This window comes from Euprymna scolopes, chromosome 11, assembly GCF_053919585.1.
Source record: "Euprymna scolopes isolate OS-2025 chromosome 11, ASM5391958v1, whole genome shotgun sequence".
Classification (NCBI taxonomy): Eukaryota; Metazoa; Mollusca; class Cephalopoda; order Sepiida; family Sepiolidae; genus Euprymna; species Euprymna scolopes.
The window spans coordinates 15,934,074-16,006,162 of record NC_136492.1 but is presented as its reverse complement, the minus strand read 5'-3'; the positions used below and the strand labels follow the sequence as shown (position 1 = coordinate 16,006,162).

General features: G+C 32.5%; 1 protein-coding gene and 1 pseudogene across 1 annotated transcript; both read right to left on the bottom strand.

Moving 5' to 3' along the window:
• Positions 1-23,338: 23,338 nt before the first annotated feature.
• On the bottom strand, positions 23,339-59,934 carry LOC145287770 (S-phase kinase-associated protein 2-like). The gene is made up of 11 exons (XM_080135592.1): positions 59,777-59,934; positions 49,723-49,948; positions 47,266-47,413; positions 42,621-42,729; positions 41,826-41,940; positions 40,853-40,902; positions 37,241-37,375; positions 30,065-30,163; positions 27,941-28,068; positions 24,790-24,952; positions 23,339-23,604 (listed from the first exon to the last, which is right to left on the bottom strand). The coding sequence occupies exons 1-11, from the start codon at positions 59,845-59,847 to the stop codon at positions 23,409-23,411; spliced, it is 1,440 nt and encodes a 479-aa protein (XP_079991718.1). The 5' UTR covers positions 59,848-59,934; the 3' UTR covers positions 23,339-23,408.
• LOC145288465 (U2 spliceosomal RNA) lies at positions 50,825-50,962 on the bottom strand (annotated as a pseudogene).
• Positions 59,935-72,089: the final 12,155 nt, after the last annotated feature.

The following is a 72,089-nucleotide window of genomic DNA, read 5'->3' as shown; positions in this document are numbered from 1 at the left end:
AACATGACATAACAGGTGATGAAGAAGGGCGAATAGAGTGAGAATACGAATTCTTGTAATTGTAATTGTAGAAACAACTGTCCATTAATGAATAAATGCAAAACAATATATGGGTTTGTATTATTATACACATACATGCGAAAAAGTTGTCAAAAAAAAGCAAATATATAACCAATTAATGTTACCAAAGGCAAGACAAGTTACTTTTCTACCTAGCTGGATAATTTTTTAGTGTTTTATTTCATGTAAAATGTTTATTTGATTCGAACAACATGCAATGTCTATCGATACATTTGAAAAAAACAAATGGCAGCTAGCTTGCTGGTGAATACGTTAAGCTTGTGAAAATGAATTCAAACTAAAAAACTATGAAAAATACTGTTAGAAACTCACTCAATATATGTTACCGTGACATAGGCTAACATTTATTCGGTAGGTTTCTAATAGTATTTTGCATAGTTGCATCCCATCAGCATAGAAATCTGGAGTCCTGGAAGTGATGAAGTCATTGAAAGCCGATTTGGCATCATCTCGGCTTTTGAAGCATTTTTCACGCAGGAAGTTATCGAGATTCTTGAAAAAGTGATAATCGGTGGGCGAGAGGTCCGGTGAATATGGCGGATGAGGCAGAGCCCTGTAGCCCAATTCGTTCAGCTTCTACAGGGCCAGTTTAGCAACATATGGGTAAGCGTTGTCATGGAGATGAATTAATCCCTTCATATTGACCAATCTCAGGTACATACGTTGGAGCTTCTGGTGCATTTTATCAATTTGTAAGGCTTTCAAATGTTCGTTATCAACTGCAGTCGGCCAGCCATGACTGTCATTATCTTCAAGGCTCTCGTCACCATTGCAAAATTTCTTGAACCACTGTTGTTCCATACGTTCTGTCAATTTTCAGTCTACAGACTCGAAATTTGATATACAGGGTACTGAGATTTAGGAAAATCTTTGTAATTTGTTTTCGGCCAGAAATTTGGCTGTTAAGGGCTCAAAGTTCAACGATTTGACCTTTGAGAACTCTACCAAACTCCTCTGTCAATTTTGGGTCTAAACACTGTAAATTTTAGATATAGGTTACTTGGACATGGATCTAACTTAATAATTTGATTTGAGCCCAAAACAATAGATGTTAAGGAGTCATAATTGGGGTCAAAGTTAAAAAAAATTTTGACCTCTGCGGTCAAGATTGCCGGAAAAATAGAAAAGCCAAATTATTAAAGACAATTTCTGGTCTAAACATTTGAAATTTTACATGAAGGGTATTCAGAGATAGGACAAGCCTTTTAATCGGTTTGGGTCGAAAATTTGAGCTACAAATATATAAATCTATGTATGTATGTTTGCATGTCTGCCGAAAACTTTCGACAGAGGCGACGGATTTTCACAAGATCAGTATCGTTTTGAAGCTCGACCCTTCAGACGACAAATACCGAAAAATTGGCTAAAAACATTCTTCACCCTCAAATGGGCACTTTTCTACAGGGAGGAGTTGCTTTTTTCGCCGATATTTTCGAAAGTCATTCCCTCTTTACGATTGCCTAGCCTTAATTTAAACCTACGTCACTTCCGGTTTTGCGGTGGTCATAACAGCAAAGACGTCATGTTTTTTTACATTCTTTTCCTCCTTCGTGGTACGGGTTCAAGCCTGCCTTCCTACTACCACTTTTTTTTTTTTTTTTGCTCAACATACACCTCCAAACACCCGAGCAACGCCGGGCACCCATGTTAGTATGCATATAAAGTTATTAACAGTACATAGGGCCCGAGCAAAGCTGTGCTGAACTGCTAAATATATATATATATAAAAGTGAAAATGTCTGTGTCTGTCTGTCTGTGTACATTTCCCTACACAATAACTCTGTCAATTTTTAGTCTCCAGATTCAAAATTTGACATACGGGTTATTGAGATTTGGGAAAATTTTTTAATCGGGTTTCGGCCAGAAATTTGGCTGTTAAGGGTCAAAGTTCAACGATTTGACCATTGAGAACTCTACCAAACTTCTCCGTCCGTTTTGGGTCTAAACAGTTGAAATTTTATATATAGGTTACTTGGACATGGATCTAAATTTATAATTTGATTTGAGCCCAAAACAGGAAATGTTAAGGTGTCATAATTGGGGTCAAAGTTAAAAAAATTATTATTTCTGCAGTCTCTAACAAATAACTAAGCCAAATTTTGGTCTAAACATTTGAAATTTTACATAAAAGGTATTCAGACATAGGACAAGCTTTTTAATCTTTTTTTTGCTGAAAATTTGGCTTCCAAGGGGTCAAAGTTCAAAAGATTTGACCTTTGCGGTCTCTAGCAAACTACTAAGCCAATTTTGGGTCTAAACATTTGAAATTTTACATAAAGGGTATTCGGACTTTCAGCAAGCATTTTAATCAATTTTTGAGCGAAAATGTGGCTGCCAAGAGGTCAAAGTTAAAAGAGTTGACCTTTGCAGATTCTACCAAACTCCTCCGCCAGTTTTGGATCTAAACACTTGAAATGTTAGATGTAGGTTACTTGAATATGGGTCAGACATCTTAATTTGATTTGAGCCCAAAACAATAAATGTTAAGGGGTCAAAATTAGGGCAAAATTTTTTTTTTAATTTAACGTCTGCGGTCTCTACCAACTTTTCTCTGTGGTAGTTAAGGAAGCCTATTATATAGAAAGGCATTACCGTACATATGCACACTTTTAATATACACATATGCATATAAAGTCATGAACAGTACATAGGGCCCGAGCAAAATCAGGCTGAGTTGCTAGTATTAAATAAAAAACAAGGAACATAAGTTACATCGAACTATTATATCATCAGATCAATAAGGAAAGAAGAGGATGAAAGGAAGAGAAAAAAAAAATCTCTTTTGACCATGGCATTTCAAAGTTAAATGCTTCTCATCAGAAGAAGCGTAAAGCCAGCATTATGCAAAATAAAAATGTTTCTGTATGAATTAAAATGTAATATTTATATATATTGTGGCTAACTCTCTCAGAGAGGAGGTAGATTGTAGAGAAAATTGTAATAAAGGTGAACATCACTTGCCTCAAAAATGCTGTGTCTGCGCGTTTTGTCAGGTTCGGCTGCTGAACGATAAAAGAAACAAAAATGGCGACACAGGGGATTTTGTCGATGAACTAACGCTGAAATCTTGCTGCTCATATGCAGAGTAGACGATTTTGGGCCATCTATAATAAAGAGGGCAAAATGTTTAAATGTATATAGGTTTGTTTGTATGTACGATGTAATCACTTTGACACACTGGTTCTTGTCAGATCACCAAAGTACTAGTACCAGATGGGTGACCATTTGGGAATTCCAGGCGCTGTATATGCTCTCTGCTTATCTCGGCATTGTTTTCAGTCGTCCTGAACCTCCAATTGCCACTGGTATTCAACAATGTCGACTCAAGAGTGTGGTTGGAGGATTGCGAAACTCTTGCAACAAAATTTTCACGTGCAGGCACCCTTACAGTGGATATCCATAGTCTGTCAAGACTGAAGGAAGCCTTTAATGTTTGTATGTCTCGCAAAAACTTTTGACGGAAGCCACGGATTTTCATGAGATCGGTATCATTTTGAAGCTTGACCCTTCGGACGACAAATATCGAAAAATTGGCTAAAAATATTAATTCTTTCACCCTCAACTGGCCACTTTTCTATAGGGAGGGGTAGCAAAAAATATTGTTCCTTCATGACAGTTTAGCCAAACACGCATGGGCAAAAAACGTTTTCTTGAATTTGTTTAAATATTAAAAAAAACTGACCCAATTTCGCTGATGCGGTCATAGACCAAGCGGTATGGTAGCAGTGTCATCATCTTAAGATTGCATGTACGAGCGGAGATGTCAGATATGTTTCTTTTTTATCGAATTTTAAAGTTTTAATATTGAAACAGTTATTTATGCCATTTTTTTTTTCGTTTGTTTTATTTTTCTATCACGTTCGCTGTTTTTTTTTTTTTTTTCCGATTTTTTTAAAGAAGTTTTAAAATCGTTGGTTTATTTTTTATTTTGCATCACGTTCGTTTTTTTTTGTTATAATATTTAACATTTTGATTTTCCATTTTGAGTGTGTTTGTTTGTTTGTCTTTTTTGTATAAATAAAGCGAAACTAATCAAAGCAAAGTGGATCACCTGGCTTTTCGTCTGGGACGTCCAGCAATGTTAGGAAACCCCTTCATTGCTATTCATTTGGAGAGCTTCCCCCTTTTTTTTGGGGGGGGGGGCGGGGGCTGTTTTTCCCCAACATCGTGAGGAAGCAAAATACGTCAGAAAGCTGAAAGCTAAACTGGCTTTCAGCCAACCTTCTTTTCTGCGTGATTCTTAACTTATTCACTTCAAGTCAACTTTTTGATTGACATTGATTAATTTGAACACTTTTCACTTCCTGTCATGTCATAGTATGTTTGTATGCATGTATGTGTGGGTGTTTGTATGTCTCGCAAAAACTTTCGACACGGGTCACGGATTTTCACGAGATTGGTATCATTTTAAAGTTCCAACCTTCGCCCGACAAATATCGAAAAATTGGCCAAAAACATTAATGTCTTCACCCTAAAATCAGCAGTTTTCTACAGGGAGGGGTCAGCAAAAACTGTCCTCTTGTGACAAGTTCGCTTCTACGCATGCGCAAATGACGTCGGAACATGATTTAGTTTAAATATTAAAAAAACCGATCCAATTTTGTCGACGTCGTCTTAGCTCAGTTGCTTAGAAGGCGGCCTCGTTATCTAAAGGTTTTGGGTTCGAATCGTGGTGTGAGATGTCTTTCTTTTTCGATTTTTTAAATTTTAATATTAAAACAGGATTATTTAAGCCAGTGTTTTTTTTTTTTGTTTTTATTTTTCAGATTTTTTAAAGAAGTTTTACCGTTCGTTTTTCTGTTTTATTTTTCCATCACATTCGCGTTTTCTTTTTTGTTTTTCCGATTTTTACATTCAACATCATTCGTTTACCTTATGTTAGTTTTTTGGGGTGTTTTTTTTCGATTTTTTTAAGTTTCAATATTTTAATATTTAAAAATATTTACTTCGCTTATTCTTATATTTTGATTACCCCCCCCCCTGCCTGAGCGCACACACCTCTAAACACCTGGGCAACGCCCCCCCCACTAGTCTATATATATAAAAGGCAAAATGTGTGTAAGTGTGTTTGTATGTCTCGCAAAAACTCAACACGGATTTTCGCCACATAGGTATCATTTTAAAGCTCCAACCTTCGCCCGACAAATATCGAAAAATTGGCCAAAAACATTAATTTCTTCACCCTAAAATCAGCAGTTTTCTACAGGGAGGGGTCAGCAAAAACTGTCTTCTCATGACAAGTTCGCTTCTACGCATGCACAAATGACGTCGGAACATGATTTAGTTTAAATATTAAAAAAAAAAACAACCTAATTTTGTCAACGTCGTCTTAGACCACTTGATTAAAGTGCGGCGTCATTATCTAAAGGTTGTAAGTTCAAATCGTGGTGTGAGGTGTCTGTTTTTCTTTTTAAAATTTTAATATTGAAACAGGGTTATTTAAGCCATTTTTCACGTTCTTTGTATTTTTTGGTTTTTATTTTTCAGATTTTTTAAAGAAGTTTTTACGTTCATTTTTCTGGGGGTTTTTCATCACATTCGCATTTTCTTTTTTTGTTTTTTCGATTTTTACATTTAACACCGTTCATTCGCCTTACGTTAGTTTTTTTTGGTGTTTTTTTTTTTTTTTTCTCGATTTTTAACATTTTTTCTATATGAAATATTTAATAATTTAATGTTTGATATTTAAAAATATTTACTTCGCTTATTATGTTTTGATTACCCCCCCCCTCCCGGCCCAAACACACACTTCAACCCCCCCCATGTCATAAATAAAATAAAAATAATAAAAAAAAGCATAAAAGAAAAAAAAGATGAACACAATATATTTAAAATAAATTTTATTTCTTCAGAAAATCAATTTTTTTAATGTGCATGACACATCTAAGAATCATAAAATTTTTTTTTTTTTTTAAATTGATCCGTGCATCTTAGAAAGATGCAAATATTTGATTTTTGTTCGTCACTAAAAAAAAAAAAAAAATAAGAGTAAAGCCATTCATGTGCTGAAATGCTAAACATTCATGACCCCCCCCCCCATTTCAAGTACGAGATTTAAGAGTTTGAAAACTAAACGTTATAGGAGTTCTTGATTCTATAGATTGGGTTGTGCTAAAAATGAGGAAAATGGCACTTGGTCCAAATTGTATCAAAGCACTAAAAAATAAAAATGGTGATTTAGAAAAATAAACATATTACATCTAGAATGGTTTCGCGTCTATTGTCAAGATTGCCGGAAAAATAGAAAAGCCAATTACATCCTAAAATGGAGCGCTATTGCCACAATTTACTGATTTTTCATTATTTTTGTTTTTTTTAATACAAAGGGGGGGGGATTCTGGACAAGAACCATCTTTTTTTTTTTTTAACAGTAAAATTTTAGCATGACTACTTAAAAAAAAAAAAAAAAAAAAAAATATCAGAAGGATTTTTTTCAAAGATTAATAATTCTTGTCGCCAAATTTTGTTGTGTTTGGAGAATGGGATATCAAGACCATCGAATATTCTAACAAGTAAACCAGTTGATTGTATTTCTAAACAATTTATTCACTGCATAAAACTTCAATTATTTACAGAACGATATTCAATGTTTAGCGAAGCCCCCATCTATGTCCTCCTCTCTCTAGTCTTGTCTAAAGATCTATAAGGGCCAATAACTTTTACTTCATTTATTAGAGTTATTCCCCCTTTGATCGCTATAACACACATCATGGAACTGTGTGTCCATGTTCAACACAAACGCTTTGATCCATACTGGAAAAATGGTTGCATCATTCCAGAAGGTACAGCAATCCCAACGCAATTCTCTATTAGATAGTCCCAAATACATCCTAAAATCGAGTACTATTGCCACATCTGGGGAAGAGCTGGTCAAAGCATCGTATCCTGCATTGACAGGGTTAAAACCGCAGTAGGTGGTGTCCTTTTGCCCTTTCTTACAGAAGATATGTTGCAAATTTATTGCTACTCTACCATTATTTTCATGGCGAGTGCTCGACTGAGCTTCTATGGTCCTACTCGTCTAGCTACAACCACTATCACTCCCATTCTTTATCCGTGTCTAAATCTAAAAACAATCTCAAAAAGTTTTCTTTTCTAGAACTACCCGCCTGTGGAACTCTGTTCGGAAAATAAGCTTTGGTTATGGAATCTGTTTAGATTCAGGCACAGATAGAGAGTGAAGGAAATTATGTATAGTGGTTGTAGCCAGTTGAGTGTTTTTTTTTGTTTTTTTTTTTTGTGAAAGTTTGGCAGTTCAGCTGAACACTTGCCATGAAAATAATCCTGCGAAACATTACTCTCGAACACCATCTTTTAGTACCGTACTTTGGGGTAATTGCGCCAAACTAAAAAAAGTGCTCTTTCTATGTGTGGCTGCCAAAAGAGCACTTTTAGCTAGTTGGCGTAATTACCCCAAATTACGGTCTCTATTTGGGAGGAGACAAACATTACTCTCCGACACCGTCTTTTAGTATCTGTTTGGGAGGAGGTGAATGAAACTTTGATTTTTCAAAGAAACAGATAGAATAATATGGTTGGGGACGAGCCAACTGATCCAATAAAGCCTCTCCAACCTCCTGTGTAGACGAATTGGATTGATGCAAGTAACCAGGCGATGGACTGGACTGTTTAACCACAAGGATCTTGTCGTAAGGCATCATGGGTCAGCACGTAAGAGTCTACAGGTGGCCCCGTTTTTGGGAATGGGACCAGGGGGTTCCCTCTATATGTGGTTGCAGTCAGTAAATTCATGCCAGCAGTGTGAGCAGTTGATTGTGAACGCATGCAAATAACCAGAGAAATTGCTGCATAATGTATGCAATTCCATTGCTCAGCGTTGTAAAACGTGAATCGAAACGGATCTAATTTTGTGAACACAATAGGGGGACCTATTAGTCTTCAATCTTTTTCAATCTAATATATCCCACTTTGTCAACTAAGCTCCAACCCCTGTCCCATCACCACAATGTTGCATCTCTATGCCTGTTTTACAAATATTTTAATGGACTATGCTCTAATGAACGCATCGCAGTTGTGCACCTTCGGCGTACATATCCCAACAAACCTGCTTAGCAACAAAATCGCACCCCTTCACTGTCGAGGTCCCTAAATACCAGAAAGCTTTTTACTCTAATAGTTTCTTCCTTGAACAGCTAGACTTTGGAATTCCCTTCCTGCTGCCTGCTCCCCTGACTGTATCGATATGCTGAAATTTAAATGTAACCTAAACCAACATCTTGTTAATCTTGCCTAGGCATCGTCCCAAATAGTAGTCCCTTATGTCCAAGTGGTGATATACCTTGTCTGGGGTGAATGAGGAAACAATATAATAATCCTATAAGGGGCACTCTGGATAGGAACAAAAATTTAAATTGTCTCGGTCATGAAGGATTTCTCCTCTACTGATCAAGGACAGAAAAGGTGAAGTGTAGCATCAGAACAGATACTACACTTTGAAAATTGATTTAATTTCAATAGAACATCTATTTTACAATTCAAATTATTTAAACATCTTTTTTATACATTATATATATATATATATATATATATATATCAATGGCAAACCTTGTTATCAAAATTCAGCAAGTAAAAATGTAATTTTCTAAATTTCGTAGCTACTGCTTTGTTTTTTTTGTTTTTTTTTACATAGGCATTACCACATTATCAAGGCCAAGAGGTCACTCAAGGATAAGGGTTAAAGAGTGTACAGTAGAAATTGGACAATATAGTAATCATTAGTAATGAAAATTTGGTAAATTTGATAACTTATATGGAGCGGCTCATCAAGAACTTATTTACGTTAGACTTGAACACAACCATATTGTAGTCAGCCGGAAAGCAGGAAAACGGAAGACAATGCTGGACAAAGTATGTACAATGCGTGTGATTATAATTATTAAAAAGATAAAATATTTCATTGGTTTGAGCCTGCCAATATTTGGTCTCATTTATTCCTGTCGAAGGCCCTCATTTTGATATTGAATTCATTAGGATGAAAAGAATGAAAAGAAAATTTCAACGAAAATATAAATAATAAATTGGAATGTGGAATGATTTCAGACGAGAGTGGCTTTACTTAAAGTTCATAATTTTTCAATTCATTAGTAAAAACAAAAAATGCAGAACACAAAATAAATTAAAGAGGAAATTTGTTAAGAAAAATAATGAAACTGACAGTTTTTTTTTCTCCGAATTTAGAGAGAGAGAAAAAAAATATACGGTAGACACATATCAGCATATGTAATGTTTTTTTTTTTTGTTTTTTTTTTAATGAAAATTGCTTCAAAACAAAATGTCCATTTTGATACCATATTGTAATACAGGAAGGTATTACTGGCAATTTTTAAAATTTGTTTTTTTTTTAATTTTATTTTTTGATGTAATATTTTAACTTGGACGATTAAGGTTTGTCACTTAATTTTTGAAAAATTATTTCAGATGAGTTTCATTATTTTCTGGACGATGTCAAACAATGCTTGTGATTGTAGCATATTCAGAACACATCAATGAAATTTTTTTTTTTAAAAATGCCTCTTACAAGTCAAAGGATGAACATATGAAAATAGAAAGAACTCGTTAAATTAAAAAAATGTTTGGCATGAGAAATAATGAAAAAGAAAAATAAAAATAAAAATCAGAACAATATTTCTATAAACACAAATAGTGTATGCCCTCTCCTCTCCTTTAATGCAAACATTGTTTTTACCCCGAAAATGATCATCACTATTAATATCAATGTTATTTAAGATAGTAATTTAATTCTAATTTTTTCATATCTATATATAAAACGTAGTAGTGTGTGTGTGTGTGTACAACTCTCCTACAACTGGACCGATCATGACAAAACCTGACATGATGATGCCCCCCCCCCCCCCCACTTTCCAAGGTAAATGTTAAAGATCAAGGTCATAGCGTATTTATATATACTCTCCCTACAACCCACACCACTGGACTGATCATGACCAAACCCGACATGATGATGGTCTCCGACCTAAGAATGGGCAGACCATTTTTCAGGGTCGGGGGTCAATGGTTAAGATCATATTTGGTGCAGTTTTTCATAAACTCCTCCACCTAGGGATGGTGCACACTAAGTACGGATTCGTCACCATCCTGGAGGCTGCCGGCAAACTTCTTTGTGAATTTGAATCCAATCACCCTTCTCCACCCCCATCCCCTCAACCAATCTTGATGAAATTAGGCCAAAATTTATTTCACTGTATCTCTTAACTTTGACAAATTTTAAACATTATGAAGTCGTTGCTTTTACAAGATCCACTTATCACGAGCGTACAGCAAAGTCCTACATTTTGCGTGGGTATCTTTACTAGTAGCTATATAATTATAAAACTGTCGACCTTGCTTGCTTGCATTTTACCAGATTCCATCTTTTAAAAAAAGGATGACAGGTGAACTTATGTATGATTATATTGAAGTGCATCGAGAATTGTAGCGACTATATAGAAAAATAAACCACAGCACAAAATGTTGCTGTTATTATAATGATCCGCGTGTGCATGGTTCCCCACCCGTCTGGTGCTGCATGTGAGATGACGCCACAAAAATAGTGAAGAAAAGATGAATGTGAGAAGTGTGAAGGGCCAACGTTGCCTTCACATTTTCGCCAAGTTTCAGAAAAATCTAATGGATGGAGCAGAAGTTATGAGGTGAAAAGTGTGATTTTTTTGCAATTTCGGGGCATTTGTGACCCCTTTTGAGCTCCTAGGAACGCCGAATCCTAGTGAAAATGGACAAACTGTGCAGTATCACGCCTTAAGACGTATATTTGAATCCAGCACCATGGAAAACTACTATATAGACATACATATCAAGTTTTTATTGTAATACGAAAAAAGAGCTCCAAAAAGGCATGTTTTTTTTTAGCCCTAAAAGTCTTAGAGTGATGTGAACCAGAATTTTGCCAGGGTCATCCATACTGAATTTATATTAATAACAATGGCCTCCACATTTTGGCCAAGTTTCAGGAAAATCTAATGGATGGATCAAACGCTATGGAGCAAAAGTGTCATTTTTAGCCATTTTGGAACATTTTTGATCTCTTTTGAGCCCTGAGGACGCTGAATCCCAGTGTAAATGTATAATGGTGCAGTTTAAGGCCTTAACACACATATATATATATTTGAGTTGACCACCATGAAAAACCACTATATAGTCAGGCATATGGTTTTTGTTGAGAAATATGAAAAAAAGGGCCACAAAAAGGGGTGTTTTTAGCACTGGAAGCCCCAGGGCACACGAACCAGAATTTTGCCAGGGTCACCCATACTGGATTTATATTAAGAATAATAGGCCCCTCATTTTGGCCAAGTTCCAGAAAAATGTAATGGATGGATCAAAAGTTATAGGGCAAAATGTGTCATTTTTGGGCATTATTAAAAAAAAAAAAAAAGTTTTTTTTACTGTGCATATGTATTTAATGATAAAATTTGTGGCAAAATTTCAGGAAAAACTAATGGGCGGTTATCTGGCAATCGTCCTCAATAATGGACGCACGCCACTGAAAACATAGGTCCCTCTCCGATAAATTGGGGGACCAATAAAATCATATTCCTGTTTGTCCACAATTTGATTAATATGTACAGAAGTAGTTTCACAAATTTTCAATTTGAAAACGGACTTTTATTCCAGCATAATTTCTATAGATATAATATTTATTCAAATCAAATCTACATTCTAAGAGTAACCTCATTTGCATATTACATTAAAGAAAATCTATTTTAATAATTAACTCCATAACATAAATCGTTTATTGTAATAGAATCATTTTAATTGTTCTATTTAGAAATATTATTTAAATTATTTTTCATTATTATAAACCGACATTAGTTGCGTCTAAAAACAGAAGTAAGCTTTATTCAAGCTATTTCTCAGGTGGTCTAATTTCAAGAATATTGTTAGGTTGGTTGGTTGTTTTACGGCATATCAACCTTTTTCGGGTTATTTAATGCCGAAACCAAAGATTTTGAAGAAAAATTTTTTAATAGAATATATTTGTTGTTTTCAAATCAGTTTCTATTTAACCCATAGTTGAGACCCTAATAGGTACTACCACTCCGGGTCAGAATGGACCTGGGAGCAATGGTAATTAAAGGGTGACTCCACACTCCCCAAAGCCCGCAAGCTGGGGCCTCACTACTGGATATAGTTTAAGGCCATATCCAGGACCAGAATATTGTTAGGATATCCAGTGTATCTTAAATAGTATGTAATTAAACCCTCCATCTGCTATAGGTTTCTAGCTGTAAGTCGCACACTCTATCGTCTGAAGAGCCTAGAAAGTATTTACATTAAATCTTTGCAGCTTCTTTGCACCTATTTACTATGCCTCCCCATGGGACAGAGTTAGACACCAGGGTTGTTTTTTAGCGTGGAGAAAAGGTACAAAAATAAAAAAGGGTCTCAGTCGTGAAGGACTGATCTTCCACCGAAAGACAACAAGAAATAGAAGTGCAGCATCTGAACAACAGATACTACACTTTGATCTTGACCAAAAGGCCAATCTTTTCAATACGATTCCACTTTTACTCCTTTTGTTCTTGTTATGATCTGCAGATCATCGTGTTTTGTTTTTATCTTAATCGTAATTCTAACTTTGATTTAGCTCTGTTTAGCAAGGTTTGAAACACCTTTTTATTTTTTTCTAATTTATAATGTTTGGAAAGAAATATGCTCTTTATTCAGCTACATCAAAATTTTCTACTAATAAATATATATATATATATATATATTTAATTAACTTTCTTGGATTTATATTTTTGGATTTCACTGTCATTGGATAATTTACCTTTCACCAGACTATCCATTCATGTGAAATCTTTTTCTTCACCATATTCCCTTTGCTTCACTTTTTGTTATCAAGTAAGATCTTTGACTTACTTGCAGTTTCATCAAATACTTTTGTATGCAAAATCCGATCCCGCATTTTGCTAATTTCCTACCCTCTTATGAGAAGGAAATTATTTCTTCGAAACTCCGCGGATTAAGGACTATCCACTTATTAAGTGTTTCCTTTTCAGATTAAATGTTTTTAACTCTTTTTCAAAGTGTTTTTTAACATGTTTTATTAACTGTTTGCTCGTATTATAAGCACTATCTCCTATTTGGTTTTATCAAGCTTTTACATCTGGAGATTAATTTATAAATATTAATTCTTTAATATTTATAATATACTTTAGTTTTACCATCTTGGATCATTTTGCTAAATTTAATTGTAATTTTTATTTTATATATATATATATATATATATATATATATATATATAAAAAAATATAAATATATAAATATCTATCTATAAATATCTATCTATAAATATCTATCTATAAATATCTATCTATAAATATCTATCTATAAATATATATCTATAAATATATATCTATAAATATATATCTATAAATATATATCTATAAATATATATCTATAAATATATATCTATAAATATATATATCCTCGCGCGAAAAGGCGGGACACAAACTGTTTCAAATAATATAATAATAACAAAGACTTTCTACTAGTGACCGGAACCAGTTATACAGTCCTTTTGAAATTTTCATCTCTATTTTTCTCGTTATGTACTGAATATTTGTTAATGAAACCTATATGAAATATGTTCCTTATTAAATTTTAAAGATTTTCTATTCTGAAAGTTTAAAAAAATTTAATCTAAAAAAGTTATTTTAAAGTTTTTGTTAAAAAAATTCAGATTTTCTCATTATTCAGACCTGTATTACAAAGAGGGGGTTGCAAAAAAATGAGTTGTAGTGTGAGGAGAAATACAAACTGAAATATAGAGGAGGAGAGTTTTAAAATATAATCTTAAAAAAATAAGATACAAGTTAGAAAAGTATTTCATCCAAAGCATGAAAATTGTTAAACAAAATGTTTTCACTATAGGCTTTAAAAATAAAGGTACAAGATTCAATTTGAAATTTATTTATCTTCAAAGTGCACTTTTATAAATTTTACAAAGTAAGGTATAAAAAATTTAATTTAAATTGAATAAAAAAATTACCTTGGATTTATTTTATGTAACGTACATTTTGTTGCAATTTAAAAACATTATCTTTCATCTAGCAATTAATGATATAGATATAAAATTTTCAATGATTTTTTTTTAAAAAGTGCAACAGAATGTACATTACATAAAATAAATCCAAGGTAATTTTTTTGATTCAATTTAAATTAAATTTTTATACTTTACTTTGTAAAATTTATAAAAGTGCACTTTGAAGATAAATAAATTTCAAATTGAATTTTGTACCTTTATTTTTAAAGCCTATAGTAAAAACTTTTTGTTTAACAATTTTCATGCCTTGGATGAAATGCTTTTCTAACTTTATATATATATATATACACTTGTGCCCGATATTATTCATACCCCCCTTGAAAATTGAGTTTATTAGGTGTAACTTTTGTAAGAATTTATTGTTTACGTCCATATTGATACATATTCTTAATAAACCTCTTCTGATCATTTTCGTCATTTTAAAATCTCGGGATACTTGTAATAAAAGAAATATACAGCTATTTATAAAATCTGCAATGTTCAAAAATAATCATACCCCCTTATTTTTTCAGTATTAATCGAGTTTCTGACTGTTTGTTTTCTGTTTGATTCTTATTTTGAATTCTTTTATACAACCTTTGATTAATTTCATTTCGTTTTTTGCATTTTTCAGAAATTAAAATGATATCAACTGAAAACCAATAAAAAGAATAAAAATTATTAGAATGGGGAATAAAAAAGAGCTTAGTAATGATCTTAGGACTAAAATTGTGAATTCACATAAGGATGGTTTAGGTTACAAGTCAATTTCCAAGAAATTTGAGGTCCCTACAGCAACAGTACAGAGCATCATCAAAAAATTCCAGAGCCACCACACAACAAACAACTTGATTGGTAGAGGAAGGAAAAGGAAACTGTCTGCTAGAGCCACCAGGAATATTGTAAGAAGTGTTAATGCAAATCCAACCACCACTAATAAGGACATTTTAGAAAATCTGGAGTCTTCTGACATAAAAATATCAAGGCAAACATTGCAAAGGACTCTGCATGAAAATGGTCTGAAAGGAAGAAGACCAAGAAGGACTCCATTGCACACCGGAAAACACCTTGCAGCACGTCTAAAGTTTGCTAGGACCCATGTGAATTCTCCAGAGTCCGTTTTCTCAAGTATTTTGTGGACTGACGAAACAAAAATCGAATTGTTTGGCCATATGGATGCTTCTTACGTTTGAAGGAAGAAAGGAGAAGCTTACAACCCAAAGAACACCATACCCACGGTGAAACATGGTGGTGGTAGCCTAATGTTTTGGGGCTCCTTTTCGGCTAGTGGTCCAGGTAGTTTGGTCAAGATAGATGGAACCATGAAGAAGGAGCAATATTTTGAGATACTCCAGAAAAACATTAGACAGGATGCGGAGAAGCTCCATTTAGGACCAAACTGGGTCCTTCAACAGGATAATAATCCAAAACATACTGCCAAAATAGTCAAGAAATGGTTTGAGGATAATCAAATTAATGTTTTGGAATGGCCTAGCCAGAGTCCCGACCTGAACCCTATCGAAAACCTCTGGCACATATTGAAAACTGAGGTTAAAAAGCGGAAACCTAGAAATTTGAGGGATTTGGAGTACTACTGCATTGAAGAATGGTCAAAAATCAGTGTTGATGGTTGTAAAAACCTTGTTGATAAATATCCCAAACGGTTACAGGCAGTTATTAAGAATAAAGGGCATGCTATTGACTATTAGTAAGAGAGGTATGAATAATTTTGAACTAGTGCCATTATTGTTTTTCTTTGTATAATGTTTCAAACTTGCATAATTTATTTATTTGTTGAGTTTAAATTAAATGCTTATGCTTGATTTATTGTTTGAAATCCCTTTAATATTGTCTACCTTCTGGTTTGAGCAATATTCTTATAGAAATCTCAAAGATCCGAGGGGTATGAATAATATCGGGCACAAGTGTATATGCGTGTCTATGTATGTATATATGTACATATATACATATATATATATACACACACACATACAGTATTCGAGTTACATTTATATCAGGGGGTTCTTATATCCGGGTTACACTGTACACTAACACAGGCTCTAATTTGGGACCAGAGAAAATTTCTCTTATATCTGTTTTTCTTACATCCGGGTTACACTGCAATTCATTTATTATAATGATAGATGCACATGAAAATAAGGAAAATTTTTTAATCCAACATTCTTAGCATTTCTTTTCCAAACGTTTCATTACCAGTAGGAAAAATTAGTAAACACACACAAAAAAGAAAAAGATTTTTCTTCTTAGCCAAATCAAATTGATATATATATTTTTTAAATTGGTACTTTTCCGTGGCCATGCAGGTAAAACTGAGCCTTTTCATTATCAGTAAGAAAAATGAGTAAACACGCACACACAGAAGAGGGTGGGGGGATGGGGGAAGTAAGATTTTTTTTTTTTTTTTTTTGTCAAATCAACATAATATTTTCTTGATAAAGTGATACTGTGGCCATGTAGGTTAAGCATACGCGTTCAGTTCCAATATTTTATGCCATCTTTCACTTTATTTTATTGTAATTTAAAGGGAAAGAAAATTTCCAAAGTTTTAAAAACCAAATGTCAAAAAAATTTTACGATTAAAATAATTTTCTCCGAGATGCTAACACCTGACACAACCAAAAACAAAAAACAAAGTTTTCTTTGAAAACGGTGCGTTACACCAAGTCTCAAAAAATTAATAAAATATTTTTTTTAACATTATTGAATTTTCCTAAAATTTTCAAATTAACTTTACAAAAATCTTTTCAAAGACATGGTCAAGCTTCCTTTTTTTTTTTTCCCCATTCGAAGAGAAAGTTTTGAAGAACCTGGCATTAACGTATACTTCGATTCGTGTGTACATCACGAGGATAAAACATAAAATGAAAGGTCAGAGAGACAGAATGTAGGAAAGACAAAATGAAAAACAATTAAACACAAGAAAAAAAAAAAGTGATTTGACCGGTTTCCTTCTAAATTTAATTTTAATGAAGTTTGTTGATTTGAAAGAAACTGGTTTTCCTTGTCATACACACACACACACACACATGAATAAATGCAAAAGTTTTTTTCATTTAACATACACACACAAACACATGTATATATATATAAACAGTGACTTATTTAATTTGATAATACAATAGAATTTTGTAAGAACTCTATATATAGTAGAGACAAATGATCTATTATTTGAAGATAACTTTTTTTAAACAATTCATAATAAATATTCCATGTTATTCATTTCTAATTTTGTTATCCTACTTTTGTTTATATATATGTAATAGTTTTGTTGATATTAACAGTAAACAAATGAACAATTTTGGGACAATTTTACCCCTATAATGGACGCTAGAGGGGGAGCAACAAGAGTTATACTGGAAAATCTGTTCTGGCAAAAATTTACTTTCACCATCACTAATGTTTGCGCAAAATTAAAAAAAAAAAAAAAAAAAAAAAAAAATCTAAAAAATATTGAGAAAAGTGCAAACAAACGAATGCAACTAAATAACTAGGTTCAATCCCGCCTTTGTTGGGAGACCTAAAATGGCCAATACTTTTCAATTAAACTAATATCGCTCGTTAAAATTCTTAGGCACGCATAAGCGAGAAGGAGGAGAGGGACGAAGTGGCTGGCTGCTGTCTCTCTCTCATTAATATCATATTAGATTTAAATTTTCTTTTTCAAAACGAAATATTGTTTGGATCCTGTAAACCAAATGTTTTGCATTTGTGTTAAAATCCTTTACAAGTCTCCAGATGTCTCTTAATTTTTAACAACTTGTATGCATGCAGCGGCCTTGCTGTTTTTAACAGTGCCGACAACCACGGCTCTCCAATTTTTTGAGCCATGGAAATCTTGGGAAGACAAGTAAAGACGGCAACCCTTCCTTTTCATAACCTATCATACTTTCATAAATCAAAATCCATTTTCTGTAGGCTGTTTTTGAACCCAGTCAACGACGGGTACTTTTGCTAGTATATATATATATATATATATATAGGATTTATTCCTAAACTGATTATCAATTTTTAAACACAGCTGAATGTAAGGGTGAGCAATGTACAATATATTTAGTTTAATTTAATCTTATGCAAAGGGAGGAAAAAAGGGAGGGGAATAGAATATTTTGCATTATCACAAACAATCACGTATCTGGCCATACACTGGCTAACACAACGAATGGTGCATCTTCAAGAGATGTTACTTCACGCAACAGTACTTAGCTGGATACTCAACCAGACTAGATGAATTCTTATCCTGGAATCCGATAAGATCAAGAAACTACAAGAAAGATCACAGTTTACTGATCAACTGGGGAGAGGAAAATTAATGCTGTTCTCGAACTCAACTTATTTTTTCCTTTAGTCCTCATATTCCAAGAGTAATGTTTCTGACAAAGAGGAAAGAATTGCCGTTTTCTGGGTCATAATCTATTCCATTTAACACTTATTGTTGACAAGTTTGTAACCTTAAAGTACTTTTTGTTTAAGGCTCCTTACACTCATTAGATAAAGTGGCTTCATTATAATGCCTAATATGACCAAAAGAGTTTATCGAAACAGCTTCCTGTACACTCTTGACAGACATTCTTATTAGTGTTGGGATTATTAATTAGAATTGGACAATACAAGCATTTTGGGGTATCGGTATAGATCCAATCCTAAAAACGTTATGTTATAATTTTTATTTGTTTTTGTTCAAAACTTCATTTACCATTGTTGGTAATTATGTGAAATGTTATTTATTGATTTGAAAACTAAAATCTATCCCCCCCCTTCCCATTTTTTTTTTTTTGGTAATCTGAAAATTAACAACTTTACAGCTAAATATTCAGATTTTCAAAAGAATCAGAATCAGTAGCGGAAATTACAACAGAACTAATAAAAGTATTAAAATCATCGCTAGAATTTATCACCATTTTGTTTGGAGAAATATATATATATATATATATATAAAAATTACAATTAAATTTACCAAAATGATCCAAAATGATAAAACTAAAGTATATTATAGATATTAAAGAATTAATATTTATAAAGTTATCTCAGCCAGATGTAAAAGCTTGATAAAACCAAATAGGAGATAGAGCTTATAATACGAGCAAACAGTTAATAAAACATGTTAAAAAGCACTTTGAAATGAGTTAAAAACATTTAATCTGAAAAGGAAACACTAGATAAGTGGATAGTACTTAATCCGCGGAGTTTCAAAGAAATATTTTCCTTCTCATCAGAGGGTAGGAATTAGCAAAATGCGGGATCGGATTAAAAGTATTTGATGAAACAACAAGTCAAAGATCTTACTTGATAACAAAAAGTGAAGCAGAGGGACTATGGTGAAGAAAAAGGTGATTACACGTGAATGGATAGTCTGGTGGAAGATAAATAATCCAGTGACGGTAAAATCCAAATATATAATGCGGATTAAGGACTATCCACTTATCTAGTGTTTCCTTTTCAGATTAAATATGTTTTTAACTCATTTCAAAGTGTTTTTTAACATGTTTTATCATATTATATATATATATATATATATATATATATACAATATACATACCGTATATTTCGGCATATAAGGAGAGCATCAGAGGAGGTAAAAAATTGGAGCAAATTTTAATAAATTTATCATATATCTGTTGTATAAGACGACTTCTAAATCACAAAACAATGTTTGTTTAGTCTAGGGTAGAGATTGCAACACCCGATATCTTATGAAATATTGGTTTTTAAAGATGATTTAACTTTAAGGGTCATCTTATACGCCGAAATATATATATATATATATTACGTGTGCATATATATGTATATATATATATATATATATGCACATGTAATACAAAGAAAAAGGCTTTAATAAAATCCAACACAATGTATATATAAATGGAAGGAAAAAAAAAAAAACCTCTATGAAATATGAAAAATTAGTGCTTATTTAGAATTACACATAATTAAAAAAAATTACGGAAAAATCTTTATGATGGATACTAGTCACAGAATGAAGATGTCATGTTTCAAAAATCACTAAATAAACTATATATATATATATATATATATATATAAAATCAAATTTCATGAGGAAAAGAGGAGGCGATGAGCGGCCATATTGTTTTAATTTTTCCTAAAATTTAAGGGCGTCAATTCAATTCAATTGTTTGGATTCAAGATGATAAATTTTTTAATCACCAAAACTTGTAAAACTTGGTTTTCTTTAAAAAAAAAAAAAAAATACTTGATCAATTTACATATTTTTTGCAAAATGACATCTTCGTTCCTTGACAAGTACGTACACCATATAAAAATTTTTTTGTATTTTTTTCTTTAAAAAAAAAAAAAAGTGTAATTCTAAACGAGTACCAAAAAAATCTAAGAAATTAACTTTTGTATTTTCCATTCCTTTCGTATAATACGCACATACAACGGTTTAAAATATAAAACTGGCATTTTTAATTAAATCGAATCCGGTAAAATTCTGCATGTGTGAGTGACACAGGTGAGCAATAAATCATTACAAAGTGAACTGGAAAGCATTTTTTTTTTTTTTTTAACAAGTAAAAAACAAAAACAACTAATTGAAAAAAATTTTTTAAGTGGAAGGATGAAAACGAGAAAATATTAAACAAAATAAACAATCACAAAAACGCATGTGTGGGGGTGAAATAGCTTACAAATGTACAGAATGTGAAAAAAAAAAAAAAAAAAAAAATTTACAAATCTTATTAGATGATAGATGTTTAACAGTCGTCAAAATTATATTTCTTGTCTAACAGCATATCGTAAAGCTCGTTTTTAAAACCGCAGCCATTAAAAACACTACACACTATGATGGGGTAATCAGGCAGGTTATAATTATTTTATTTCTTTTTTAAAAAGACATCTCGGTGCTTATGCACTTACGTTACCATGCTATTTTTAAATTGTATTTTTAAGTTAAGTTCAAGCTTCACAATGTTTTTTTTTTATTAAATTGTTAGATGGCAGTAGTGAATAGTTACAAAAACATCTTCTCCCCATATTAAGAATGGCTTTCAAAATAACATAACTGCATAAATACTGACATCTCAGTTAATGTTTTCACACTCATCATAATGCTATGTTTAAACTTGATATAGAGCTACCGAACTTGCCATGATAACCCCATCATGGGGATGGGGGGAAAGTTTTACGGGTTACATTGTTCATTCACGCCAATACAGGTGGAGCCCCATAGGGTTCACTTATAATGAGGAACCATAATTAGTGTTCATATGTTTATCATGTGTGTCAAAGATTTCCACTACTGCCCCCTCATGTTCGTTTGAGGGGGGTTGCTTTGGTTTGGATACCTGAAAAGTTTGAAGCTATCTCTTTACATCTACACCCCCTTTTCATTAATGAGAGTCCATTTTTGAAGGCGTTTTTTTTTTTTATCCAGTCAACGACGGGTACTTCTGCTAGTATGTATATATATGTGTGTGTGAAAGACATTAGAAAAAAACAACCTAGACAGATCAAAAAAAAAAAAAAAAATTCTTGGATTAGCCATGAAACCAACCAATTTTTTCTCTATTTCTTTCTCCTGCTTTTTTTTCTCTATTTTCTCTCCACAACATTTTATTACATACTGTGCATTTTATGTTCATATATAAATCAACATTGACCATTATAAAAAAAAAAAAAAAAAAAAAAAAAAAATCGGCATAACGTACCCATGACAAAACGAAAATATCATATTCCAAAATTCAAATTGATCAAGTAACTATTTTAAATAAGAAAATCAAACTTTGTAATTCAGAAGCGCCAGTCTTGCCTGCTATCTTAAAAATGATCTCAAATAACAAAACTCAATAACTGTTCAAACTTGCGAGATTCATGTAATGCCTACGAATTCCCATTAATCGCTTAATTTTCATTATGAAAGTATAACTACTTGATTAATTTATGTAAATTTTTGAAATATGATATTTTGTTACATCACAGGTACATACATCATACAGATTTTTCTTTATTTCGTTTTTAAATATGGGGAGGGGGATTCTAAACCATTTTTTTTTATCTTCTTAAAGTCCAATGCATACTATACATGGATACGACATTAGATAGTTTCTCTTAATATATATATCGTTCAAAAGTTTGGAGTTTACTTAAAAGAGAATTATTTAAGAAAGAAAAAAAAAATATATATATATGCAGAAAATACAGAAAACTATGACCCATCACAGAATGAAGATTTCATATTCCAAAAATCATGTAAATTAATCAAGTAGTTTTTTTTTTCCTTTCCATAAAAAAAAAAAAAAAAAAAAAAAAAAAAAAAAAAATCAAATTTTACGTGATGGATAAGAGAGCAGCCAGTCGCCATATTTGTTTAGAATATATTTAAAGATCAACGGTGAACAACTCCCTTTGATTAATAAGATTTATCTATTTCTTTATAAGTAAAAAAAATTACACATAGCTGCCAAAAATACTTAATCACTAAAAATCATGAAATTTGATTTTCTTCAATAATAATGAAAAAGTACTTGATCAAAGTGATTTTTGGAATATGACATCCTTGTTCCCCGACAAGTATCTACATCACAGATTATTTTTTTTAAATTAGATTGAATTTTGGACTTAAACCGATTAAAAAAAAAATATTTATGATATACATACTCGTCTTGGAATGACAATGTCATATCCCAAAAATCATAAATTGATCAAGTAATTTTTTTTTAAAATTATGAAAATCAAATTTTAATCTCGTATCGCCCTTGAATTTTGAAAATTTTTAAAACAAGATGGCCTCTCCCGACCTCCATACTTCTTCATTAAAACTTGACTTTTTATATAAAAAAACCCCCCAAAAAACTACATGATCAATTTACATGATTTTTTGGAATATGACGTCCTTGATTTTTTTTTTTTTTTCCCTAAGTGTAATTCTAAATGAACACCAATTTTTTTTTTTTAAATTCCAAGATGGAAGAAACCCAGATATTTCTTGCGGATACAGTAATTAAATCAATTTGATTAATTTCATTGTCTCTCAGTAAAATTTTTATCTATTACATTAAATTCTAAGTCTTCATATGGACCGAATGCCAATGTAGCTATTTGAAATAAGCAAGTCTTAAAGTCCGCATAGAGTGTGGCTTATAAGCTTGTTTTAAAAATAGAATTTCTCCCATCCTAATGAAAATGCAACCAGAATGTGAAACGGGACAAAAACAGTCGTTTACATTTCTTTGTTAATTTTATTAGCGCTAAGAAAGACGAGGTTTTTACACGTGCGTATCAGTCTACCCTATAAAGGATTATCCCGGACTCTAAGACCCCAAATGCTAGTGCGATGGATGCCAACGGTTGGGCGAGCAATCTTACTGAAGTACGACTTGTTAATGACGATACATTCCAATGCTTCACACAGATGCTGCAACATGTCTTCCGGAAGCATTCCGTAGAGATTCAGTTGGGAAAGATATGGAAGATTACAGAGAGAGCTGAAAAGAGAGAAAGAAAAAAAAAAAAAAATTAAATGATTGTGTGGAAAGATTTTATGTGCTTTAGATAAAGTGGAGAATGATTAAATTTATTGGATTAAAAAAAAAAAAAAAAAAAAAAAAAATTTTTTTTCTTAGATCAAATTAATAAATGAAAATATTTAACTGGAAAAAGTTTTTTTTTTTTTTTTACTTCTCATGGATTTGCAGTTTGTTAATTTGTGGGGCTGAAGAAAGGGACAAAGGGGGGGGGTGACACGATAAAGAAAGGAAAGGCGACAAAAGGAAGAAAGGCGACAAAAGGAAGAAAGGCGACAAAAGGAAGAAAGGCGACAAAAGGAAGAAAGGCGACAAAAGGAAGAAAGGCGACAAAAGGAAGAAAGGCGACAAAAGGAAGAAAGGCGACAAAAGAAAGAAAGGCGACAAAAGAAAGAAAGGCGACAAAAGAAAGAAAGGCGACAAAAGAAAGAAAGGCGACAAAAGGAAGAAAGGCGACAAAAGGAAGAAAGGCGACAAAAGAAAGGACAAAAAGGACAAAAGAAAAACAAAAGAAAAACAAAAGAAAAAAGAAAGAAAAACAAAAGAAAAACAAAGAAAAACAAAAGAAAAAGAAAGAAAAACAAAAGAAAAAGAAAGAAAAACAAAAGAAAAAAGAAAGAAAAACAAAAGAAAAAAGAAAGAAAAACAAAAGAAAAAAGAAAGAAAAACAAAAGAAAAAAGAAAGAAAAACAAAAGAAAAAAGAAAGAAAAACAAAAGAAAAACAAAAGAAAAAAGAAAGAAAAACAAAAGAAAAAAGAAAGAAAAACAAAAGAAAAAAGAAAGAAAAACAAAAGAAAAAAGAAAGTCAAAAAAAAAAGAAAGGGACAAAAGAAAAGAATAAAGCAAAGGAACAAGGGGACAAAAAAAAAAAAGTTAAGGCAGGTGGAAAATAATGAGTGAGCATTTGGGGGAGAGACAAAAGTTTTGCAAAGTAAAAAGACGTAAAAATTTTGTTGAATGGTTAATTGCAAAACAATTTTTACCTACTGGAAAAATTAATATTGTTCTTGTATATGTTTTTAGCTGTTGATGGTGAGATTTGAAGAAACCAATGTTTTGGTCCTTATGCGTTTTAAATCGAGACACAAGGCTGACTTCTATGAGGAATAAAGCAAGAAGAGTTCAATGGACAAAACCATACTTACTAAAGGCTGACGGGTAAGATTCGATTACACCTCGCCAAACTGAGATACTCAAGGTTTTTTAAATGGTAAATGATCAAATGTACAGATTTTTCCGTAATCACGGTCGAATCGCTTAAATCCAAATTTACAAGGCGTGGACAAGTCTTGACCAGTTGTGATACTTCTGCAATTGATAAAAAAAAGAAAAATAGATAAAGTATCACAGAAAAGGGGGGGGGGTTACAAATCAAGCAGAATAAAGTAAATGGGAAAATTAAGTACATTTGAGATTTTTTGAAAAGGCAATATCCAATTGTGTATAGGCAATTAGAATTCAATCTAATTAAAAAAGAAAAACAAAATACAGAAAAATCTTTATGATGTACCTACCCGTCACAGAACGAAAATGTCATTTCATAAATTGAACAAGTAGATTTTTTTTTTTTGGTATGATTTTTTTTGTATGGTAAATAGTATATTGTAGTCATTACAAGACTCATTTTAAAATGTTAGTAGTTCAAATGGAGTTGTCTCCCTTCATTAAATATGGTGGATCCTCCATCATAAAATTTATTTAAAAAAAACAAAAAACTTGATCAATGATTTATGGAACATAACATTTTCGTTGTGATTGGTAAATACGTCATAAATACACCATAATTACATCATTAAATACATCATAGAAATTTTTCTACATTTTTGTTTTTTGATTAAGTCCAATTTATAACTTGCACCAAATTGTATTTAATTTTTTAAAATTATGACATCTCAAATGTTTTGGAGCTAAATCAGTTTAGTGGTATGTATGAAATCTGAAGAAAATCACTTTCAAAGAGTAAACATGCTGGTATTATTGGCTTATTGCATGGGTGACATGTTTACTTTAAGCAAGATTATTAACAAAATAAAAAAAATTAAAAAAGGCGGTATCAAAGTACATTTAATGAAAACGTGCTGGAATTTCAAACGAATGCGTTTTAGGTAAAAATACGATTACATATTTACATGTCATGTTGAAATAAAAATTTCAATTATTACATAAAATGACTGAGAAGATCTGTGAGAACTGTTTTTTACAAAAAGAAAAAAAAAAAAAAAAAAAAAAAAAAAAATGGTATTAGCAGTCCATTTTCTATTGTGAAATGGTAAGTTAGGATTATTTTGTGAAAATCAGATGGCAGTTACCTCCCTTGGGTTTTAAGTCTTCACCATTAACAAATTTGATTAAATTCTTCTATTTGATAAATTTTATGGTTCTTCTTCGTTATTGTAACGAAATTCGAAAATTGAAATATTGAATTTCAAGTAAAACCAATGCTAGTGAATTGTCATGTCACAGTAATGAATATATCCAAAAATTATGAAAAACGATAAGGTAGAAAATTAAGGAAAACAGTTTCTGAAGAAATTAGTAATTTTAGCTTTAAAGAGTTCTTACATTAGCAGGGGAGTTAATTTTCCAAAACTGTCAAAAACTTAGCAATGACGGAAATCTTTTTTTTTGGTTTTTTGATGAATAATGAAATGTTTTATGTAATATTCCAGAAATATTTAACTATGACATGGCAAATAGGTAGAGGATTCCTTATTGTTGAAATTGATAAATTGTCACTTATACAGTTTAATGAAGACATTAAAAACGAAGATATATCGGAAAAAGGTTATATTGTACATATCCGTTTTGGACTGAAGATCTCCGAAAAAAAAAAAAAAAAAAAAAAAAAAAAAAAAAAAAAAATTGTAGTTTTTTTTACAGCAGAAAAACACATTTTTACGACAGCACGTTGAAGGTAGCCATCTTTAAATTTTTTGAATATGTCACAGGGAGATAACTCAGTTTAAAGCACTGACACTTCCTACCCATCTTAAGTACTAGCTTTTCTTCCTAAAAATTGACTCTTTTGTTCGGTATCAAATATATTTTTTTTTCCCGCTAAAAAATTTGATAAAATGAAGTGAAATTTTTTTTTGGAGAAAACTTCATACCATAACGGATACGTACGATATAAACTTTTTTTTTTTTTTTTTTTTTTTAAAGATATTTTAATTTTTTAATGTCTTGATTAAAATTTTATTTTTTTTCTTGTAATTTTTTTTTTTTTTTTCCACAAATTTTGGAAATTTTTGTTTTACTAATTTCAACATAAGTACGTAATAGTGTTTTAGCCTAAAAAGATGTGCTTATCTGAAATATACTAAACAAGCACCAAGTCTTTTAGTTACTTATGCAAAAATAATTTATATTAAGATATTTATAAGATGTGCCGAACAATATTTTTATAAATATGTTCATTTTTTTAAAATTATTTTAATAACTCACTTTACGAGACATTTAATGACACTTCGTTGCTATTCCATTTTTTGTACTGATCGTGGCAGCAGCTGATCAAGTGTTTTTATTTTCCGATAAATATATATCCCAACCATTTTTTTTTTTTTTTACACAGTGATCACCACTTATCAAGGCCCGGAAGCTACTCAGGGATAAGGGTTATTGCAAGTACATTAGGTTAGTGTGGAGATTTGATGAAGTGTTTACTTAAGAGGGCGGTTCATTAGGAATTTGTTAACATTGGACTTGAAGACATCCAAGTTGTAGTCCGGTGGGAAGCAGGCAGACGGAACAGTTTCCATTCTACTAAATCTAAAGCAGATGTGCTTACAGTTATATTTCATAGGATTAGAGAATCTCTCGATGGAGGCTTCCTTTCTAGGGCAATTGCTCTTGACATGTCAAAAGTTTTTGATACGGTATGGCATAAAGGTCTATTCTACAAAATTTCCAGCTTACGGTATAGTTGGAAACATCTTCTCAATTTATTAAATCATTTCGCTCTGATAGGTTCATAAAAGTAGTGGTTGATGGGCAGAAATCAGAAGTTCACAGTATTAATGCTGGAGTTCCTCAGGGATCCATCCTGGGGCCAACTCTCTTCCTAATCTACATCAATGATCACCCAAAGCACATCCTAAGATCATGGAAAGAGTGAGTGAACAAGAGGGTGGAGATGGAAAGTAAAAGGGATAGAGGTTACATTTTTGTTCCCAGGCAATACCAGGTAACCCTGTTTGTAAGGGAACGAAATTTTAACAAAAGGCGGATAAGTGGGTAGTCGGATCAAATTCATACTTCAATCTGCCTCAAAAATTATGCAAAAAAATCAATAGATACCTTCATCTGTCATGCTTTCTCGAAAACCACTTAGATTCAATTTGTGAATGCTTTCAGGTAAACAAAGGGACAAATACATAATGCTGTGTTGCTTGAGTCCAGTCCATCCAATGTTGAGGGACACCAGCCTAGAAATAAATAATAGAAACATACAACTAGACTTTTCAGCCTGTTAAAAAAAAAAAGAAAATTAACACCTGTTGACTTAGAACAAGTGCTTTATGTCAAATTGATGATTAATCTATATATATAAAAGGGAACATGTATGGATGTATGTGTGTATGTATGTTTGTGTGTTCGCTGTTTCTGTATGTCTACAAAAGTCTTTTTTCAGAGAAGTGGTCGGTCGCTTCACAACTTTTTAAAACTTTTTATATCACATAAATCGTAATATCTCACAGTTAACAACGAAGCTCGCCTGTCTATTTAATTTGCTCGATTTCGGGAAGATAAATATTCAACATTTGTCGCTCGCCGCATGTGGGTTAGTCTTTTTCCTATAACATCTTGGGAAAATAAAAATCCCGCAGTCAAACTTGACCTCATTAACTCATTAGAACGGGCACCTGCCAAATCCAAGTAATTAAATAAATTCAAACGTGTTTCCGTTAGCTTCTTGCGGTGGGGCAATGGTTAACGTTGCACTTTTTTTTTTTCACACTTTAATTTACAACTTTGTCTCAACGGTTCGGGTTCGATCCTCATACTTTTTTAATCCCCCCCCACCCCCGAGTTTCCACACACACACCTCCAAACACCCGGGCAACGCCGGGTACCCCTTGCTAGTCTATAAATATAAAAGGGAAAATGTAGGTATGTATGTGTGTTCGCTTTTTCTGTATGTCTACAAAAGGCTTTTTTCAGAGAAGCGGTCGCTCGCCTAACAACTTTTTAAAACTTTTTATATCACATGTAAATCATAATATCTCAGAGTTGTCAACGGAGCTCGCCTGTCTATTTAATTTGCTCAACTTTGGGAAGATAAATATTCAACAGTTTTCGCTCGCCTCATGTGGATTAAGCCTTTTCCTATAATTAATTCTGGCGGCATTTTTCCGGTTTCCCCCTACCCCCGCGTTCCACAGTAAATGAAATGCTACTCCGCAGTCAACAGTTAACCTCATTAAGTCATTAAAACGTGCACCTGCCAAATCTAAGTAATTAAATAAATTCAAACATGTTTTGGTTGGTATGTCGCGGTGGTGCAATGGTTAATGTCGCACGTTTTTTTTCACACTTTAATTTACAATTTTGCCTCAAGGGTTCCGGTTCGATCTTCGTAACCTAGTGGGGGGGATACCCTTTTCTGTTCCTTGCAACCTCTTTCCCATAGAAGAGACGTTGCGAACCAGCCTCTGCTTTATCGTTATTTTCATGGCAAGTGTTCATCTGAGCTCCAATATATGGTGTCCCCTTGCTAAATTTTCACGAAAAACACTCGTCTAGCTGAAACCACTATCAATAATTTTCCCCATTCTTTATCTGTGCTTAAACCTAAACGTAGATTCCATGATCAAAGCTTTCTTCTTAGAACTGCATATAATGGCTTGAATTAAGGTTTAAACTGCAAAAGTCAAGTATCACAGTTCAACTGTCTTTTAAACAGAAACATTTATGTGTAACGCCCTCTTGTCATATCAAAGAACTTACTATTGATTTTATATTCTTGGCCTTTCTGCTTATGCGGTAATAAAACTTCTCAAATGCACTGGTGATGTTAGGCTGCATAAGGTGTTGACTTTGGTCAAAGTTGCCTCAGATTTTTTTTGAATTATCGATACTTATAGAAGACACTCCGATACAAACCCTATCTAAGAATACTGCCAGATACATAAATCACATTTGTGTGAAATTTCAGCCGTTTTGGAGTCCATAGCAAACGAACTCACACGCATATATAAAACTCCTTTTATATAATAGTAGAGATTGCATTAATGGTAAATCTAAGAAAATAAAGTGGATGGAATAATTAGAATTAAAACTTTGATATATTCAGGTCTTAGGTTTTCTACCAACTGACCTTTTTGAACTTGCTTATAAATAGAGCTTAAAACATTAATGGACTAAAGTTTGTAATTTCACGCATTAAACAATGAAAATAAATTCATACAAAAGCTGACTTACTTTCTGCAATTCGAGGCGATCGGCATTAACCCGTTGTCTGTAATGCCTTGTACCATACACATGTTGAGCACTTCCAATTCTTTATTTTCAGCAATATAGCTATACAAAAAAAAAAGAAAGGAAAATCAAAGACCAAATCATGATGCAAGATTTTTGTTTTCATTTCTCAATAAATGAAAATAATATTATAAATCAAATATTTCAGCTTTAAATATTGCCTTTTGCAATGATATAGACAATTTTGGGTGCTTCGTTGTTATAAAAACTGAAAATCAAAATATTAAATTTCAAAGTAAATCTGATGCAGGGTTCATACAGAATTTCAATGTCCATTTTCAAGACCTTGTCCAGACAAAATTCAAGTTAAGGGATAAAAAAGGGGGGGGGGGGGTGGAAAGGTGTTTTACAATCCAGAGTGATAAAGGGGGGGGGGTACGATCAAGAGTGATTAAAAAAAAAAAAGTGGCAAAAAAAATATCAAATATACAACAAATAAATGTTACCATACCTGCATCATTTTGGGTGTTTTTAAGCAGGTTTAAATGCTTTTTATTTAATCTCAAATATTAACTCTCACCAAGATGGCTGCTGTCCATGTTTTTTTTTTGTTTTTTTTGGCCTGACCAAACTAAAAAAAAAAAAAAAAAAAAAAATTGGGGAGGGGTTGGGGGGGGGGCGCCATTGGAGATGCTCGTCCGCGCAAAGGAAGTATTTCATTTTTTTTTTTTTTTTTTTAGTGAGGTTAATTTTATTTATGGCAGTTGGTACCATGAAAAGTGGTGTATATATATATACAGAGTGACCAAAAAAACGGGCCCCATATACAATTTATTAATTAGAGCTGGGGCCCAGTTTTTTGTATATAATATATATATATATATATATATATATATATAATGTGTGTGTTTTTTTTTTTTTTTTTTTTTAAAAGCTCCTTACATATACATATAAAAACAAACAAACTAGGTAACTCATTCCACCTTATTTATTTAATTGTTACTTGTAATTGTCAATTTTGTTTTCGTGTTTTTTATTTGTTTGTTTCTTTTTCTTTCCACTTCTCTCTTTTCCTCACGTAGCATAAGAACTAATTTTCTGTATGAAAATCATCAAGTAATCATTCTTTTTAATCTGTTTGACAAGTCCAAACTTTAAATTCGCTTGCAAATTGGGGGGGGGAAAAAAAAAAAAAAAAAAAAAAAAACTATAACTGTGTCATGTTTATCCCACTTTTTAAATTCACGCATAAATATGGGAGGGGAAGGTATCTTCAAATACTATCTATCAAAAAGAGCTACAGACTTATACTAAGTAAATATTAATGTCCCTTTAATCCCTATATTTTTCTCTTAATGGAGAGTAGACAACGCATTGTGGATGCGCTATTGGCAGTTCAGGTTACTTTCGCTTCTCCTTATTTGTCCCTCAGTCCTCATTTTTTTTCAACGAGTGATTTTTCTGACAAAAGAAGAAAAAGCTGTATACTAGGTTATCAGTATTTTGTGTGAAAAGTTGTCAGAGATGTTGGAAATTCTGTTTCTTTGTCTATCCTTGTGGCCATGTCACTAGTAAGTGTGCTGGAGATAAACGTTTCAACTGGGCTGACGTTATCCATCTGATAGTCAGGGACCCGAACCTTGGATCACCACTAAGGAGGCTGTCCTATCAGCAGGTGCAAAGTACTGGGGCTGCTGTACAGCCATTTGGTGAGTGGATTCTGGACCATGCAGTAGCTTTTGATGGGGCCTTGCGATGCCATATCAGTGGGTAATTGTTATGGCTTTACCTTGTATCATGTGCTAAAAAAAAAAACAAAAAAAAAACTTCTTTTTCTTTCCTACTTTCCCTCTCTGCCCTGCTCTAAGCAAGTCTGTCGACCTGTTCCACAAATCTCAATCATGAAAGGTTTCCAGAAAAAAAATACTCTATTAAACCCAGATTTCCAACTTCCAACGTAGACCCCTACTACCATGTTTCTCCAACATCAGGGATCTACGTTCCAACCTTCAAACTATTACAGGAGACTAAAGCAGACCTATTATTCCTAAGCGAAACTGGCAGAGGGCTGACCACTTCCTCAGAGGAGTTCATAATTAAAAGATACTCTAACTTAACATCTAAATCTGACCCCCCAAGTTCATCATGGGCATGGAGTATATGCTACATTAAGGACGGCTTTCCATGTGGTAGGGACATCTCCAGAGAAGATCCTAACTTACCTGATATGCGCTTCTAGATCGCACTTGCTCACACTATTGTGTTTATATTTGTACTCTATCGCCTCCACAACAGCAGAGTTACTATCTTTAAAAGCATATCTGAGAAAATTGACCACGTCCTGTTTGCATATCCTTCAGCAAACATTCACATTTGTAGAGACTTCAATGTCCACAATGTGGAATGGTTAACCCACTCAAACAAGACCGATGATGAGGGGAGGTTCTGTCATGATTTCTCCATTGCTTATGACCTCACTCAGATTGTTCACGAACCCACCCGTGTGCGTCTCCTAAACCTTTTTCTCACAACTTGCCCTGAGCTATGTTAATCTTCCGTTCTTCCGACCACTCAGTCGTATCAGTTAAGATAAAAATGAAACGTAATAGGTCCTCAGACGTACCTCTCCATCATACAGTATATTGATACTCTATGGCTGACTGGGATAGCTTCTGAACATTTATATCAGATCTACCTCTGCATTCCATGTTTAAAAAGGATGTATCCTCTGTAGTATCAGACCTGATGGAATGGTTAATTGTAGGTATAGACCGATTCATACCCTCCAAAAACTTTCAGCAAAAACCTAACAGCCAGCCAGGGTTCTCACCAGAATGGGCTGCTGCCATTGCGCACAGAAATCACTTTTTCCAAAGCTATCACTATAATTGATGTATTAAGACTAAAGCTGCTTTCGGGACTGCAAGCAACCACTGTAAAAGAGTAATAAAAAAATTAAAGAGTTATATGCTCAGTCTGTTGAATCCAAAGTAGCTGAGCAGCAACTTGGCTCCTACCAGTTTTGGCATGTGTTCTATCTCATCTTGTCAGCATCGGACAAAGCCAAACTATTTACCGAAAACTTTGCAGCTAATTCTACCCTATGTGACAAAGGCCATTAAGGCCCCCCCCCCCTATTTCCTCCTATAACAGACAACACGCTATGACAACATACAGATATCTGCATGTGATGTTGCCAAGCTAATCAAGAACCTTGATTCCAGTAAAACTACTGGCCCTGACAGCATTCCAATTATAGTGTTGATAAAGCTTCAACTGGAACTTTCTCCAATATCTGCAAAACTGTTTAAGCATTGTCTTAAGGAGAATTGCTTCCCAACACCCTGGAAAACCTCATCAGTATGTCCTGTATTTAAGAATTCAGGTGATATTCCTCTCGGTAAAGACCAATAGGTCTCCTGTGCGCCATGAATAAGTTACTGGAGTCCATATTAAATAAAAAGTAGTCAATCACCTCAGGAGGAATAACCTCCTTAGTGACATGCAATATGGTTCCCGTTCTGCTAGATCTACAGCAGATGTGCTAACGGTTTTATCTCATAGTGAACCTCTTGACAAAGGCTTCCCTTCTAGAACAATTGTTCTTGGCATATCAAAGGTCTTTGATAGGGTATGGCATAAAGGCCTTCTTCATAAGATTTCCAGCTACGGTATAGCTGAAATGTCTTAATTATTAAATTATTTCTCTCCGATAAGCTCATAAGAGTAGTGGTTGATGGACAGAAATCAGAAGCTCACAGTATTAATGCTAGAGTCCCTCAGGGGTCAAATTCTCTTTCTCAATGATATTCCAAAACACATAGATTATTCGTTGATATTTATGCCAATGATACTATCAACTCATCAAAGGCCATAAATGACCAAATTCTCTGATTCTCTCTCTGTTTTTTTTTTTTTTACATTGGCATAACCACTTATCAAGGCCAAGAGGCCACTCAAGGATAAGGGTTAAAGAGTGTACAGTAGACATTGGACAATATAGTAATCATTAGTAATGAAAATTTGGTAAATTTGATAACTTATATAGAACGGCTCATCAAGAACTTATTTACGTTAGACTTGTAGTCAGCCGGAAAGCAGGAAAACGGAAGACAATTCCACAGGTGAGCAGTTCTAAGAAAGAAGCTTTGTTCATGGAATCTACGTTTAGGTTTAGGCACAGATAAAGAGTGGGGGGAATTATTGATAGTGTGTACAGCTAGACGAGTGTTTCTTGTGAAAGTTTGGCAAGGGGGACCATAGATTGAAGCTCAGTTGAACACCTTCCATGAAAATAACGATACATCAGAGACAAACTCGCAACATCTCTTCTGTGAGATAGAGGTTGCAAGGAAGAGAAAAGGACATCTGCTACGAAGTCTATTTTGAACTCTATCAAGGCAGGACAAGTCCTTTCTAGCAGCTCCTGCCCAGATGTGGCAACAATATTCCATCCTTGGACGTACCTGGCTCTTATATAGATAGAGAATAGCATCAGCAGTGAGATATTTACCGGATCGATAGAAATATCCTACCATTTTTCCAGCGGCCTTCTCTGATCTTGAGCACGTGGTACAATGGGGGAAGAGGTGGCTGGTTACTTTTAATGCATCTAAAACCAAACTCCTATCTTTACATCATCAACGCTTTGATCCCCATCATGCGTCAATTGAAATGGAGGGCTCTTGTCTTGGAGAAGCCTCACGTTTTGACAAGCTTCTGGGCTTGACTTTTATTCATGATCCGAAATGGAATACATGCATCAAATCTGTTGCCAAGGTCTCTGCAAAAATGGTGGGACCGTTTTACCGCTCCAGTAGATATTTCACTGATGCAATTTTCTATCTATATAAAAGCCAAGTCCATCCAAGGATGGAGTATTGTTGCCACATTTGGGCAGGAGCTGCTAGAAGCAGATTACCCTGCTTTGACAAAGTACAAAATAGACTTTGTAGCTTAGTGGGGGGGGGGATGCCCTTTTCTCTTCCCTGCAACCGCTTTCCCACAGAAGGGACATTGCGAGCTGTCTTTGTTTTATCGTTTTCTATGGCAAGTGCTCGTCTGAGCTCCAATCTATGGCCCCTCTCGCCAATCTTTCATGAAAAACACCCGTCTAGCTGAAACTATTGTCAATAATTTTCCCCACTCTTTGACTGCGTGTAAATCAAAACGTAAATTCCATGAACAAAGATTCTTTCTTAGAACTGCACGCCTGTGGAACTCTCTTCTCTGCCTGTTTTTCAGCCAACAACAACTTGGATGTCTTGAAGTCCAACATAAACAAATTCCTGATAAACCGCTGCCTTAAGTAATCCAATCTGCGAAATCTCCATTACTAACGATTACTATGATATTATCCCATTGATTACTGTACACTCAATAACCCTAAGCCTCGAGTGGCCTCCGGGCCTTGATAAGTGGCGACTCCTATGTAAAAAAAAAAAAAAAAAAAAAAAAAATTGCTTTATGCCTTGTCTCACTGGAAGTATGAGGTCAGAAACAAAAAACATAAGTTGAACTCTTTAGTTTAAGAGACTGGTTACAACAGATCTACACGTGGATTCTATGAAAAGTTTCTTTGCTAGAACTGCCCACCTGTGAAACTGTTCCATTTGCCTGCTTTCTCAGTTGATTATAATTCGGTCATTTTCAAGTTCAATGTGAACAAGTTCTTGTTGAATTAAACAATCAATGGTTGGTTGGTTGATTTTACAGTATTATGATTTCCAAAATTTCGTCCCAATAGTGTAGAAGCGCCAGTTCTTTATATCTTCAAATATTTATTCATGGCATTTGGTTTGGTTTGGTTTGGTTGTTTTGTAGAGAAAAATTTGTTTTTGGCTTTGCACAAAATGATTGAGTTTTGTCAAAGGAAAAGAAAAAAAAAAAAAAAAAAAAAAAATCAATGTTTGGTGTGCTTAAGAAGCTGATATGTAGGGATTTGGAGTTACTGATCTTTAGAGTATACTAGCAGTTCAGCCCAGCTTTGCTCGGACTATCTACTGTTCATAACTATATATATATATATATATATATATATATATTAAAAAATTTGTCTTATGTCCATTTAAAATTTCAAGAGTTTAGACCCAAAATTGGCATTGGAGGAGTTTGGTAGAGTCTGCAAAGGTCAAGTCTTTCAACTTTGATCTCTTGGCAGCCAAATTTTCACCCAAAAACTGATTAAAAAGCTTACTACATGTCTGAATATGGTTTATGTAAAATTTCAAATGTTTAGACCAAAAATTGGCTGAGAGGTCAATTTTTTTTTTTTAACTTTGACCCCAATTTTAACTCTTTTCGTTTTGGGCTCAAATAAAGTTAAAAAGTTTGATCCATGTCTACATTTAAAATTTCAAGTGTTTAGACCCAAAATTGGCGGAAGAGTTTGGTAGAGCTTTAAAAGGTCAAATCGTTGAACTTTGATCCTTTGACAGCCAAATTTCTGGCCGAAAACAGATTAAAAAGATTTTCCCAAATCTCAATACCCCTTATTTCAAATCTTGAGTCTGTAGACCGAAAATTGACAGAGTAATTTGATAGGAAAATGTAGATAGACATACAATTTCATTTATATATATATAAAACGAGTCTTCAAAACTCCAACCTCAAAATGAGACAACAAATACCGAGTTACAATATTTAACGAACAAGAGAGAAACAACGAGTGTGTGTGTGTATGCATAAGCATACTTTAATTTGAAATGTTTTTTATATGTTCATTGCGTGCATATGTACGAACAGAGAAAGTTTCGATAAGTTCATTAATGTTATTGTAGGCATGTGTCATCTTACCTTAAAGAAAAGGCAATACCTTTACATATATACTATCTTAGCACAAAGGTATCACCTGCCGAGGCAAAAGAAATGTATGTCTGACTACATCGGCAGCTAAGACGAAAAAGATAGAGAACGGAAGTGGATAGAGAACGCAAAACTAGAAGTAAAGATGCCACATGTCGGACAAATTGAAAACTATGAAAAGGGCAAATAACCAGTACGTTATTGATGTGTGTGCGCGCGCAACATACCTATTTGCACATCAGTCTGAAAAGCATATGCCTATCGATATCTTTGGCAACCGCATGAGAAGATTGAAGATAGGTTATCAGAAAATACTAAGCAAATGCCATTCCTGAAAAAAACTTTTGATATCTTTGAATAGTTTCCCAAACTTACCTGCATATTGTGTCATTGACTTCACAACTTTCCAAATTGAGCTTTCGGAGATCATGGCACTTGGATAAAATTTCTTCCAAACCCTGAACGGAAACACTGCACATACCAAGATCAAGATATTGAAGTTTAGATAATCTGGAAAATAAATAAATAAATAAATAAAATTATCAGGAATTTGAGTAGCTGGGAGGGAGGGAATGGGAAGGAGCTGAAATCAAGATGAATCTAGCTTTCATGGGAAAATTAACACTTTCAGTTTTCAGCGAGAACTTTCATTAGCCAGGCAAGACAGAGAGAGAGAAGATATTCAAATCCAGTTGCCATCTTGTTTCGATTTTGCTTACTCAAATAATGTAGACAGTTCAAGTATGTTTTTTGTCATGTTTACATGCGTAATGCTAAATGGATTTTTAAATTGAAATGATTCCTCATTTAATAATATACTAGCAAGAGTACCCAGCATTGCCTGGGCCAAATAAGACAAAAGGAAGAAAGGTGATTGCGTTTAAACACATCTATAAAAAATAAAACAAAAAATAAAATTGTGTACGTTTTCATCATCCGAAGTTCACTTTTCAACAAATATTCATAAAATCTTAAAAAGGTTTGATATCACTATTTCTTTGGTGCGTATGAACTTATTGTATCGTGCTAATTTTTAAATAGTATTTTTAAATTAAAATCAAGTTTTATGCATAGTAAAAAAAAAAAAAAAAAGTTATGTCCAGCGTTTCGCAAACCGCAATGTTCATAAGTGCATACGTTTTCAGCAACCCAAATTCACTTTTCAAAAAAACGATATCAAAAAATAAAAAATCTTTTAACCCTGTTTAAATGCAAAAAGCCAACATAAACGTTTTCAAAAACGTGTTAAAAATAAAATAAAAATAAAACGTCTGCCGGAAGGTGGATGCAAACACAAAAACTAATAATCCTGATACAACCCTCAAACCTATTCGTGCATGGCGATAGGCATACCATGACGTTGCAAATTTATGTACTTAATGTATCCGAGAGGTGAAGTGGTTCATGCATGCGCAGATGTTGAAATCGTTTAGAAAGAGACGGTTTTACGTGCCCCCCCCTTCCCCCATCAGATTCTGCAGTTTAGGTAGTGAAAAAAAAAAATAAAATAAATAAAAATAAAAAAATAATTTTGTCCCAAATTTCACATATACATCAGAGTCCCTGTCTTACCCGATTTGGATTTCAAAAGTTTTAGCAAAGTGAAGTCAAAAAAACACACAGAATAGAGTTGAACTGGGAAAGATAAAATATCAGGACCTAAAAAATGGTCTAAAAACAACATGATCTCTGAAAGAAATAAACACCATACCAGTTGTGACAGGAGCAACTGGACCAATAAAAAAAGAACCTTCAAAATACTTAGAAGCAATCCCTGGAAGACCAAGCTGTAAGGAAATACAGATAGCAGCCATAAAGAGAACAGTGTCTATTCTTAAACGAGCCCTTTGATATAAATTTAAATTGTAACAGAATCAAGTGTTAGCCCCAGGATGAGTTAGCTCCCTTGATCTCTTCAAACTAATAGACATCCAGACATCTCTCCTTTACAGAAAACCATTTTTAATGACAATCATTCAAACATAGCAATGTTTGAATATATGGTGAAGTGTTAGTTTTACGCATTTAGAAGCTTCCCTGCTCACTCATTTTGCGAGTAAATTTAAAACAATTACAAAAATTTAAAACAATTACAAAAATTTAAAACAATTTTTACAGTTTATAGGTCACCTTTATTTTGCAAAAAAAAAAAAAAAAAAAATTTACTTTTCATTCAGTAAAACAAAAGTTATAAAATTACTGTTCAAAAATTCTCAATCTTTAAGGAACGTTGCGACGTTTTTTTTTTCTGATTGGCTGTTGGTTACCATAGCAACCAAATCTGTTACACTACCTTAAATCGGCTGGGAATGGCGGAGATGATGACGTAGCAAGAGTTAAAAAAAAAAAAAAAAAAACTGTTGCTAATAATTCACCGCTGTCCTGATCCGTCACTCAGCTATACTGCCGCTGATAATTCACTCTCGCTGTGCTCAAATGCTAACCGACCTTTTGCCTTTGCTCAAAGCAAAGCCTGAAAAATGCAAGCATAAAAAATAATATGGTTAAGATTTTAACATAGAAAAGTAAAAGGACAAGTTGTTAAAACGGGAAAAGGAAAACACAAGATATTCTAGTAAAAAATATAAATTTATAATTTAAAATATTGCAGTATTAATTAAGAATTAATTATATAATGTTAAATTGAATTTTTTTTTTTTTTAATTCTTAATACTGCAATATTTTAAGTTATAAATTTATTATATTTTTTACTAAAATAACTTATTTTTTTCTTTTTCAGTTTTAACAACTAGCCCTTTTACTTTGTCTAAGTTTAATCTTAACCATATTACCTTTTCATGCTCTCATTTTTCTATGTAATCCATGATTTTCCTCATATTCTGCTCTGAATACAATCATTAACGTTTGCTATACAAGTGTACTAGCAGGCCGCCAAGCATTGCCAGGATTTCTATTATAATTAATACAGAATTCTTATTTATCATAAATAAAAATATTGTAAGTACTAAACGTGATACTAAATTCCTTTTAAAAAAATTAAGAAAAAAAAAAAAAAAAAAATGAAATAAACTGAGATATGTGCATGCGAGTATTGTTTTTTTTTAAACAGTTCACTTCTTGCAAGTAAAAAAAAAAAAATACTTGAGCCGAGATTGAAACCAAAACCTTAAGACAGTGAGTCAAGTACGATAACCATTAGGCCAGCTTGCCACAATCTTTAACGTGTTTTCAAACTTACTTATTCTTAACATAAGTAATCTGTTGTGTGAATGATTCACGCATGCGCATTTGTGAAACAGTTGACAAATAAAAATCCGACAATCTTCAATTTTGACCACTTAGCAACCCTTTTTCAAGACGAAAACGGATTAAAATTTTTTCCACATATCTGAATACCCGATATACCAAATTTCAAGTTTGTAGATCAAAAATTCGTCAAGTATATACATTGAGAAGCGTCCTCACACACTCACTTTTGCATATATTTTAAACAGAACCCTTTATTTACTTCATGGGGGTAGCATGCTCTTGTTCTGTCAGCCATGACTGGATAGAAATTCTAAGTAATTCGCAATTGTATTTTTGAGTCGCCCACACTGAGAATTGAACCTTCAACCTTCAGGAGAAGGTCACTTATACAATTGATTTTTTTTCCAAGTACTCCAACCAATACACAATGGGTTCTTGCACACTTAGTGGACGGGTAGTTTCAACGTTAAGCCTGATGGTTCTAGCTTGAGATCACAGTACCAGCATAGGAGTGCCATTGGCAGTTTTTGGTTGAGTTTTTCGATATATTTCCATTTTTGTATTAATCCAGGCCCATACTGAATTATATTACGTTTCCGAATTTCTTTTAGATGAGGATTGGTTATTCATATTATTTGGATCCTTTGGACTACGATTCTCATCAGCGTCGTTTTCCCCAGGTTTCGATCCATGTAACCTCCGAGGTTCTTCAGGGTGAACTCTGAAATTTGGACAAATTGTAATGAAATATAAAGTTTTGTTGATAAAAATACTTACTTAGTGGAACTGAAGACGCTTCGGATTCCTGTGTAAATGGGTGATGAGATCTGGAAAAATCAAAATAAATAAAATAAAGATAAAATAAAACAATTTTATATATAAAAAAAAAAATTTGCTGTTTATCCAGAATTCCCCCATATTAAATAAAAATTAAAATAAAAACTGATGTACATACCTGTAACAGAAAGAAAATATTGTATCCCAAAAACCACTTCAATTCATCAAGTAGTTTTTAATATTAGAGTTATATATAAAAAAAAAATCTTTATGATGTACATACTCGTGACGGGTATGTACATCATGTATTCCAAAATTATATAAATTAATCTAGTTTTTTATATATATATATATATATATATATATATATATATATATATATACGAGCAAACAGTTAATAAAACATGTTAAACACTTTGAAAAAGAGTTAAAAACATTTAATCTGAAAAGGAAACACTAGATAAGTGGCTACTCCTTAATCCGCGGAGTTTTGAAGAAATACTTTCCTTCTAATCAGAGGGTAGGAATTAGCAAAATGCGGGATCAGATTAAATAACAAGTAAGTCAAAGATCTTACTTGATAACAAAAAAAGTGAAGCAGAGGGAATATGGTGAAGAAAAAGGTGATTACACATGAATGGATAGTCTGGTGGAAGATAAATAATCCAGTGACGGTAAAATATATATATATATAAGTAATTTTTAAGCGAATTTGAGTTCCCCCCCCCCCTGTTAAAATTGGTTAAAACCTTGCGAGTTTGAATTATTTTGAGTTATTTTCTTTGTTTACACAATGATGCTGCAATATTGTCATTTGGTCGCAAAATTTGATTTTCTTATTTAAAAATAAAATACTTTATCTAAAAAATTCTGAAACCAAGAAAAAACTGTATCAGTAGATTTTTATCAATGATGTATTTATGCATTTGTTTTTATCGTCGGAGGCAAAAAAAATAAAAAAATCTGAACTTACCTGTGCCCTTGATAACCGAAGAATTGTAACACCACGATTTAATATTTGCCCTAATATTCCTTCTGATAAACTTTTGCATCCAAGATCCAACCGTTTCCACAAACTTTCTGATTCTCTTTAAATAAAAAAAAAAATAAAAAAAAAAAAAATGAACATTAGACATTTATTGCATAAAAGCTTCTAAAAATTGTATTTTTTTTTTTTTGTCCTTGTGCAGCATCATGGATGACAAAATAATGCATTCCAGGTAAAAACACTATTACGTACTAATGTGCCAAAATTACAAAAAAAAAAAAAAATAATTGAGCAGATTTACTAGGACTATTAGATAAAAAATTAAAATAAAACATTAGCATGTCACCATTTTCTATTTTGAAATGGATCTTCAAGAATTACAATTATTTTAGAAAAATCATGGACTGCAGGTACCTCCCCTGGATTTTAAGAGCTCTTCTACATTATTAAATATAAATTAAACTGTATAATAATTGAATAAATTTTATTTTCAATAATTTTTAATTTTTTTTTTTTTTTTTTTTTTTTTTTTTTTATTGTTACTTCTTCCAACAGAACACAAACACTATTTTTTTTGGAATCCTGATACGTTTGTTGCACTTTACACACAGGATATCTGTAAATGTTGAAAAAAGGAAACAGTGGGGGTGGGGGGGAAAAAAACGGAGTGAAAAGGGGAGGGGGAGGGTGGGTCGGAGAGGAAAAAAAACAAAAAAGAGAAAACAGGGGAAAAACAAGGAAACGGGGATGGAAAAAAAAAAAAGAAAGAAAAATACTTACGAGATTCTATGCCATTTTTTACACACTCTGGCACATTTGGCCAAAACAACCTTCGGCAAATATTTGAAAATATTTAATAAAACAATGTCGGGAAGATTTTCTACAATATCTGCAAATTATAAACGAAATAATATCACACATATATTCAATTTGTGAAGAAATGTAAAAAATAAAAGAAATTCCAATTAAAAATAAGGCGGCATATGAAGTTAAAAGCATTGAGAAAGAATCATATCTCTTCATTAATGACGAGACATACATACATACACCTACTTGGTCTGATGAATTTTTACTCAGAGAAACAAAAATTTCTCTGCAGAAGTTAGAGGACTGGTTTCTTTGAAAAACCTAGGTTTGAAAATCTTCTATCTTTTATAATGTTCTTTGCTGTGCAGTTAGAATTTATTATTTATTTGTAAAATATGTAACTAGACATTCAGCATTTTCTCTTACTATAATAATGCTCAATCCCCAGTACAGAACATTTTTTATCGCAACAAGAATTAACATTTTATAATATTTAGAAATATATATACGACAAAATAGTTATATTCCAAATTCCAAGATATTATTCATCTTACATTTATTTCTTTTCTACATGTCAAACTCTTGGCAGTATCTGTTTCGTAACGCAGCAACAATCATATGATTATTATGAATATTTTCAACAAAGACTCCTCAGGAAAGATCTTTTTAAATTTAAAAAGAAAATAAAAATTTAAGAGCCTGACCGCAGAAATCTGAAGAACATTTGCATTATGAAATATTCATAATTTATCATAACTATGATAGTTTCTGCGGTACGAAACAGATACTTTCAAGAGTTTGAAATAAACGGTAAGATGAACAACTAATAAAAGGATTGGTATAAATAAAAGGGTGAAATATGATTGAAAAAAAGAATATTTTTCGCATAAACGCACACATTTAAAGAATACTTTTAATGAATGTTTTCAGTAAAATTTTTTAAGAAAATTACCACAATTAATTAAGCTCAATAAAAATGAATTTACACTTTCAGAGCATATATATCAGAAATAAACATACCAAACCAAAGATGCATTGCCATCACTCTTATTTTATTAAAAATATAATTTGTCTTACACGTGTTTCTTTGAAAGATGGAAATTCAAACTCGCCAGATTTAAGTTACTATGGCAATATATGTCTAAAGAATCTTTTAGTATTTTATAGAAAAATACTAAAATAAATATTTTTAAAATGCAATTTAAATTCCGAGGAATTTGAACGAAAATTTAATAGCTTGCAGACTTAGTATTTGGATAAACCAACTTTCTGCTAGAAAATACACATTAACAAAAGTAGATTAAACTGCATAATGGGGGGGGGGGGAAGAAAAAAAAAAAAAGAATCTTAACTTAAATTGTTACATAGAATATGGAGATCATACAGCTGTTTTGGAGATTTAAAAACAGGACTCCTGTTAAATTAATGGTTTCCAGTAGAAAAAAAAAAACAACTACTTCCACAATAAAAAAAATGTAGCCAATCCAGTTACTATTTTTATTAATATATAAATAAAAATATAATCTACTTATATATAAAAGGACCTTTGTGTGTGTGTGTGTGTGTGTGTGAGAGATTTCGTTCCCTACAGACTCCAAAACAATAGGGCCTATTTTAAAAAAAATTTCATACACATGTACCTTATGTGCCTGGGGGGTGTTTTTAGGTAGTTTTTTTTTTTTTTTTGTATCGGAATACCTCTGATAAGTATCAAAAATCGATAATCAAAGAAATCTGATTAAAGAAGAAACAGTCCAATTTTGGTCAAAGTTAACACTTTTATGCAGCCTACCAGCATAAATGCATTCAAGAAGTTTTATCACCACACAAGCAGAATGGCTCGGCCTATAAAATCAACAGTAGGCTCTTTGATAAGACAGAGGCGCGTTCAAAATGAACGCTTCTCCTTATAGTATAATTGGATCATTGTACTTGACTTTTGCATTTTAAACTTAATTCAAGTCATTATATGAAAATAAAAATAATTTCATAAAATCAATAGTAGGTTCTCTACAGTGCAATGTAGACTACAATAAATTGTGAACAAAGTCACTTCGGGGAGGCACGTGAAGTTTCCTCCCAGTGCACAGCGGCGTGTTCCTGACTAGAGCAGGCAATCAATTGATTTGATTGACGAATAAGCGATTTTAATGATTTCAATGACAATAAAAGTATTAGAAGCGTGGAACATTTGCTAATCCCTTTTAAATCCTGAGCAACGTCAGGTCGCCCTGCTAGTATATATATATATATATATATATATATATATATATATATATAATATATATATAAATAAGTAAATAAAGAAATTGATAAGTATTTTAAAGAACTATTTCAAACCATAAATTCAATCCTAAGTACCTTGCTAAAATATAAAATTATATACACAATACATATTATATAGCATATATTTTAGAAACTGATTAAATCATAAAAAAAAGTTTTCCAAACCAGTTATCTATACTATAAATAAAATTCTAAATGTTTATTTATTTATATGTGTGTGTGTGTGTATATACCAATAAAACTTTCGAACGGATGCACCGAATTGACCCCCCCCCCCCCGAAAGGTGTGAGTCCCTAGATTGTCCTTATCTATATATGGTTCGTAATGAACAACGCCAAATCACACAAAAACCCCAAAATAAGAGTTTTTGGGTCGTTTCGTGCAATTGTCGAAAAAGTTACCTGCCCATGTTAACGGAATTTAGCACTGCCTGTATACAGTCGTAGTAACATCTTTCGGCATACAGACAGGACTTGTGATGCAATGGATAACGCGTCTGACTACGGATCAGAAGATTTCAGGTTCGAATCCTGGCAAGTTCGTAATAATTTTAACCATCATTTTATCCAACGTTTACTCATTATCCTGACCCTTAGTTAGGATATTTTTTTGTTTTTTCAACGATTTTGTTTTGTGCATATGGGAATTTCCCATAGTTCACAGAGTAAGCGTTGATGGTAGGACGATGTTGAGTATACTCGATTTTGTGCTTGACTCAGCGTTGTGTGCCAATGCGGCGCAGCCGCTAGTATAAAAAAATAATGTAATATTAAAAATTCATCCTTCTGTCCACCATATTTCCTTTCTTGACAGGAGAGAAGAACAAAGAAACTCATTGTTGTTGGCGTCCTTCCGTGATCAAAGTGTAGTATCTGTTCCGGCAGATACTGCAAGCTATGACTAGCTAGGACTAGCTATGATTAGCAAAGACCAGATGTGGGGGCAACCCCACATGCCTGACCATTAACCAGCTCCCATTTCCCACCTCTCGGGAGCTGGTCCCCCTTTTTCCCTTCCCCCTCCCTTCACTCCTCACATTAAAAATCGGCCTTGTGCCTAATTTGCTCGGTGGGGGAGCAAATAAATACCATCTGTTCCGGCAGATGCTGCACTAAAAGACCATTGCCCTTAGGGCAATCAGTTTTTTTTTTTTTTTTTTTTTACACAGTGATCACCACTTATCAAGGCCCGGAAGCCACTCAGGGATAACGGTTATTGCAAGTACATTACCTTAGTGTGGAGCTTTGATGAAGTGTTTACTTAAGGGGGCGGTTCATTAGGAATTTGTTAACATTGGACTTGAAGACATCCAAGTTGTAGTCCGGAGGGAAGCAGGCAGACGGAACAGAGTTCCACAGGCGTGCTGTTCTAAGAAAGAAGCCTTGTTCATGGAATCCGCGTTTTGACTTAGGCACAGATATAGAGTGGGGGAAATTTTTCACAGTGGATTCAGCTAGACGGGTGTTTTTCGTGAAAGATTGGCGAGGGGGGACCAGAGATTGGAGTTCAGACGAGCATCTGCCATGGAAATAACGATAAAAGATTTCTGGTCCATGTAGGAGTAACCCTATATACCAAGAGGCAGCACTACCAGCTCCCCCTCCCTTTCACTCGGAGGAGCGGGTCCCCCTTTCCCTTCCCAACATTAAAAAACGCCGTTGTGCCTAATTTGCTCTCGTGGGGAAGCAAATAAATGCACCCTCCATCAGACTCTGCCGATGGTGTCCTTTTGCGCCTCTCTTCTCCTCCCACCGTTCATTTCTTCTCTTCTCGCTCAGCCGGACACATTTTTTGACTTTGACTCTCCAGGAGTCACAGTCTGCAGCGTAGGATTCAAGGTCCACAGGGTTGATGTTGGCTGATTTTACGTCCCTTTTGCGCACATCCTTAAATCTGAAGAGTGGTCTACCGGTTGATATGCTGCCGGTTGAGAGCTCGCCATACAGGATGTCTTTGAGGATTCAGCCATCCTGCATGCGAACGACATGCTCTAACCAGCACAGACGTCTCTGGGAGAGGAAGGCAAACATGCTTGGAAGATTTTCTGTGGCAAGAACTTCTTTGTTCGGAACGCGGTCCTGCTATGTAAGATCTATCTTAGATTGCGCAGATGGAAGGCGTTTAGAAAGCCATATAAGAAAGGATATTGGAAAAACAACAATTCAAAATAGCGTCCTAATATTTCGTCCTGATTTTTTTTCAAGAGTGACAAGGTATTCGCAGGGGGGGGGGGAGAAAGAGAGAGAGATAGAGATATAGAGATAGAGAGAAAGAGAGATAGAGAGACAAGACTCATTTTAATTTGACACATATATATATAAAGTTACTTACTATTTTTGGAAATTTCTGGACCTTTTTTTCTCCGTTTTATAAAATCGTCGTCCCCTTTTAAGAAGACGTATTTGTTTGTTTGATTTTTCTTTGGACTTTTGTTTGTTGCATGGTTCTCCAGGTGACTTGTAACCATGATGCGGGGAGCCTAGATTCAAATAAAACAAAGGTTACATTTCATTTCAACATTTACATCGCACAAGCGTCATGCACGCACGCGCAAATGAATTGCACGTACTGCATAACATACGCAGCAAACTTCCTAGCCATACATACCAAGAATGTAAGTACTTCTTTGTTATTAAAGCAAAATTCAAAAACCGAAATATTAAATTTCAAGTGAAACCAACGGTGTCTACTTAATCGTCATGTTGCAGTAATGAACATATCCAAAAATTATGAAAAACGATAAGGTAAAAAATTAATTATTGATGAAAATAGTTTTCGAAGACAATTCGCAAAAATTGAGCTTTGCTAAAAAAAAAACTGAAACCGGAGAGTTCAACTCGTAAAAAGGGAGGTAAACATTTTCTGAAACATTAGGCCAATTCAACAAAACTCAATTTTCACCAATTGTTTTCGAAAACTGTTTTCATTAATATTTTCTATCTTATTGCTTTTCATAATTTTTGGATATGTTCACTACTGTGACATGACAACGGTGTGATAAATAAGCACCACAATGCACTCCTAGCATAAAACTACCCTATACATGATGAATTTTTTTTTATTTGAAAAAAAATAAATAAATAAATAATAAATAAAATAAATAAATAAAAAAAATAAAAATTTTTTTTAAATAAAATAATTACATTTCAAAATCAGAAACTGATTCTTTCCCAGAATTCAACTTGCTAAAAAACAAAAAATACAGAAAATCACAGAACAAAAATGCCATATTCCAAAAATCACATAGTATAACACTAGTTACTCCCCCCCCTACAAATCACTGACAATCTCTAACATTGCATGTCGCGAATTTCTCGTCCATCTTCTTATGGCTATATCATCATCGTTTCTAATACTGGCAATCATGGAAGGGAGTAAACTGTTGCAATATATTTAATATAATAGGGGGAGAAGGGGCGTGATTACAGAAAATCGGAAGATTCTACTTATAGACACTGGCGATAGAAACTGACCAATCAAATGGAGCCACGTTCTGCTAGCAACCAATCAGAAACCAGAATTGCTCCATAAAAATATTGAATCTTTCAGCATTCTCGCACATAATTTTTTTGTGTCCACACAAGAAAGATCTTTTGCTTTTTGCCTGCAAAACTTCAAAAGTCCAAAATTTGTACAGAACAGCTACCCACCAAAAACTCCAGGACTTGTACAGAACAGCTAATCATGAGGAACTCTTCCGAAATTAAACACAGCTTAATTCAAAATTAAAACAATTCAAGAGAAACAAACAAACAAAACAAAAAACACAGACACTGACGCTTGACACATACATTGGTTGGACTGGGTTTGTGTGTAATGACATCGACCGTCTAAATGCTAAAGTCCAAACGCACATTCTACTGTCGAGGCTCATCTGCTGCCGTCAGTTTATCTTGATCTCTCAAAGCTTCCCCAACCTGGCCCAAGCCAATCTGTTTTCAACAATGTCCAGCTCTTAACTGACATCAAAGTCTCGACTAAACTCTCAACCATCAAATGTATCGTCGTAAACTGAATTTGTTTTGTCCGTAAATTGTTCCTATTGTCATTAAAATCTCATCGATAGTTTTTCACAAATCCATAGCCACTTCTGTGCGATAAAACCCATTGTCAATTAAAAAGTACCCTCAAACTAAATCTAAATATATCTTTGCTACGGATTCAGTTTCGCTTTTATACTGAAAAGCCAAACAAACACGCGGAGACTAGGAAATACAGCGAAAATAGTATGTAAAATTCGCTCAAATAAAAGATAGACACAACCCCTTTCCTAAATCGGAGATATTATAATCTAGGTAGCATATAAAAAATTCTAAGAAACAGTAAACCCTCCCCCCAGCCTTTGCCAAACAAAACAAAATGCACACACTAACACACATTTTGCCTTATATATATATATATAAGATAGATTATGTAAAAATAAATATATGTATGAAAAAAAAAAAAAAAAATGGAATATTGTTCTATTCAATATAGAAGGCCATCCTCCCAAGCGTTACCGACTCCTTTACTTTAAAAGAAAAGACAATCACCGAGATACCCCAATTGGGGTATGCCAACAGGTCCGATCCCAGTAAATTTTGTACTTACCCAGAAAACCCTCATTTTTGCTCTTTAGAGAAAGCTTGATTCCTCACTACGAATGACTTCATATCTAACTTTGACGCAGTGGACGGCAGGTAAATATACTTATCGTCAAGATTGGTAACGTATGTAACAGCTTTTCAAATCAGAATTTTAAAAATTAATTTGAAAATAAAATAAAAACTCACGTAGTACTTTACTTACATCTGGTACTTGTGTGCAGTCGAGCACCGTAATAGCCGGCGTTTTTTCCATCCCCTTTGCTGGACAACTGTTAGAACTCCCATCCAGGCTGGTGTCCACTAAAGGACCCACTCCCAGTTCTTTATAGTCTTTATAAATATAAGGGCAGGCGTCACCATCGGCTGACCATTTCGTCTTGGCTTTTTGAGAGGCTGGGCCACACTGAGAATCAGTAGCCTTGCGTTTTCTGAAAGAAAAGTTACAATCAGTAAATATTGAAAAGAAAAAGAAAACTGGAAAAAGAAAAATAATTGGGGAGGAGGGGGGGGGCGGTAATATTTACACACAGCGTCAATGGTCACCTGACTTGAGTTTATCTAAAAATGGAAACTGAATGAAACCGAAACAAAAGTGTTGTGCAATTATTTATTTATAAAAAAAGAAAAAGAAAAAAATGAAAACTTTTTTTTTGCCACAATAGGAAATCCGACAGTAAAAAAATTGAGCTTTTATGAAGAACCAATGGTATCAACTTACATTTTATGTCAATTTCAACTAAAAAAGCAATGTTATCTACCTAGTTGGCATGTCACAATTAGTTAAATATTACTGCATTATTACACAAAACATGTACTTTGACAAATAGATAATTGTGTATCAAGACAACCTGAGTTACTTCCCCTGACTTCATATTATTTAATCTATTATATCTATAAAAGTGAAAATATGTGAGGACACTTCTCAACCTATATACTTAACGAATTTTTGATCTACAGACTTAAAATTTGCTATATAGGATATTCAGACATGTGAAAAACTTTGATCCGTTTTCATCAAGAACAAGGCCGATAGCCATTAGTCGCGTGCTCTCGTGTAATGAATGAATGCGTGAATGTAGGATTGACATGAACTTCTTAAAGATAAACTAAAATGACCGAAAAATGGGCTGAAATGACTTAAATAAATAAAAAGTAAATGACTTAGAATGATTTTAATGAACTTAAGGATGAATTGAATGACCTTAAGAATGACTTGAATGCTTAAAAAATAACTGGAATCCTTCAAAAACAACTTGAATGATTTGAAGAATGACTTGAATGGCTTTGAGACTGACTGGTTGTAAAGTGGGTGATCATTTTACATTATATTAATACAGAAAAGTGATCCCCTACTTTATATCACAAAGTTACAAACATAAGTACAGCATGTAGTAAGAACAGATACTAAACTTTGATCTTGGCCAAAAGACCAAGAAAAGGGTATTTATTTGCTCTCCCACCGAGCAAATTAGGCACAAGGCCGATTTTTAATGTGAGAAGTGAAGGGGAAATGGGAACCAACTCCCCGGGGAGTAGGGGAGCTGGATGGTGACAATTGGTATGAAGGATTGCCACTACACTGACCAAGGTCTATGTGGGGTTTTCCCCCCACTGTCGGAGCAGATACTACACTTTGATCTTGGCCAAAAGCCAAGAACAGCATCTATTAATAACAGACCTTTGATCTTAACCAAAAAGGCCAAGCATAAAAGTGTTACTGACCGACGGACCGACTTATAGAGTAGCTTGCACGCGACTAAAAAAGGGCTGCTAAGGAGCAAAATTGAAAATAGGTATGTGGGAGGCTACCGTATTGTTCTGTTTTCAACTGTTTCACAACTGTGGATGTGCGGTTGTGAAATATGACAGCTTCCTTATGTTAAGTACGAGTTGGTTTGAAAACACTTTTTGAAAGTCATGTCAAGCTGGTGTAAGGGTTATCGTAATTGACTCCCGTCTTTAGGTTTTGATTTCAATCTCAGCTCAAGTATTTTATTTATTTTTTTACTTACAAGTGATTTGTTTAGAAAAAACAATACTTGCATGCATGCGTTTTTTTTTTAAAAAGAAAAGAAAAAAAAGAAAAAAGAAAAGAAAAAAGAAAAAAAAGAAAAAAGAAAAAAGAAAAGAAAAAAGAAAAAGAAAAGAAAAAAGAAAAAGAAAAGAAGAAAAAGAAAAGAAAAAAGAAAAGAAAAAAGAAAAAGAAAAAAGAAAGAGAAAAAAGAAAGAGAAAAAAGAAAGAGAAAAAAGAAAAAGAAAAAAGAAAAAGAAAAAAGAAAAAGAAAAAAGAAAAAGAAAAAAAAAGAAAAAAAAGAAAAAGAAAAAAAAGAAAAAAAAGAAAAAAAAGAAAAAAGAAAAAAAAGAAAAAAAAGAAAAAAGAAAAAAAAAGAAAAAAAAGAAAAAGAAGAAAAAGAAAAAAAAAGAAAAAAAAGAAAAAGAAAAAGAAAAGAAAAAAAGAAAAAGAAAAGAAAAAAAGAAAAAGAAAAAAAGAAAGAAAAAAAAAGAAAAAGAAAAAAAAGAAAAAGAAAAAAAAAGAAAAAAAAGAAAAAAAGAAAAAGAAAAAAAGAAGAAAAAAAGAAAAAAAGAAAAAAAGAAGAAAAAAAGAAAAAAAGAAAAAAAAAGAAAAAAAAAGAGAAAAAAAGAAAGAAAAAGAAAGAAAAAGAAAAAAAAAGAAAGAAGAAAAAAGAAAGAAAGAAAAAAGAAAGAAAAAGAAAAAAGAAAGAAAAAAGAAAGAAAGAAAAAAATTAACATTAAATACCTACGGTATTCTGTTTATAATAAATAAAAATTCTACATAAATTAATATATAATATTCATGCATATTTTACGACTGGGCAACGCGAGAATATGTGTGTGTGTGTGTATGTGTGAGAACAACTCTCAACCTATATACTCAACAAATTTCTTATCTACAGACTTGAAATTTGGTATATAGGATATTTAGACATATGGAAAACTTTTTAATCGGTTTTCTTCTGGAAAAAAGGACTTCTAAGAGGTCAAAATTTAAAACTTGGTATTTGGAGGTCATCAGATTTTTATTTGTTAACTGCTTCACACCTGCGCGCGCAAGTTGTTTCCCCCCCCCCCATAAGTTTTGGTTTCGGTTCAAGCTGATGCATCCATCTCATATGGATATATCTTTTTTATTTTTGAAATCGCAAAATTATAATTTTATATATATATATATATATATATATATATATATATATATATATATATATATATATATATAAAAATCGATAGAATATTAACTCTATAATAATATATACGAATCTGCAAGAATTAAAATATATTTAAGTGTACTTTATGACCGGGCTATGCCGGGCATCCCTGCTAGCTTAGATAAATACTTTTGCAGTTTTAACAAAAAAGCTACCATAATATCAGAGCGTCTCCATTTACACTGAACATCCACAGAATGCCAACATCAATATACTACATATGAATGAGTTCCCTGTGGAATTTCCACAGGTCCCACTAGTGAATAATTGATTTTCTATCTTATTTTTCATAATTTTTGGATATGTTACTAAATTCATAAGGGATCGTTTTTACAAATTTATATGCAAAACTGACCCCCCCACCTACCTCAATTTTTTTGCAAACATGTTTTTCAAGATGTTCACTTGTGATCATCTTTAAAAAAAAAAAAAAAATTAGAATCTTATTCAAGGGGGAGGGGGGAGTCTTAATCTAAAACTACTATTTCCTTGCTGGGTTTTAGAAATTACAGAAATTAGAGCATTTTGATTTATATATATATATATATATATATATATATGCTGTAATTATTTTCATTTTTTTGCTAAGTGTAATTCTAAATAAGCACCTAATTTTAAAAAACAATTTTAATTTTAAAACACTAAAAAAGATTTTTAAAAAGCACCAATTTGAAAACTTCAGCAAAGTTAGTTTGCTTATTTGGTGCTAATGCACTTACTGATCCACGCTATTTTTTTAAATCGTATTTCCAAGTTTAAACTTTTACGATACGTTTTTTTTTATTCAATTGTAAGGTTAAATGTACAGAATAGGTACAAAACACCCTCCCCATGTTAAGAATGGCTTTTTAAATAATAACGTTATTATTTCACCACGGATCAATAAGTGCACTAGTACCGTTTTATTGTAAAACCGCTAAATATTAAAACCAGAAGGTTTACTGAAATTTGTGGCATTGGAAGCTTCAAAAATCAATTTCGCATTTCAAAACTGCCACGAAGATTAAATCGGTATGGCAACAATTATTTTATTGTATACTTCGAGATTCTAAAGGGACTTTGAAACCTTTAAATTGTCGAAAAGAAAGTAAGATAAACATATATATATATTAGTTCATTCAAGCGTGGCCAACATAAATAGAAGGGCAAGGCCCTTCCATTAAAGTATGCTGACGACACTACCATTTATGGTAGCACATCTAAGACAGTAAACGACCAAGTTCTCTCCAATTCTCTCTCCTCTGATCTTAAGCACGTAGTACAATGGGGTAAGGAGTGGCTGGTTACTTTTAATGCATCTAAAACCAAGCTTCTCTCTTTATATCATCAACATTCTGATCCACATCTGGCATCAATTGAAATGAATGGCTCTCGTCTTCAGGAGGCCTCAAGTTTTGACAAGCTTCTTGGCTTGACCATTACTCCTGATCTTAAATGGAACACGTACATCAAATCTGTTGCCAAGGCCGCTGGAAAAATGGTGGGATCTTTCTATCGATCCTGTAGATATCTCACTGCTGATGCTATTCTCTATCTATATAAGAGCCAGGTACGTCCAAGGATGGAATACTGTTGCCACATCTGGGCAGGAGCTGCTAGAAAGGACTTGGCCTGCCTTGATAGAGTTCAAAATAGACTTCGTAGCCTCGTAGGAGATGTCCTTTTCTCTTCCTTGCAACCTCTATCTCACAGAAGAGATGTTGCGAGTTTGTCTCTGATGTATCGTTATTTTCATGGAAAGTGTTCGACTGAGCTTCAATCTATGGTCCCCCCTCGCCAAACTTTCACAAGAAACACTCGTCTAGCTGTAAACACTATCAATAATTCCCCCCACTCTTTATCTGTGCCCAAACCTAAACGTAGATTCCATGAACAAAGCTTCTTTCTTAGAACTGCACGCCTGTGGAATTGTCTTCCGTTTTCCTGCTTTCCGGCTGACTACAATATGGTTGTCTTTAAGTCTAACGTAAATAAGTTCTTGATGGGCCGTTCCATATAAGTTATCAAATTTACCAAATTTTCATTACTAATGATTACTATATTGTCCAATTTCTAATGTACACTCTTTAACCCTTATCCTTGAGTGGCCTCTTGGCCTTGATAATGTGGGGATGCCTATGTAAAAAAAAAAAAAAAAAAAAAAAAAAGTTACGTAACCTGCTGACGTCACAGATTAAAGTACAATACTCACGATTAAGTGATAAACGATTATTACGAGGATTATTTTAAAACGGGTGCATTTTCAAAATTAATAATTAAATACACTTAAAAAATGAAACTTCACTATATTTTCCAGGCAGAAATACTTACTTTTAATTGCATGTATTCAAATGTAAAATAATTATTACATATGTTATCTCCTCCCTGTGTATTTTTTCCCCAATTTTTTTAGCGGATTATTATCGAATTGATACTAGTCTATCATATCATTTTTTTAAAGTCAATATTTAAATATTGATATATTATTTATTAATATAAATTTAAATATTTGTAGGGGTGTTCAGTTTCTAATTCCGCGTAAAACGATCACCCACTTTAGTCGATGTTTTTAGGCCAAATTTCGAGAATTTAGCCTTTTTAAAGCGGTTTAGCCTATTTTATTTATTTATTTATTTTTTTAATTTCACTTTTTAAAAAATAATCGCCGAAAAAAGGCTAAATTCGTGAAATTTGGCCTTAAATGGCCCGAAAATGGATTCTGGGTTGACTAGAACGTTAGATTAGAGACTTAGCCCCTCTACAAATATTTTTATATTGACTTAATTTTTTTTTTTTTTTTTTGATAACCTGGTAGAAAAAAAATAAAATAAAATAAAATAAACACGGAAAAAAAAATACAGAGGGGATACCGTTTCCATACGTACGTCTAATTATCTTTCTGGGGGGGGGGGGAGATACGTTTTATATAATAGTTTATTTATGTTTTATAAATCCCTCGACAACTTCTTTGCGAATTGAAACAGAAAATAACTACCATCGCAATAGTCGTCTATCGCCTAATCGTGGCAATTGTACTTTATTCTGCGACGTCAGCAATTTATGACTATGGTAGAATTGTGCAGTTGTGCTCCAAAAGCCAATGAACATTTGAGATCCAAACTATTGAGAACATATTAGAACTGGGTTCTTGTCCAGAATTCAACCCATTTCGAAAGAAAAGGAAAATTTACGATGTGCGTACCGTCACGGAACGAAATGTTCATATTCCAAAAAATTACGTAAATTGGTCAAATATATATATATATATTTTTAAAAGAAAATCAAATTTTATGAGCAAGCGTCGCCATCTTGAAGAAATAGGGGCAGATAACTCCGCAATAAACGGTAAATTTTTACCTTCTTTCCACCTTAAATATGATTTTATAGCAAAGGTCTTCGCGCTTCTACACTATTAGGACGAAATTTCGGAAATCGAAATACTGAATTTTATTTTAAAACATTGGGAAAGCAATGGTATTCCTCGTATTTTTAAGATGATTATATCCAAAAATTACGAAAATCGATAAGGTAGAAAATTATTTATTAAAAAAAATAAAGGTATTTTTTTACAACTTGCCCCAGCGTAGTATGAACACCCCCAACCACCCCATGTTAATAACGGTTTTCGGAATAACCCCCCCCCCACACCTCCCCATGTTTTAAAAAACGGCTTTCGAGGTTGAGGGTTTTATTCCGAAAGCCATTCTTACAATGGAGAGGTGGCGGTGTTTATAATAGGCGCCAGGCGGAGTCCCGTTGTAAAAAATCACCAAAATAAAAAATAGAATTTGATGAAAACGATAAAACAGAGTTAAAAAGGGAGGTAATTTTCCGTTTCGATTTAAACAAGATGGCCGCAAATTTTCACCTGCTAACACGATTAAAGTTTTTTTTTCTTTCTTTTTAACAATTCAGTTATATTCAGGTAATTTCGACTGCATATTTCGACCCCATCCTATTTGGATAAGGTGAACGGATGAATGTAAATCGCTTAATTTCGTTGTGGGTTTTTTTTTTTTTTTTAAAAACCACTAAAAGCTTTTCCGGATAGGTAGAAGAGCAACTTATTTTGCCTTTGCTAACATTTGTTATATTTTGGAATTTTTTTTACCACTTTTTCGTATCTCTGGATTGTAAAACAAACCAAAATTTTTCAATACATATCGGTAAACACTGTATATTTTTCGAGCTGAATAAACATGTTACATTAAATTAAAACACTAAAATAAGTATCCAATTAGGTAGAAAAGTAACTTATCTTACCTTTGATAACATTTATTTGTTATATATGTGTTTTTTGACAACTTTTTCGAATCTATGTATATAGTAATACAAACCCCCTTATACACACTTCAGAATTTTATTTGAGAATAATCAGTTGGTATGGAAACCTGTGATTATAAGATTTACAAAATATTACTGGCAGTAATATTCTATAAGTATTATCCCATCTAAATAAGAATTGCTCGATATGCAAGACAGAGCAAATAAATTAATTGTAGTGATTCAGTTCACTGATTCAATGAATTTCAAAAAAACTTTTTTGAAGTGAAATGTTTGAGTTTCAGATCAAAGATTTTTATTATTCTAAGCAAGACAAAGAATACTTTAGAAATTTAATCTCCTTAACCTATAGGGTTTCGATGTCTACCATTTATTCAGTGGAGAAAATATTAGCAAATATTTAAAAGGTGTGTGCCCTATTTGCTAAAGTCAGTGAGACATGGAAAGTCAAAGTAAAAAAAATAATGGATCAATTAGAAGTCCTGTAGCAAGAGAATTTGAAAAAAAGGATATGAAAATGTTAAATCTAAATTGCATGGTAAAATCCAAGATGAACGTTCTTTAAAGTAGTGCGAGTGCGGTAGGTAATATATATATATATATATATATATATATATATATATATATATATATATATGGTACTAGTGCAGGGAGTGATCCGGACGTAAATAACATTTAAAAAGACATTCTTAACATGGGGAGGGGAGGGTGTTTTGTACCTATTCTATACTTCAACCTTACAATTGAATGAAAAAATATATATCATAAAACTTTAATTAAGCTTGGAAATACGATTTAAAAAATAGCGCGGATCACTCTCTGCACTAGCACCATATATATATATATATATATATATATATATATATATATATATATATATATATATTATATGGCAGAAATTTGGAGAAAAGAAGGATAAAGATATCGGTCGGTACTTCTGCAATTTAAAGATCGTGCTATTTTTTAGATAAGATTTTCTCGTTAATAAATAAAATAAAAAATATATCCCGACAGGTAAGCTTGCCTTTGGTAACATTTATTTATTGCATATTTACTTCTTTTTTTTTTCATCCCATTTTTTGTTTTGTTGGGCTATTTCAGAGCATCAATCAAGTTAAATTCAATTTTTTACGGTAGCTTTTATTTATTAAAAAGGTAGGTAGAAGTACAAAATAGTTAACAAAACCCTCTCTGCATGTTAAGAATGGGTTTCCAAATAATAACGTTATTATTTCAGCACGGTCCGTAAACTGTAAAAATACGAAGATATAATTTTTTTTTTTTTTTTTTTTTAATTAGCACGATCATTATAATAAACTAGAGATTCAGTGAATTTAATGAATGGATGAAATTTAATTAATGAATGAAACTTGTAATTTGTTTGGCGCGGAAATAATTAAGAGTTTGATTAGTTTTATTATAGCTTCAAATCTAAATTGTATGATTCTAAATTATTTTAGTTTTAGCCATTTCAGGGCTTTTTTTTTTTTTTTTTTTGAATGAAAAATGAAAAAAAAAAACAACAACGAATAAAAATTGTAGAGGGAATAAAAAGGGGCTCAAAGGTGAAATGGCGTTTTTAGATAATTTATTAAGACGAAATGGCCACGTTTACGTGGATTTTTCTTTTTTAATCATTATTGTTTAAAACTTTTCATATATAATCAAGAATATTAAATCATTTCTACGATTATTGACTTAAACATTTTTTTCAATTCCAAGAAAAGAACAATCGATGCTTTTGTAGACTTTAATGAGCTTTAAAAAGTTTTAAACTAACGTCTATCACAAATCAAGAGTTAAAAAATATAAAATAAACAGATTTGTGAAATATTTTTTTTCATATAAAAACAAAATCATCTTATTAAGTCTTTTTGGTACCATCGCACTTATTGATCCGTGCTGAAATAACGTTATTTAGAAAGCTATTCTTAACATGGGGACGGAAAAGTGTTTTGTACCTATTCTGTACTTTAGCCTAACAATTTAATAAAAACAGATATCGTAAAACTAACTTGAAAAATACTATTTAAAAAAAATAACGCGGATCAATAAGTGCAATAGCACCCCCTTTTTTTTTTTTTTTTTTTTTTTTACAAAATGAAAATTATTTTTAATTTACAACTTGGCAAAAAATTCGATACTTGTGCAGAATACGGATCGTACTGAAATAATAACGTTATTATTCTTAACAATGATCGGGGAAACGTTTTAACTCTCCCAACAATCTAAAAGTACAAAAATGAATTTAACTTGAAAATCCTATTTATTCAGTATTTTGCATGGGTATAATTTTTTTTAATCAAATTATATTAATCACATAAACATAATTAAAAACGTGCAAAAAAAAAAAAAAAAAAAAAAAAAAAAGAAAAAAGATAATTTCTTAAATATTTATTTCTGGATGGGATTTATTTAGCTTTAAAAAAAGGGGGGGGGCTTCAAAATAATTTTTTAACAGCTGTTATTTTTAATTAAATATCTTATGGCGCTATATATAAATACACACGCACATACATATATTATATATATATATATACACACACACACACTATTTTTTTTTTTTTAAATAATACTAAACTAATAATTTTTAAAATCCGAAGAATAAAATCGATTTTTATTCTCTTGATTTGCGAATAAATACCAGTTGTTATTGGGAGTCGATCTTTCTGTCATTTATAAATATTTATTTCATAATTATTGAATGCTCACCGAATAAAACGGTAGCAAACAAGATTCGCCGAAGGGAAATCAATTCTAAATACAAACCTGTTCGGAGCATTTTCCTTTTCTTGGTCGGCAGTTTTCGACTTGTTCGTTTCATTTTGGTTGTTAACCATTTTTTTGATTTTAGCGCCAACCTCAAAAGCCGCGACCGATTTGAAAACTGATGAATGAAAACTCGAAACATGCGATTGCGCACTTGGACCGGAAGTCGATACATTTTCATGGGAGGCGAGCTGAAAAACAAGTAAACTACGGTAGCACGAATGGGAAATAAAATACATTTTCATTATAGTCTTATTTACACAACTGACAAAAAAAAAAAAAAAAAAAAAAAAAAAAAAAAAACGTTATCTATTGAATTTTCTAAAAACTACCCGGTTCTTATTTAGAAGTCAACCCAATTAAAAAACAACCCCCCCATAAAACTACAGAAAATACAGAAAAATCTTTATGATATACATATCCGTCACGAACGAAAATGTTATATTCCAAAAATTTACCATGTTTCTTGGCCTTCGGGCTAAGATAACAGTGTAGTATCTGTTCTGATGCTACACTCACTTTTTCTGTTCTCGGTCAGTGGAGGAGAAATCCTTCATCACTGAGACAATTTTTATTTTTGTTCCTATCCAGAATGCTCATTTTTGGGTAGCTGGATTTGCCCCACATTAAAACCCGACCTTGTGTCTAACTCTGCCCTCGTAGGGAGGCAAGTAAATAGGAACTCACGCCAAGTAATTCTGTTGGTACTGATGCATTTATGTTACCGTGATGAAATAATAGCATTATTTAGAAAGACATTTTTAACATGAGGAGATGAGAATGTTTTCTGTACTTTCACCTAACAATTTAATTAAAAAAGATATTGTAAGGCTTGAATTTAACTTAAAAAATACTATTTAAAAAAATTGCACGGTAACATAAGTGCATAAACACCATTCTTTTTATTTAGAAAATCATTTTTAAACGTTTAATGTCGGGTAGTTAGCATTACAAAGCTGGCCTTGCAAGTTAGAATTATTGTGGACTTATCTGCCTTTCTTTTTTTTAAGATGGCGACGCGAGACAGTCCCTTTTTGCTTACTCATAAAATTTGATTTTCTTAGTTAAAAATAAAACTAATTAATCGATTTACGCGATTTATCCATTTCATAATTGGTACATAAATCATAAAAACATTTCTGTGTTTTTCTTGTGTTTTTCTGTAATTATGTTGAATTTATATATATATAAAAGTGAACGTGTGTCTGTGTGTCTGTGTGTGTACATTTCCCTATGCAATAACTCTGTCAATTTTAAGTCAACAGACTCGAAATTTGATATGCAGGGTACTGAGATTTGGGGAAAATCTGTGTGATCGGTTTTCAGTCAGAAATTTGGCTGTTAAGGGGTCAAAGTTCAACGATTTGACCTTTGAGAACTCTACCAAACTCCTCCGACAATTTTGGGTCTAAACACTTGAAATTTTAGATATAGGTCCCTTGGACAGGGATCTAACTTAATAACTTGATTTGAGCCCAAAACAATAAATGTTAAGGGGTCATAGCAGGGGTCAAAGTTTAAAAAATTGACCGCTTTTTTTTTTTTGCTAAACATACACCTCCAAACACCCGGGCAACGCCGGGCTGAAATGCTAGTCTTAAATAAAATTGCATCATTTGACCTAATTAGCAGGATTGACGAACTTTACTTATGCAGCGACGTTTTTTTTTTTTTTTTTTTTTTTTTTTTTTACACAGTGATCACCACTTATCAAGGCCCGGAAGCCACTCAGGGATAAGGGTTATTGCAAGTACATTACGTTAGTGAGGAGATTTGATGAAGTGTTTAATTAGGGGGGCGGTTCATTAGGAATTTGTTAACATTAGACTTGAAGACATCCAAGTTGTAGTCCGGAGGGAAGCAGGCAGACGGAACAGAGTTCCACAGGCGTGCAGTTCTATGAAAGAAGCTTTGTTCATGAAATCCGCGTTTTGATCTAGGCACAGATATAGAGTGGGGGAAATTTTTCACAGTGGATTCAGCTAGACGGGTGTTTTTCGTGAAAGATTGGCGAGGGGGACCAGGGATTGGAGTTCAGACGAGCACCTGCCATGAAAATAACGATAAAACGTTGCAAGAGTGATATTATTCAATGAAGAGTGGAAATTATAATTCAATATTTACTTAATGATTTTATGAATAAATATATACATACATCACACACGCATACATATATACATACATCATACACGCATACATAAATACATACATCACACACGCATACATATATAGACACATATAACACATATACATATATACATACATTACACACACATACATATATACATACATCATACACGCATACATATATGCATACATCACATACGCATACATATATAAATACATTACACACGCATACATATATACATACATTACACATGCATACATATATCCATGTATTACACATGCGTACATATATACATACATCACACACGCATACATATATACATGCATCACACGCGCATACATATATACATACATTACACATACATATATAGACACATATCACACGCATACATATATACATACATTACACACATATTATATATACATACATCACACACAAGCATATATATATACATCACACACGCATACATATATACATACATCACACACGCATACATACATACATACATCACACACAAACATATATATTGATTTTAGTTGAGATTTGGATAGTTTTGTTTTGTAGGCGTATATAGGCGTGTACGGGCCATCCCTATATAGAGAGTGCTACCGCCTCTCTGATATATATACATACATCACACACGCATACATATATACATCACACACAAACATATATATATATATATATATACATACATCACACACACATACATATATGTATGCATCACATACGCATACATATATACATACATAACACACACATACATATATACATACATCACACACGCATGCATATATACATACATTACACACGCATGCATATATACATACATTATACATTACACATTACACACGCATACATACATATATACATACATCACATACGCATACATATATACATATATCACACACGCATACATGTATACATACATAGCACGCACATACATATATACATACATCACACATGCATGCATATGTACATACATTAAACACGCATACATATATACATACATAATACATTACACATACATACATATATACATATATCACATACGCATACATATATACATACATCACACACGCATACATATATACATACATCACACACGCATACATATATACATACATCACACACGCATACATATATACATACATCACACACGCATACATATGGTCATACATCACACATGCATACATATACAGACACATATCACATGCATACATATATACATACATTACACACACATACATATATACATACATAACACACGCATACATATATATACATACATCATGCACGCATACATATATAGACACATATCGCACGCATACATATATACATACATCACACACGCATACATATATACATACATTACACACGCATACATGTATACATAAATTACACATGCATACATATATACATACATTACACATCCATACATATATACATACATTACACACGCATACATATATACATACATCACACACGCTTACATATATACATACATCACACACACACATATATATACATACATCACACACGCATGTATATATACATACATTACACATGCATACATATATACATACATTACACACGCATGCATATATACATATATTACACATGCATACATATATACATACATTACACATCCATACATATATACGTACATCACACACGCATACATATATACATACATTACACATGCATACATATATACATACATCACACACGCATACATATATACATACATCACACACACTTACATATATACATACATCACACACACACATATATATACATACATCACACACGCATACATATATACATACATTACACACGCATACATATATACATACATTACACACGCATGCATATATACATATATTACACACGCATACATATATACATACATTACACACGCATGCATATATACATATATCACACACGCATGCATATATACATACATCATACATGTATACATATATACATACATTACACATGCATACATATATACATACATCACACACGCTTACATATATACATACATCACACACATATATATATACATACGTCACACATGCATGCATATATACATACATTACACACGCATACATATATACATACATTACACACGCATACATATATACATACATTACACACGCATAAATATATACATACATCACACACACATACATATATACATATATCACACACGCATGCATATATACATATATCACACACGCATACATATATACATACATCACACATGCATACATATATACATACATTACACATGCATGCATATATACATACATTACACACGCATACATATATACATACACTACACGCATACATATATACATACATTACACATGCATACATATATACATACATCAAACACGCATACATATATACATACATTACACATGCATACATATATACAATCATCACACACGCTTACATATATACATACATCACACACACACACACATATATATACATACATTACACACGCATACATATATACATACATTACACACGCATACATATATACATACATTACACACGCATGCATATATACATACATTACACACGCATACATATATACATACATTACACACGCATACATATATACATACATTACACACGCATACATATATACATACATTACACACGCATGCATATATACATACATTACACACGCATACATATATACATACATTACACACGCATACATATATACATACATTACACATGCATACATATATACATACATTACACACGCATACATATATACATACATTACACACGCATACATATATACATACATTACACACACATACATATATACATACATTACACACGCATACATATATACATACATTACACAAGCATGCATATATACATACATTACACACGCATACATATATACATACATTACACACGCATGCATATATACATACATAGTCTGTATGTTGCACTTTGAAAATTACTCCCAATGATCACTACAATCTTGTTCCATTGACTACTGTACACTCATTAACTATTATCCTTGAGTGGCCTCATGGCCTTGATAAGTGGTGACTCCTTTATTGTACAATTTCTTTAAATTTTAACTATTCCCGTGGAATTTGGAGTAGTTAAGTTGCCATTACTCATTGCTAAACATCAGTGATGAATGCTTTGTTGGCAATATTACTCCAGTGAGTTTTTTTGTGAAAAAATAAATGTGTCGAGTTGACCGTTCATGAAGGTTATATCGAATGACTTGTCACCAGTAAGTAACGTAAAATATTGCAGCGTTAAGAATTTAAAAAAAAAATCAATTTATAACATTATATAATCAATTCTTAATGCTGCAATATTTTAAGTTATAAATTTATTATATGTTTTACAAGAATATCTTGTCCTTTTCTTTTCCAGTTTTAACAACTAGTCCATTACTTTTCCATGTTTAAGCTTAACCATATTACTTTTCATGCTCGCATTTTTTTTATTGTAATACATACATACATACATATATACATACATACATACATATATATATATATATATATACATATATATATATATACATATATATATATATATATATGAACAAATGATTAATAAAACATGTTAAAAAACATCCTGAAAAAGGGTTAAAAACATATTTAATTTTAAAAAGGAAGCACAAGATAAGTGGATAGTCCTTAATCCGCGGAGTTTCGAAGAAATACTCTCCTTCTCATCAGAGGGCAGGAATTAGCAATATGCGGGATCGGATTTTGCATGTAAAAGTATTTAATGAAACCACAAGTAAGTCAGATCTTACTTGGTTAAAAAAAGGGTGAGGTAAGAGGAATAGGAGGTAAAAGAAAAATGATAAAAAGATTTCACATGAATGGATAGTCCGGTGAAGGGTAAAAAATCCAAGAATGGTAAAATCCAAACACGGTCGAAAGTTTACCATTTTGATTTCCTTGGTAAACTTATTGTAATTTATATTTTCTTATATATATATATATATATATATATATATATATATATATATATATATATATATATATATATACTTGTTTATTGTTATATAAACATGCTCACATCCCGCTGCTACAAATAGCCACTTGTTTCAATCAAACAACAGATATCATCAGGCAGCGACTTGACTATTCAAAAGTTCAATGAATAACCTTAGTTTATTCATTGAACTTTTGAATAGTCAAGTCGCTGCCTGATGATATCTGTTGTCTGATTGAAACAAGTGGCTATTTGTAGCAGCGGGATGTGAGCATGTTTATATAACAATAAACAAGTATTATCAGCTCTTTTTATTGAGCACTATCTAACAACCTCGTTGAATTCATTAGTCCATTACTTTTGAATATAAAAAAACCCGAGTATATATATATATATATATATATATATATATGCATATATAAATATATGCATATATATGTATATATGTATATATAAATATATGCATGTATATATATATATATATATATATATATATATATATATATATATATATATATATATATGTATATATAAATATATGCATATATATATATATATATATATATATATATATGTATATATAAATATATGCATATATATATATATATATATATATATATATATATATATATATGTATATATAAATATATGCATATATATATATATATATATATATATATATATATGTATATATAAATATATGCATATATATATATGTATATATAAATATATGCATATATATACATATATATATATATATATATATATATATATATATATATACATATATATATATATATATATATATGTATATATAAATATATGCATATATATATATGTAGGTTGATTATTTACCAGAAACATTAATCAATTTGTATATACCAATAGTAATTGATTGAAAATTTATTTCATAATTAAAATTTTTTTTATATTACCAATAATCTTAAAGTTCGAAAAAATCCAAGCTCAATGAATGTCTTTTGTTAATTCGAAGCCATAACATAGCGTGATATAATATTTCTTCACGTTCCAAAGTTTTCTTATATGATAATTTATTATTGCTTTTCAAAACAATATTGTAATATTGAAACGTAAACTGAGACAGCTCAGCTTGATCTTTGGGAATTTTAGAACTATTACACACACACACACACACACACACACACACACACACACACACACACACACACACACACACACACACACACACATATACTATGTTTATGCACGTAAAATAATATTTAATAATATAATTAAATAAATACGTCCCATAAAAATAAGGGCGATCCATTCATATAGATATATAAATAACAATAAGGGCTTATAGCTCTTAAAAACCACTACGATAGCGGAAAAAATAAAAATAACAACGTTTCGAAGTTGTTAATATCGCTAAAAAATGCCAACAACAAATCTGGAAAATCACAGGTGACCGAGTAATCCGATATATCCAGAATGTTTGGTTGTCCCATACCGTGATTTCGAAGGGCATTTTGCTCATTGCATTTCATTTCCTCTGATGATGTGAGCCATTATTAAAAATCCATGGATTAAGGAAATAAATATAATTTTTCTCCATATATTCCTTTTTTCAAGCAATAAATTCTTAACTTAAATATATCTGCATAAATATATATATTTGTATGTATTTTAATCTGCAGAATTTAACTTTAATCATTAAACTTATATGTTGCTCTATTTTTTTATATTGAGCTTTATCTTTTTGACTAGGATCGTCCGGAAAGTATTACCTCAATATAATATCTGACAGGAAAATTCACTTGATTTCTAATCTGTGACTTATCCCATTTCTCTCTCTCTCTCTCTCTCTCTCTCTCTCTATATATATATATATATATATATATATATATATATATATATATGAACAAATGATTAATAAAATATGTTAAAAGACATCTTGAAAAAGAGTTAAAAATATATTTAATTTTAAAAAAGGAAGCACAAGATAAGTGGATAGTCCTTAATTTGCGGAGTTTCAAAGAAATACTCTCCTTCTCATCAGAGGGCAGGAATTAGCAAAATGCAGGATCGGATTTTGCATATAAAAGTATTTAATGAAACTACAAGTAAGTCAAAGATCTTACTTGGTTAAAAAAAGGGTGAGGTAAGGGGAACAGGAGGCAAAAGAAAAATAATAAAAAGATTTCACATGAATGGATAGTCCGGTGAAGGGTAAAAATCCAAAAATGGTAAAATCCAAAATTTTATTTTAAAGAGGGAATTAGACAAGATATAACAGCATGCCAAAAGATAGATTGACTAAACTTAAAACAAATAAATAAGGAATATCAGCCTAAATCAATTATTGTCAATACTTATTGTTAATTTCAATAAAATGAACATCGTTTCCGAAACGATGTTCATTTTATTTGCTGCTCCTCCCTCCTACTCTTTCTTTGCTACTCCTCCCTCCTACCCTCTCTTTGCTACTCCTCCCTCCTACTCTCTCTTTGCTGCTCCTCCCTCCTACTCTCTCTTTGCTGCTCCTCCCCTCCGAAACGATCGTACACTCGAGTTGATTGTTTGTTTTTATTTTTTGAAACTGATTTTTAATTCACAATTATGAATCGTTTTAATGTCTCGTGTCGCGGGGTTCGAATCGTTCGACTGGTAGTAATCGTGACACCCTGCACTGAAGAATCCCGAAAGGATGAAACACTAGTGTCTGTAGGTATTTAATTATTATAGTAAAAAAATAATTATGACAGCCCCTTTAAGAAATTCGTTTCTTATCGTTGAGCACTTTCAGTTGAATTAAAAAGTCGGTCAATTTAGCTCTTATGCGTAGATCATCGTATAACAATTTGATCACTGTCTGTCTGACGTAATGAACATTTAAATTAAAAATGTTTAAAATTCAACGCTATTTCACACGGTTAATGGTAGCCGAATGGATACGGCCTCCGCTAATCGAGCCAGAGATGTCTCGTGTCGCGGGGTTCGAATCGTTCGACTGGTAGTAATCGTGACACCCTGCACTGAAGAATCCCGAAAGGATGAAACACTAGTGTCTGTAGGTATTTAATTATTATAGTAAAAAAATAATTATATATATATATATATGTAAAAAGTGGCGTTCCATGGTTTATCATAGCTGTGATAGCTTTGAGAAGAAAAAATATGACCATGCAAAAATTAAGCGTGATATCCGGAAGAAAAATCTGTCAGATCTGTCAGAGTCTTTTGTACTGAACCACGTTTGTGATTTATGTGGTAAAATGACTTTATCTTGAGTCGATCTAGCTAGCCACAGGCGATCGTATGGAAATGAGTCTTTCTTTGATGGGGAAAAGACTGCAGAGCACAGATGTTCTGTTTGCTCTATGGTCTGCAAATCAAGTAGAGGTCTGAAGCGTCATATGGATGTCCACAATAAAGCAATATCAGTTGGCATCCCTCAATCTCAGCTAAAGTGTGACCTCTTCAATAAACTGTGTAAGAGCAGGGCTGGTCTGAAGAGTCACCTTCGTTCACACAGAAGATAGAAACTGCATCTTGATCACATCTCTACACGTATGTATGTATATGCGTGTAAAAAAAAAAAAATTAAAAATAAAATAAAATAAATAAGTAAATAAAACCAAATTATAAACAAATAAAATAAAATAAAAAATATTTTAAAAAAGTATATGGAAATGGCTAAAAAATCAACAATAAAGCAAGAAGTGATAATCACCATATATATATATATATATATATATATATATATATATATATATATATATAAAGCTGAACGTGTGTGTGTGTGCGTCTGGTCACGAATAGGCTCTGATATGGTTGACTATTATAGAAAACTGATCACATATAATGATAGAAGATGTATCGATACACAGGAATGGGTATGTTTGATCTGGCATAATGATAATTCATTAAAATTGTGGGGTATGCGTACGTGCCTGGTCCACAAAGTATGGAAATAAAAAATTGAAAAATTAAAAAAAAAACGTTTACAAGTGTTTTTGATATAGATGTACATAATAATATTTGATAAGTATATTTTAACTTAAATAGGGATGGTATAATAAAATTGTGGGGTCTGCGTTTGTGCCTGGCTTCCATAGAATGGAAATAGGCACAAACTTTAATAAAGACTTTTCATATCTATCTGTGTAAGTATACTTTGATAATTATGTTTCAGTTTGAAGAAATATGGTATAATAAAATTATGGGATGTTCGTTCACGCCTGACCTCCATAGAATGGAAATATGTCACAAAGTTTAACAAGGTTTTTTAATATAGATCCGCAGAATATTTTGATAAGTGTTTCAGTGTGAACAGGTATGGTATAATAAATTATGGGGTTTATCTATTTTATTTTTACTTTCATCCTATTTTGCTTTGGTTTTGATACCCCCAAATTCAAAGCTATCTCTTTATAATCCTTCCTTTTCATAACTTATCATACTTTCATAAATCAGAGTCCATTTTCTGTAGGCTGTTTTTTTGAACCCAGTGAACGACGGGTACTTTTGCTAGTATATATATATATATATGTGTGTGTGTGTGTGTGTGTGTGTGTGTGTGTGTGTGTGTGTGTGTGTGTGTGTGTGTATGTATATATATATGTGTGTGTGTGTGTGTGTATGTATAAATGTGCGTGCCTGTGTGTGTATATATATGTGTGTGTGTGTGTATGCATATATATAAATGCGTGTATGGATATATGTATATACACGTATGTGTATGTGTGTGTATCTATATATGTATATTTAAACAGACATTGTTAAGGACAACAGAAAGAGTCTGTTTTGTAATACCTTTTTTATATTTTCAATTTTTCATATTATCTTTTTTGTATATATGTTGAAGGTGTGGATGTATGATCTAAGCACTTTTTCATCTCGAAGTGTCCATGTTTCTTTTTTAATTTAACTTTTCATGTAATCATCTACACATCTTCAGGAATGTGTGTGAGAGGCTCGGTAGGAATTATTGGAAGATTTATTTAAATAGGAGTTGGGTTGTGAGCAAGGGTGTGAGTGAGGGTCAGTGGGTCTGCTGACGGCAGTGGGGGCATTAGTATCATGGGGAACGGGAGAGCATGCCAGTTCTAGAGTCCATAGCAGGAATGGGTTTGGTGTGAAGGGGGAGGAGTTATGCGAGACATTTAAGTATGTTATTACTATTTTGGAATGCGACCTGATTAAGGCTAGGCTTTTGCATTTTATATAAATAGCTTCAAGGATTTTTAGCTTCTTCATATTCGTTTCGTGGTGTAGTATTTTTGTGTTGTTGATTAAAATTTCTCTGAAATGCGAGGGAGCGGGGAGGGAGCAGTGATGTTTTTTATGTAAGTGTTGGAATATGGCACTAGATTCAATATTATAGCAGGTAAGGCGGCAGGGTAATGTGGTATTGGTATGTCCGATGTAACTATTAGTTGCGTTGTTGTTATAGGAGTTGCAGTCTCCCAAAGGGCATTTAAACTGATAGATGAAGTTGGGGTGTTCAAGTGGTTTTAAAGGAGGGGAGGGATTGTTGGAACAGATACATTGAGAGCATTGCCAAGGCTGCTGCAAAGAAGGTGGGCTCTCTCTACCGTGCTAGAAAGTTACTTACGCCTGAGAGTATCCTGTACGTCTATAAAGCCACCATTCGGCCATCTATGGAGTATTGTTGCCACATTTGGGCTGGTACATCTGCTACAAGTCTCTCCCTGTTAAACAGAGTTCAAAAGAGAATCACCAACCTAATAGGTCCTGTACTATCAGCTTGGCTTCAACTGTTGTCCCATTGACGAAATGTTGCATCTCTCTGCATGTTTTACAAGTATTTTAATCGTGGATGCTCTGATGAACTATAAGTCCTTGTGCCCCCTCAACGTAAATACCCTCGACAAAACCAACAAGCAGCAAATCTCCCCCCCCCTTACACTGTAGAAATCCTTAGATGCAAGAAGCCTTCTACTATAATAGTTTCTTTTCCAGAACTGATAGACTTTGGGGTACTGGTCGCGATTAGAGTTCCCTGCCGAACACCCTAAAAAAACAATGACTTCTCCCTTAGTTGCCATAGTAACTAAACGATCATGAATTTTTATCGACTTTGTTTTACTGTTTATGAATATTGAAATAAAAGACATTACTACACATTTATTAATAATATCTCACTTTTAATCACTTTAATTAAGCTTAGAAATACGATTTAAAATATAGTGCGGATCA

Coding starts and splice junctions, on each gene's coding strand:
- LOC145287770 (XM_080135592.1), bottom strand. CDS start 59,847: ATGGTTAACAACCAAAATGAAACGAACAAGTCGAAAACTGCCGACCAA. Junction 42,730..47,265: donor TCCAGAAATTTCCAAAAATA/GTAAGTAACTTT, acceptor TATAATTTGCAG/ATATTGTAGAAAATCTTCCC. Junction 40,903..41,825: donor TTCGGTTATCAAGGGCACAG/GTAAGTTCAGAT, acceptor TGATTTTTCCAG/ATCTCATCACCCATTTACAC.